The sequence below is a fragment of the Mustela lutreola genome, chromosome X, assembly GCF_030435805.1.
Source record: "Mustela lutreola isolate mMusLut2 chromosome X, mMusLut2.pri, whole genome shotgun sequence".
NCBI classification, from domain to species: domain Eukaryota; kingdom Metazoa; phylum Chordata; class Mammalia; order Carnivora; family Mustelidae; genus Mustela; species Mustela lutreola.
Genome location: NC_081308.1, coordinates 1,009,300 through 1,081,388, shown reverse-complemented (window position 1 = coordinate 1,081,388; position 72,089 = coordinate 1,009,300).

Sequence of the window (72,089 nt, the reverse complement as noted above, 5' to 3'; positions counted from 1 at the left end):
GACTTTTAAACCCCATCCACGGAGTTTCAAATATCAATGATTTATTATTTTTTCATTTTGGGAGCTCGATTTGGTCTTTTTAGAATTAAGCTAGCTTCGCTTTCCTCAGGTTGGTCACACTCCCATCTGTAGCCGATAATTCAGACCTCTGAAATCTTGGTTGCTCTGTTTCTTCTGTGTCTCATGCCCATTAGAATTGGCTCACAGTGACTTAAGTCTTTATGGGTTTACTAAGCTTTACATTTGAGCTGCTCATTTTCCTTACTTCCCAGAAGCAAGGCACGTTCCTCCAGAGAAGGTATGTGTTTGGTTCTTATGGGTGTCTCTATGGGGTTGAAATTCAGCCCAAAATGCATGATAAAATGATGCTATTCGTTCTGAATAGTTAGGTCCCTTTGCCGTAGAAGCTGTTATATATTTGATATTTCAAATTTCATCACTGTGCCTGAGGACGCTATCAATTCAGGAACATTTTAAACGAAATTTAGAGTTTGGCATTTGGGAGAAGTACCACCTAAGGGGTGAGAATTTCTCCTACTACTCTGCAAGAGGGTACATGGATGTTTGGAAGTTCTCAAGAACTTCCCCTTGTCTTGTTAGCTCAGTGCTGGCGTTCCTCTTCTGTAGGTTCTTGGGGTGGAGCCCAACTTTGCATCTTGTCTACTCTTACGTTGAAAGTACAGTCAGTGTCTCTCCAACCCCTTAGGGTTAGAACCTCTTTACATTCTCAGTTCTTGAGGACCCTGAATTTTGTCTATGGAATTTATATCAATTCATATTTGCTGCCTTTGCAAAGTGAGAAGATTTGGGGGCATGCCTGGTTGGTAGAGCATGTGACTCTTGACCTCAGGGTTGTGAGTTCAAGCCCTCCATTGGGTATATAGATTACTTACAAATAAAATCTTCAAAAAAATTTCAGAAGATTTTTGCACATCTATTGATTGATATATTTAAAGGTAATGGCGGGGCTCCTGGGTGGCATAGTTGGTTAAGTGTCCGACTCTTGGTTTTGGCTCAGGTTGTGATCTAAGGGTCCTGAGATTGAGCCCCACACTGGGCTCCATGCTCGGCTCTCTCTTCTTCTGCTCCTCCCTCCTCTCTCTCTCTCTCATAAATAAATGTAAAAATCTTTAAAAACAATAAAAGTCATGATAATAAAGCCATTGCTTGTTAACACAAGTCATACCTTCTTTATGATAAGTATATTATATTCTCACTGTATGAAAAATATTATATGGTCTTATTATATGATGAATATGTTGTATTCCTACATAGTAGGATATAGATGTTCTGTGTATTACAGTCTCAGTAATGTGATAATATTAGTGATAAAAGGGTATTGTTTTACATTTTGCAAATCCCTTTTCTTTTTTTTTAAGATTTTATTTATTTATTTGACAGACAAGAGATCACAAGTAGGCAGAAAGGCAGGCAGAGAGAGAGGAGGAAGCAGGCTCCTTGCTGAGCAGAGAGCCCGATGCGGGGCTCAATCCCAGGACCCTCAAATCATGACCTGAGGCAGAGGCTTTAACCCACTGAGCCACCCCAGGCACCCCTGAAAATCCCTTTTCACACTCATAGCTGCTTCTGATTTCAATGTGCTGTGTTATCCCCATCATATTTCTCCTCCCCACCCCCAAAAAAGTCCACTGGACACTTGGGGGAGAACGAAAAAGATAAATGTCATCTCCATATTATCATGAAACAGTTTGACTCAAGGAACCACACTCCCCGCCAGGCTTCCCTGTGCCACATTTCAAGAATCGCTGGTGTAGAACTTTAGAATTGTACCTCAGTGCAGGAAACACCCCCCCCCTTCTCCAATTAGACTCCCCATCCTGAAAAGGACATAAAGCCGTTGTCTTCTCTTTCTGGAGAAATAGGAGGAGATATTAAAAATGAGGTTTAATTTTGACCAGGTCACAAAACACCCTCTGGGAAAAGGTGTCTCCAAGGATCCTGTTACTCTTCTGCATCACAGCCTCCCTCGAGACCACGGCCAGATGATTCCACAGCCAGATGATTCCACGGCCAGATGATTCCACGCCTTCCCATCCACGCTGCGATGCTTCTAATAAGATAGGCTCCTCCAACACATTCAATTTGTTTCAGTGGGCGTGTTGGGTCTGATAACCGCATCTTCCCTGTGACCAGAAATAAAACTCATATTAAGACACTTTAGCATGACGGATCGAGGAAGACAAAGGAGAGAATAAGGATATTAAGGATTTAAATTATGTCACAGAAGGAAAATCTAATGGCTGATCTGTATAATCAAATCCATGTCCATAAAATACACATTGTTTAGAAAAATATGTATTAGTTCAGAAGCAAAACATCATTAATCCGTACCCTGTAAATAAGATTAACCATATTTTTGACCATTATGGCATGAAGTGAGAATTTAATCACAAGGTATCAACAAACAAAGCTACTATGGGACTGGCATTTTAAAACTCTCCTTTCAAGGGCGTTGGGTGAGGGGAAAAGATGCAAATCAATACCATTTCAGAAATGTTGGGGATATGGCAAAAATTACTTTTGTTGGGGGCTGAGGAGGATTGACCGTTTTGGAGTGAATTTAGTTTTTATATAATGAATGAGGCACCAGATTGAGGAACTTTTAAAGAGAAACCTAGGTCTGAAGAAAGCAAGAAAATGATTTTTCTTTTAATTACTAAAGGAGAAGTTTAGTACATGAGTACAGAGATGGAGAGCAGAAATGATAGTTTTTTTAAAAGATTTTATTTATTTATTTGACAGGCAGAGATCACAAGTAGGCAGAGAGAGAGAGAGGAGCAGGCAATCTCCCCGCTGAGCAGAGAGCCCAGTGCAGGGCTCGATCCCAGGACCCTGAGATCATGACCTGAGCCAAAGGCAGAGGCTTAACCCACTGAGCCACCCAGGTGTATAAAATCCAAACTTGTTCCCAAAGCCTACAAAGGTCCTAATGGCATGGACACAAGCTACCTGTCTGACCTCCAATTCCACCACCATTTATTTTGTCCCCTCCATTTAACACACCTGGACCTCCTTGCTCTGCAGGAATTTGCAGTCCATCTCAGGGCCTTTGCACAGGCTGCCCCCTTACCCCTGCTAGAACTTACAACACCCAGAGATGAGCATCACGGGCTCCTTCTGCCCTCTCTTGTTTGTGTTCAAATGTTCCCTTGTCGTAGACTTTTTACCAGTTTTCTTCATCCTGTTTGCCAGAATTTGGTAGCGCACATTGAGAAATTATGCATTTCCTACACATGCACAGACACACCATTATTTTTGGTACTTGTCTGCTGAGACAGCTGTATCTCTATCAGTATGCACTAGGTGGACGCTGTGGAATCCATTACTTTATGTCCATCTTCTAGAACACTGTGTGGTCTAAAAGAGATTCCCAATAAATATTTTTTAAGCAGTGTGTTTAGTAGGATCCCCTGGGTGTCTCAGTCCGTGACGCATCTGCCTTGGGCTCAGGTCATGATCCCAGAGTCCTGGGATTGAGTTTTGCATCAACCTCTCTGCTCTGCGGGGAACCTGCTTCTCCCTCGCCCTCTGTGCTCAGCTCTCTTTCTCTGTCCCAAATAAATAAATAAAATCTTTAAAAAAAAAAAAAAAGTGTCTGCAATATAACAGAGTCTTAGTTTTCGGGAAACAAAAAAAATTCACATAAACCCTGGAAAGCAATTTGAAAAGAAGGACAAAGGGCACATAACCCAAGCGGACTTGGAAATGGTGCCCTAATCACAAAAAATCAGTGTGGTTTGCAATGGTCTATGCAAATGTCTCTGGGAAGCAGAAATAAAGGGACAAGTCCAGGAAAAGCATGCACTACCGAAATTTATCCGAGGAAAGCCAATGTCAGTAAATCAGTTTCAACGATGAAATCTGGAAAGATCTACCTCCGCATTAAAAACGCTCCAGGTCAAAGAATTCTTAACTGAGTTCTCTGAAACCTTCAAGGATCCCTCAAGGTACTGATATGATTCAGAGCTTGGAGCAAGGAGAAATCCCTCCAAATGATTGGTGAGAGCTTCAAAAATTATTTAAAATTGTATTTCCAAAGGACAGGGAAAGGATATTTCAAACTTACAGGAATATCCCTGCCAAGAATACGAACCTTGAGGGGTACCTGCGTGGCCCTTCGGGTGACCGTCGGACTCTTGATCTCAGCTCGGGTCTTGATGTCAAGGGTGGTGAGCCCAAGCCTCTGCATGAAGCCTACTTAAAAAAAATTTATTTTTCTTAAAAAAATATATATATGAACATTGATGAAGCCAATAGCGTCAGCCACTACATTACAAGAATAGTATACCTGGAAAAATGAGGTTGATTTAAGGAATTTCCAATCCCCACTGTGGCTCATTTATATAAATAGTGAGAGAGGAAGAGAGGGGCTTGACAGGAAAGTGAGGGGTCTCACTGCTGGTTACCCAGAGCCCCCAAACTCAAGTGGCCACGAAGACATACACACATTGGATTTCTAATCAACACGCAGCACCTGTTGTTTGGGTCCTGAGTTTGTTTTGGGGATTTTTTTTTTTTTTTTTTTGCGTTTTTCCCGTCAAAAAAATATTTTTTGATAGATTTGGTTCTTGCTATGATTGGCACCAGAGCAATCTGAATGCAGTGTATTTTCTGTGCCAGAGCAAGAGAAAATTGTGTATTCTGTGACTCACGCTACCAACCCCATACTTTTCACTGCAAGCGTGGCTAATTATTGGCTGTAATATCTCTTCGGGTTAATTTATGCACGCCTATTTCTTGTTTCCGAGAAGCGAAAATAAGGCACAACACCGGGGCTGTGAAAACCCGTAATTTGAGCTGTCAGCATCACCTCCCCGCGGTTAGAAAGCCTGCAAATTTAATCTCATCGTTCACGCAAATTTAGAGACTTAAGAGAAAGTATCTGGGTCTGAGCTCTTTTGTGCACCTCGGTGACAGACTTGCAGGGAGTGGCTGGGAACAGAGTGCGCCCGAGGGGATCTGCGGTTTCCCATCTTGGTACAAAAGTCACACCTCCATGAATCCTTAACCCTCCCCTCTTATCTGCGGCGATCCCATAAAACGTGGGTTCCTGGGTTCATCTTCTTAAGATCGTCTTTTGCTTTGTTTCAGGGGTGGCTGTCCACTTGGCAGTGATTCGGACAAGGGTTAGATTTGGATCAGATTTTGTGGGTTTCGCCCAACGCCCACTTCCTTTGTCCCAAAGGGTAAGATCCCCAGTTGATTGCTTGCTTGCCGTCCTCGAAAGGAGTGATTCATCCCTTCCTTTCTCCCTCACAACCTTGAGTCGAGCTGGAAATGTCAGTTACAGGTCTTGACACGTCTCCGGTGAACTGAACGGAGGGGGAAGGCATTTTCCACTTGGCTTGTTTTTGATGGAAATGAACATAGCATGAAGAGAGGAGGCGGGGAGGGACAGGTACAACTTCCTCCGGCGATGCCCACGTCAACCCTTTGCTTCTCGGTTCCCTTCAGAGGAGCAAAAAGATGCACAGGTATTTTCCGGGCAGGAAAGACATCAGGAAAACATCTGTAGGGCAGCCACAGCCGAGACGCTGAGCTGTAATGACGAGGTAAAGGCGGACATGTCCGCCGTGCCGCCGTGCATCGACAAATACGGGCATCAACATGGGAATGTAATAATACAAACAGACACAAGAAGGAAAAGGGCACCTCGCCCCTATCTGCCCACAGCAAAGTCCCTCTGGAAAATGAGCATGTTTGCTGATGCGCCTTGACTTCTGCCCGACTGTATGCCCCACACCCAGAAATTCTGGAAAGATGATAATCCACAGTGACAATTCAAGAGCACGGTGGATGGAAGAGATATCCTTCCCAGGAGAAATAAACACAGAGCCCCAGTTTTGAGCTTGTGCTGTCATCTCTTCAAGTATCAGGATATCCCCAGTCCTGAGTCTTGCCCCTAATATATAAAGAAGTTCTCAACGTGGGATTTTTCTCATGATACTATGCCATGCTTTGACTATGTTCCAAGTCATTATGTGAGCCATCGCCGGGAAAAAAGTCACCGGTGTCATTCTCCAGTGGTAATTATGACTGCATCCCCCTGTCAAAGGGTCTAGTCACGTGAGGGTATTGATTTCGTATTTGTGGAATGCTGAGAAATGAGACCGTAATGAATTCACAGGTTGACAAAGAACCTTGGTTGTGAACAACGGTAGAACCAAACATTTGACACGATTTCAATTGCGTAGATTTGGAATGGAAGAAGGGACTGTAGGATCCTGTCCTGGCTGTGAACTTCTTTAACCCAGGATAGAACTTCTATCTTTGTGGGTGTCTTGTAATATCCGTCAACTGCCAGGGGATAAATACATATTTGCTAAGCAATTGACTGATAATGAAGTTCATGGACAGATGGTGGTGTTTTCTTCCTGATTGTGTGAGTCAATGAAAGATTTTTTTTTTTTTAAAGTATAGGTTTTTATATAGTTTTCTGGTTTGGCCCCTAAGAAAATTTTAGGATTAGACCTGATAGGAACCTGGGTTTCTGAATATACAGGATAACGGGCGGTGGATTGTTTGGTTTTTGGTCTTTTGTTTTGTTCTCAATGACCTGATAGGAACCAGGTTTATTTGAATATACAGGACAACAGGTGGTGGATTGTTTGGTTTTTGGTCTGTTGTTTTGTTTTGTTCTCAATGAACTTGGGCCCCATGGCCGAGCACATCTTTGGCCGGGGTGAGTGACCTTTATCTGCTCAGACCATGCTTCAGTCTAGACTAGCTCACACAGGGACAACAGGATCACCTGTCCATGCCTCCGCTGACCCGCATTATCCCCACTGCAGAATATAAATGTCACCACAGGCTTCGGAGACCCTGAAGTGAAACACTTCTTTGATCCCTTTATTTTGTTCATACGGCCGTCTATTGACTGAGATTTGGAACTTTGCAGAAAGCAGGAGATGGTGGTAGTATTTTTTGAAATGTATCAAAGCACATGTATTTAAAAAAGAAAAAAAAAAAACACTTAGTTTACAAAAATAGAAGTGTTAGAAAGCAGTGGGAAAGCCAGTCGGTCGGGTAGGAAAAGAACCTCAGAGGGGACCGTCTTGGAAGTCCCACAGAGCAGATAGGAAACTGAGGCAGGGTTCTGGCTTCAAGCAGTGGGGACCAGCACAAATAAGCAGGTAGAACCCTGCTTATGAGGACAGGACTCAGGAGATAGAGGAAAAGACGAAAAGCCAAAATCCAGAAACTACCTCCGGCAATATGGCTGAATCCCATTTCTGAGTGTTTAGTGCCAGCGTCAAAGAAGTGGCAACACATGTTTAATGCTGTGGTGGGGTAAATGGTGGCCCTCTGAAAGACAGTTCCAAATCCTGACTTTTAGGAACCTGAGAATGGGGTCTTACTTATGATATGCTCTTTGCACATAGGATAAGCGAAAGATCTGAGATGAGATCATCCTGGATTAGGGTGGCCCTAAACCCAATGACAGGCATCCTTGAAAGAGACAGAAGAGGAGACATAGAGGAGAAACTATGTGAAGATGGAGGCCGAGAGGGGACGGATGCAGCCACCAGCCCAAGGATGCCTGGAACCCCAGAAGGTGGAAGATGCAGGAAGGGCCCTCCCCTAGAACCTCAGGAGGGAGCCCAACCCTGCCCCGCCTGGATCTGAGCAGCCCTGCCCCGCCTGGATCTCAGATTTCTGGCCTCCAGAGTTGCAAGAAGGGACACACTTCTGCAGTTGAAGCACCAAGTTTGGGATCCTTGATTAGAGCTGCCTCAGGACACACATGCAGGTATCACCCCTGATTTGGGGAATGATGAAACTTTGAGAAAGTTTGAACATCTAGCCGAAACATCCTAGAACAGTTAGACACAAGAAATCCGTGCAGGAAATGCTGTCTTAGGGCACCCATTGGATCCTGTGAAAGCCAATGTTTTGGGGGAGTGGAAGAGCTTTTTGGAGGGGGAAAGAACAGAAGAGAAGAAAAATGAGACCCCCATGGTGCACCCCTTTGAAGGAGCAGCAGAATCGGTCATTCACAACTGAAAGACAAAGATGAATTAGAGGTATTAAGAAAAGATTTAGGAATAACAGGGGGAATAAACCCAAATTATCCTGAGAGGGAGAAAATCCTGTCTGCAGAGCCCCATCGGGTGGCCAGGAGGACTCACTGTGGGGTTTGGGCCATAACACCAACTCACCAAAACATGGAAAATTCATGAAAACCTGAAACATAAGAATGGGGGAGCCTTTGGAGACTATTTCCAGAGCCCTCTGGCTTCCAGATGAGGAATACTGTCCTGATCTCCAGGTCCCATGTCCCTACCTAGCTGTTCCCTTCTCTGCAAGTGAGTGGTGACATCTGCGACACGCATCGTCAATCCCTTTAGAAAAAGATGTTTTGTTTTGTTTTTTTTAAACAAAGAGTTCTACTCAACAGTGTAAACAAATTCCCATTTGCATTCATGATAAACGCCAATCTTAGAGGGATGTGTTCTGGCTTGTGAAAAGATCAGTTCCAACATGACTCTCTCCTGGGTCAATTGGTCAGTGGATAGAGTGTCCAGAGCCCACTGTTGCCTTGTACAATAATGGAAATCCAGCCATCTGACAACTTAGGACGATGACTTCTGGTCTACCTGGTAGCCTTAGGTAACATTTTAAAATTTTTATTTGAATTCCAGATAGTTAACAATGGTATAATATTGGTTTCAGAGAGACAATATAGTGGTTCAAGAATTCTACATACTACTTAGTTGTCATCATGGTAAGTGCCGTCCTTAATCCTCACCACCCATTTGACCCATTCTGCTCACCCATCTCCCCTATGGTAACCATCAGTTCTCTAGAATCAAGAGTCCATTTCTTGCTATGTCTCTTTGTTCTTCTTGCTTGTTTGTTTTGTTTCTTAAATTCCACATATGAGTAAGATCATGTGGTATTTGCCTCTCTCTAATTGACTTATATCACTGAGCATAATCCCCTCTAGTTCCATCCATGTCGTTGCAAAAGGCAAGATTTCATTCCTTTTGATGGCTGCATAGTATTCCATTGTGTATATATGCCACATCTTCTATATCCATTCATCTGGTGATGGACATCTAGATTCTTTCCATAGTTCAGCTATTGTGGACATTGGTGCTATGAGTACTGGGGTACAGATGGCCTTTTTGTTCTCTATGTCTGTATCTTTGGGGTAAATACCCAGTAGTGCAATTGCAGGGTCATAGGGAAGTTCTATTTTTAATTTCTTAAGGAATCTCCACACTGTTCTCCAAAGTGGCTGCACCAGCTTGCATTCCCACCAACAGTGTAAGCGAGTTCTCCTTCTCCACCTCGTCTCCAACATTGATTGTTTTACGTGTTGTTAATGTTAGCCATTCTGACAGCTCAGAGGTGGTATCTCATTGTCGTTTTGGTTTCTATTTCCCTGATGATCAGAATTTTTTCCCCCTTTTAGTCCGCTGGTGTGTCCATAGATTGTGTGACTGGTCTTTGAGGTGTTATCTATTAGTGTTGTGTTTTATTACCAACATTCTTGAAACCCAACCTTCACTTTCATTCTTGGAAACCTTGCATGTTAATAGTATTCCTCCCATGAGTCTCCTGCTACTGAGAACCCGGCATACCAGGGACCAGGAGGGGACAGAAGGAAAAGATCCACATCGTTGCCCAGGAAGGTCTGGCAACACAGAGGTGAGCTGTGCCTCCTTCAGTGCACTGCCTCTGGCTGTCCCTCCACTATTTTCTTTGTCTCCTCTACCCCCCATGGCTCACTTAGCTATTCCCCAGATTTTCTTCTCTGGACTGCGGGGTAGGACACTTACGGACCCCATGCCTACAAATAATCTGGAGCTCAAAAGACAACTCTGCCCTTGATAGTCCTGCCGGTTCTAATAACGACTCCTTGCATGTTGGTTACTACCAGATGGTCAGAGGCCATTAAGCAAGCCAGCTGAAAACCACAATAAATCCATGTAAGCAATGGGGTAGAGAGAGAGCCAGGCTTTTACACCATAGGAGGGACTCTTCATTCATCAGGAAACAAGAAGCCAGGCTGAGGTCAGCAGGCTTCTAATGGCTCACACATTACCCGTCCAGCACTTGCTTCCTCCTGTCCCTCTCCCTCAAGTATCCAATGCTGCTTTGCATCTCGTCCCATGGCACAATGAACGAACTTTGTTCCTGCTGTTCCCTGGTGGAGAAATGCCTTTCCTCTACTTGTGTACTGTCCAGATTCTTCATCTGCCTCCCACCCTGCTGTGGGTTGAGTTGAGTCCCTGTCTCTTTCCAAAATAAGGCTCCCCAGGCCCTGTGAATGTGGCCTTATTTAGAAATAGGGTCTTTGCATATGATCACATCAAGAGGAGATCACAAGGGTAGGCTCAAGTCCAGTAAGACTGGTGTCCTTATAAGATGAAGAGAAGAGACTGAGATAGACACCAACAGAGAGGAGAAGTTCAAGTGAACCCACAGGTGCACAGGGGACATGATGTGGACCTAGAATCACAGGTGGGGTGTTGTGTCCCCAACCAGCAATGGCTGACAAACACTAGATGCCGAAGACACACACAGAACACACTCCTTGAGCCTCTAGGAAGAACCACCCATGCCCGCATCTGGCCTGCCAATCTCCAGCCTCCAGAACCAGGACAGGACACATCTCTTGTCTTACATCCTCCAATGGGAGGCAGGTTGTGACGGCAGGCAATCAGGGGGAAGTCACTAAATGTCCTGACCCAAATGCCACCACTCCAGGTCAGAAGCCTTCTCAGACATGGCTGGTGGAACTGGCCATGTCTTCATGTGTGTTCCTGCAATATTCAGATCATAGTTCCCTGGAGCCAAGTCACTTGTACGAGCAATGGAACCAAACCTAAAAAGTTCCTTGGGGGTCGATCGTGGCAGTGGGGCTTACTCATTGATCTTTGCAGAGGGGCTCTAGCTGTCCATCCCTGGGGCCAATGGCTACAGAGCTGGATGGTGCATCACCCTAATGGACTCTTCCTTAACTGTACACATGGTCTAGTTCCATCCTTTCTGAAATGAGCATGTCGCCCTTTTAAGCCATCCTTCCCACTCTGTCACTGTCCCTGCTCCTCCTGTCCTACACGTGCCTCCTACACTGGCTGCTGCCTCCATGGGACATGGCATGCATCTAGGCAAATCATGTTACCACCACTAAATAGAAAGAGTACTGGCCTGTGTCTTCTTTTTACCCCTGTGGCATGAGTGACCCCCACCTTTAAAAAAAAAAAAGATTTTATTCATTTGTTTGTTTAGAGAAAGAGCTTGGTGAGGGGTGGTGGGATGGAGCAGAGAGAGAGGAAGGGAACTGCAAATAGACTTCATGCTGAGCGCGGAGCCTGAGGTGGAGGTCCATCTCACGATCTTGAGATTATGACCTGAGCCAAAACCCAGAGTCAGATGCTCCACCAACAGCGCTACCCGAGGGCCATGTGGGTGATTCTTACTCTAAAGTTCAGTCTTTTACTTTCCATGGTTGCTGATTCCCCTTCATCCACTCTGGCCATTGAGTTTCTTCTTTTTTTCTGTTTTGGTGTGAAATTTGCATGACATTAAAAAACAAAAAATCAAAGCCTTCAGTTCAGTGGTGTTGAGCATATGCGCCATATTACACAAGGACCACGGTGGTACCAGAGCATGACCCCAAATGGAAAGTCTATCTTTTCATTGCCCACCTGCTCACGTCATTGGTTGTCTTCCCTTCCTGTTGTCCCTGGAATTCACTGCATGCAAACCTGGGTCTTCTCCTGGGCCCAGAAGAGACATTATGCATGCTTGTTTCTGTGTTTGCCTGGAGATGACCATCTGCCTCACCTTCCAAATCTAGTTCCCCTCTTGTGTTCTTGATGTTGGCCAATGGAAATACTGACCCCCTAATTGCCTCATGTGGGGATGTGGAGGTCTCTTTTAGGTGCATTCCTAATTTCTTCTCATGAATTATAGGTTCTTCATCCTAAATGCATCACGAGTCGACATTCCTCTTCCAGCATGTCCTCATGGTGCTGCTGTCTAAGTGAGGATCTTTTCCATCTGTGCCACCAATGCTTTGGACCATTCCAGTACCTTCCAAGAGGGTATCTTAGTCTGGTGTCCTCCATGCCTGCAGCTGAAAAGCCATTTAGAGGCATCTTTCCAAAAACACGTTCAAATCGCATGTTCCCCATGTTGGCCTCCCCAACAAGGTAGCTGATATGATCATCTTTATCCACGCACCTGCCTCAAGAACCTAGAAAAATGTGTAGTGTAGAATAGGCCTTCGATATGCATGTATGAGCAGGTGCACGCAATTTATATAGCTCAAAAGGGCATCCGGCATCAAAGCAGCCCTCGCACCACAGGTAGATGTGCTCATCCTTCCAGGGGGGGAAGTTCAAACACCAACACACAATTCCATCTTACCTTCATCAAGCTCCCTGACCCACTTAGATCGCGCTTTACTCCAGGCTTCAGCGTGAACATTCAAAGTACCGTCTGCCCATTTTCTCTTCTCGATGGTCAGGACGTGGATTTCTGATCTGTATTTCCTTTCTGAATCTATTTCTCCCATTTAGAATGTGTGTGTGTGTGGTTTTTTTTTTTTAAATCAACTTTTTTTCGTTTTCATTCCACTATAGTTACATCCAGTGTGATATTAGTGTGAGGGAAATTAGTTTTAGGGGAATAATCTAGTGATGGAACACGTCCATCCATGGCTCCATGGTGCTCATGGTAAACATACTCTGCATTCTGGATAAGGAAGATGTGGTCCATATACACTATGGAGTATGATGCCTCCATCAGAAAGGATGAATTCCCAACTTTTGTAGCAACATGGACGGGACTGGAAGAGATGATGCTGAGTGAAATAAGTCAAGCAGAGAGAGTCAATTATCATATGGTTTCACTTATTTGTGGAGCATAACAAATAGCATGGAGGACATGGGAAGTTAGAGAGGAGAAGGGAGTTGGGGGAAACTGGAAGGGGAGGTGAACCATGAGAGACTATGGACTCTGAAAAACAACCTGAGGGGTTTGAAGGGGCAGGGGGTGGGAGGTCGGGATACCAGGTGGTGGGTATTGTGGAGGGCACGGATTGCATGGAGCACTGGGGGTGGTGCATAAACAATGAATTCTGGAATACTGAAAAGAAATTAATTTTTTTTAAAAAAACAAAACATACCTCCATTCTGACTTTTCAAGCACACAGTGGTGCCACGTCATTCTGCCTTGCTGATGGCGGATTTCGTGTATCCTTTTCTTACCGGATCTCGGCAAACCACTTCTATTTAAACCCTTGCTCCATGTGTCTGGAATCATTCATTCATTCATTCATTCAGCAAAGTCGAATTTTACAAAGGGATCTTGGGTAAGGATCAAAGTGCTTGCTTTGTGCCATGTAGTTGTTTTTGCTCTGGGATCTTACTGGGTCTCCGTACTATTCTCCAAAGCCTTCAGTTCTTTGAGGGCAGAGACTGCGGATTATTTGCCCCAAACACCCCTGTGGTGCTTGGAACCTAATGGAGATGATTGGTACCAGAAAACATGGCAGCCGAACACAGGAAGAGGATGGATGGGGCTGGCACGGCAGGGCTGTAATCATAACGCCACAGGCGTTCGCTGTGAACTGTGCTGTCTTGGCTGTGCCCCCGGCCCTCCGCATTCTCCCAGCAGGTCTCCTCTCCTCCCCTGATAATGACCCAGCTCTTGCACATTTGCATTGGCTGCTTGACGGGAGGATGGTTCCACGGTCATCCCTGGCTTGTGCACACCCTGATCGGAAACACCCTCCCATTGACTCCTCCCATCTCCACAAGATGTTGTCACTTGCCAGTGGACGAAACATGGCACCATGTCAGATTCCAAATCTAAGTCACGGCAGGTCCTGGGATTCTTGCTGAAGCCGGTGTGTGGTGGGGAGAGACAGCCACGTGGGTCTGTGTGTGGTTCACGTGAACCACGCTTTCCATACTACTGCGTTCTCTCCACCAGGAGGCCGGCAGATGTGATGGCTCTGTCCACGCTTTCTACCTGTTTCTCCAGAAATTCATGTCCTGACGATACGTCTGCGCATTTCACATTTTTTTAAGTGTGTAGTTTGAATTTTGAAAAGGAAGCGGTAGGCAGTGGGGGCAGATAGAACAGGAAGTACAGGATGAAATGAGATTCCACAAAGGATGTGTTGGGGAATGGGATTTTATGCTCATTGGTATGTAAATATTGTATATTTGTATATAAATAGAGTGTATTTGATTAGAGCTCAAACCTTAGTCTGTGGGATCTTCTGAGCTCTCCAATGTCCATCCAAACTCCCAATCTGTATGTACATACAATGGAATATTATTCCGTCTTGAGAAAGTAGGAAATTTTGCCATTTGCAACAACATGGATGGACCTACAGGGTGTTCTGCAAACTGACGTAAGTCCGACAGAGGACAAATAATGCAGTGTCACTTGCACTTGGAATCTGAAATAACCAGACTCATGGAGCCAGAGGCTAGAATGGTTATGGACAGGGGCTAGGGGGAGCAGGGAGGAAATGGGGAGCTGTCGGTATAAGCGTTCAATGATAAGGTCTAGCATCCATGCTGGATCCAAACATCTAGCACCAGCATGGCGAGTCTAGCTAACAATGGGTTGTTTGGTGTTGTGTGTGCCCTGTGGTGAACCTAGTAAAGGTGGTTTAGACATTAGTGTGCAGGTTATGGTGTGGACAGATGTTGTTAGCTCGTTTGGGTAAATACCAAGGAGCAGATCCATCCGTCTTGTTGCAAACACGCCAGCCTTCATGGCCTAACCCCCGTGTCTCATGTGGATGTGTGATCCTTCTGGGCTAGCTGGTGGCATTCTGCAGTAATGGCGGTCGTCAGTCATTGGGTGGGTCTTGAGAGATAAAGACATCGCCCGAAAGCCTTGAGCTGGCTGGAAACCAAGGAAGAGATTGAAGGCAAACCCCATAAGGGTTATAAGAGCATGGTCTCTGGATGTTGCCCTAAGGGCATTGGAGAACCAGCCAAAGGTGGGCATCAGTGTTCCATAATCTCAGTGCCAGTGCAGGCAGCTGACAGAGGACCCTCTCCAAGCAAGCCTGGGACTGGTTTCATCCCAGCATGAAGAATGCCTACCGCCAAGAAGGACGTCAAGCATCTTGTCAGAAAAACAAACAAATACCCAGAAAACAAATCACCACCTAAAAAGCAGACACCACACACAGAGAAACAGAAACTCCAGGCAGGTTGCAGCGTAGACCCGCCAAAGAAGGCCAGGATGAGCCAGAAGAAACAGGATGTTTGCATAGCCTCTGAATATCTCCCTGAAAAACCTATTTGCCCCAGTGTATTAGGCGTATAAAAATTCAACACATGAAATGTACACAGAACGTTTAACATGCTTCATGAGTTCAGTGGACACCAAGAACGCAAAGTTGGGCAGGCGCCTTCAACAATCAGGAAAGAGTTCTTGAGACGGAGGAGAAAACCACATGCTCTTCCAATGTGTGCCAAATATTTGGGTACAGGATTTGGGCAGGTCTAAGAAAGTCATGGTGGCAACGAAGGGAGAGAACCCAGCTGTGAGATCCGGGCATATGCCCCGGCTTCCAGGGTCTTGGCGAGGGGACGGTATTCATTGCCTCCTCACGGTGGGTTTGCAAAGATGAAAGATGAGGAACTCCAGAGCTCGGGGGGGCAGAGCATGTGCCTTCAGTGACCATCATGGCTGTGAATTCCCCACCTTTGGTCTCTCCATGCCCTAGCATTTTGGGGCCAGCACCAGAATCCAGATTCTGGCAAATGGGAATGATCACGTGCAATGGGGTGCCAACGTGTGGCCACCCAGATGTAATTCCATCCTGTACGACCAGGGATCCTTTCTCTGCGTTACGCCTCCAGCTGCCCAATCACAGAGCTCCCCTCTGCAGCTCTCCTTAAAATCCAAATCCTCATCATCACTAGCCCTCAGGGAGATTCAAATTAAAACCACATTGAGATACCACCTTACACCAGTTAGAATGGCCAAAATTAGCAAGACAGGAAAGAACATGTGTTGGAGGGGATGTGGAGAAAGGGGAACCCTCTTCCACTGTTGGTGGGAATGCAAGTTGGTGCAGCCTCTTTGGAGAACAGTGTGGAGATTCCTCAAGAAATTAAAAATAGAGCTTCCCTATGACCCTGCCATTGCACTCCTGGGTATTTACCCCAAAGATAGAGATGTCGTGAAAAGAAGTACCATCTGTATCCCAATGTTCATAGCAGCAATGTCCATAGTCACCAAACTGTGGAAAGAACCAAGATGCCCTTCAGCGGATGAATGGATAAGGAAGATGTGGTCCATATACACTATGGAGTATGATGCCTCCATCAGAAAGGATGAATTCCCAACTTTTGCATCAACATAGATGGGACTGGAAGAGATGATGCTGAGTGACATAAGTCAAGCTGAGAGAGTCAAGTATCATATGGTTTCACTTATTTGTGGAGCATAACAAATAGCATGGAGGACATGGGGAGTTAGAGAGGAGAAGGGAGTTGAGGGAAATTGGAAGGGGAGGTGAACCATGAGAGACTATGGACTCTGAAAAACAATCTGAGGGTTTTGAAGGGGCGGGGGGTGGGAGGTTGGGGGAACCAGGTGGTGGGTATTGGAGAGGGCACGGATTGCATGGAGCACTGGGTGTGGTGCAAAAAGAAGGAATACTGTTGTGCTGAAAGTAAAAAAAAGAAAAAGAAAAAGAAAAAAAGAAGATAAAAAAATCCAAATCCTCTTTGTGCACATTTTGCATTGGGGGCACGGCCATGTCTTCTCTGTGCGCCATCCTCGCTGTGTCTCATGGGCACAGTCACACACGTGTCATTTCCTATCTGTGGAACTCTCAGAGTGGCCTGGGTGGGCGATCCGTCCTCTTTATTCTGAGTTTTATTAAATTCTGCAGCTGCCAAGGCATGTGGAGTATTGCTCTGGGACCTCCAGCCTTGGAAACACCTGTTGTCCTTCACACATCCTGTCCTTCTTCCCAGAACTCCAGAAGGTCCTGCTCCTACCCTTCAAGGCACTCCCAGAAGTCACTACTTCGTCTTTCTCCACAATGAGCAGACCTCAGCCTCTGCTGACGCGTCTTGTGGCTTCCGGCCACCAGAACCAGGCTCTCCTCGTTAGAACCGTCAGGCCGGTGTGTGATCAGAGCACGGGCTGAGTTCAGTCCTGTAGCCCCGGGGGTTGAAAGGAACAACCCCACCCCTTCTGCCCTTTCCATGTGCAAAGCTCTCATCCTACAGCCACATGCACACAGCCCGTCATGCTAAGGTTCCATGCTTGGCCAAGAGTAATGAGCTCCTGTGCAGAACCCACTGACCGTGGTGAGCCCAGATCCAGGCTCTGGATTGCCCCACAGAGCGGCTGGGTTCCGTCTCCATTTCGGGTCCCTGCTGCTGGAGCAGCCGGTCCCCAGGGGTTTATCTTTGCCAGTGAGCATGGCCATCCAAAATAGAAAGACCTTTGGAACCTTGTGGGAAGGGACCCGGAGGCTGGCATTTCCAAGGGGATAATCGTCCCCTGACATACAGATCCGTGCCTGGCTTTGAAGGAGGAGGAGGAGCCCGCCCAGAGAGGCTGGGGTGTATTTCAGGCCACGTCAACGTTGAAGAGGGAAAGGAGGCTGTGGATTTCGGGGGATGACGGAAAACGACTCGCTCCGTTCTGAGCCTCCGAGTCTGCCCACGGATGTCCGGGAGATGCGAGCCCCGCTGGGCTCAGTCCCGCTCTGGGCTCGGGCACCTCGGCCATCTGGCCGTCCAGCGTTTGCAGCTCTGCATTCCTGAGTCCTTTGTCTTTAATTAGCAGGGACGTGCGGGCACTCAGGGTCCGGACGTTGGGGTCCGACCTCCTGAGATGAGCACTCAGTGTGTCCCGAATCTCTGTGTCGAGACGTCCCGTCGCGTTTCACGAAGACTTGAACCGAAACCGTCCCTCTGGACACACACTTTAAAAGCAGATTCTTTTGCCCGTCCGCATGGAGTGAAGGAAACTATCGTGCAAGCAATTTTATTCTATTTTATTCAGATTTCTTTCCTTCTTTTAATCTAATTTTTTTTTCACTGTTCCCAGAGTCATTGTTTACATGCTACACCCAGTGCTCCGTGCAAACAACTTTAGAAGCCGAACTCAGGAGAAAGGATTTCTTTTGGGGAGGACGCCTTAAAAAAAAAAAAAAAAAAAAAACTGTTATTTTTTCATTAATCTTCACACCCAACATGGGGCTGGAACCCACAACCCTGAGATCAAGAGTCATATGGTCCATGTAATGAACCAGCTGGGTGTCCCAAACTCAGGAGATTGGACCCATTTTTTTTTTGTTTTGTTTCATTGCTTTAAAAAAAATATTGGATTGTTTTCTTGCCTTGAAATATTGTTTTATTGCTCAAAAAATATGTTTTTGTTTTGTGTGAGGTTTTTTTTGTTTTTGTTTTTTTGTTTTTTTTCCAAGGACAGGGGTCTCTCTTGGGTTGGGGTGGTGTGTGCTGTGGACAGAACCCTCCGGCCGTCCTGAAGAAAGGGGGTCAGGTGGGAGATCCCCTGTCCAGTCTCAGAAGCCTACACTGGGGAGCGTACAGGTCGCTGGAGAGAAGGGCTGGTGTTAAGGGGATAGAACCAGGACTCTGGGAAGGAGTCAGTGTGGGTTTCGGAAGGGCAGAGCACGAACTCCAAGTCAGCCATCAGCCTGGAATTCCCCAGAGCCAGACCCGGGTAGGTGGGGAAGAGGGTGTGGAGACAGACCTTAGTGACTCCCCGTTCTGGATGTATGTTCAAGGACCGAGCGGAAACATCAGGCGTTCCCTGGCCTGGATGGGTTTGGGACGCCCGAGAAGGATCTGGAAATCGCTCCGTCTTGGATCGCACATGTATGCGGTCCTCTGGTCTTCAACAAGGGAGCCACAGATGCACAATGGTGAGTACGTGGTCCCTTCAACACGTCCCGTTGGGGAAAACTGGAGGTTCACGTGCAAAATAATGAAACTGGGCCCTTGTCTTACCCACACATACACAAAGGTTAACTCTAAATGCATTAAAGACGCAACGGTAAGATCCACAACCTTCAAACTCGCAGAGGAACACGCAGGGGAAGGGCTTTTTGGTGCTCGTCTCGGGAACGGTGTCTCCGGTGGGCGGCCAAAACCACGGGCAGCAGAAGCGAAAACAAACCAGGACGGTGGCCTCCAGGGAAAACGTTGCACAGCCAAGGATGATCACCAGCGGGAAGGCTGGTGTAGAACAGGAGGAACTATTTGGGAATCACGTTGCTGATCCCCAGACTTTGTATTTGGGGGAATGGTAGACCACCGTAAAAAAAAAAAAAAAATACAGCCCCTACCCAAAAATAGATGGTGAATCTTTACTTTATGGTAAGAGTTCTTCATTGTGGTTGATCTTTCAAACTCCGGCAATTTGTCCAATGGATGGCACACGGACTCACTTGGGGTTACTGTTGTTGTATTTTTATGTGGCTTCTAGTCTCCTTGAGGGATTTTTAAAAAAGACTCTCTGGTTGCTTGATTTTGCAGGTGGCTGGTGGCATGTCATTGACTCTCTGGAGGACCCTTCAATTTGTGCACAGTGATGGGTAAGTGCACACACCTTTTGTTGGCCACATAATGCTCCGCACTCTTGAGGGGCCTCTCCAAGGGGCTCCCCGAGCCTCGCCGATCAGATTCTGTGTTTCTGAGAACCATCTGTGGGCTGTCGATGGTTCTTTGTTTTCATCGGACATCCTTGAAGATTCTCCAAGCACCTGTCTGTTCCTGCACCAGATTCACGCTCAGACGTCATCCAGCAGGGGATCCCGTGCATCGTATCCTCCATAAATGAGAGCGAAGACTCCAAGATCACTTTTCCAACAGACCTCGCTTGGCACACAACCAGGACAAAACTGGAGAGCAATCCACACCAACGTCCATCCCGCTCGTTCCATGGGAGGATGAAGGCTCCTTCTTCCGACATGCCAAACCAGGCACCACGGACAGACAATGGGGATTGAGCTTGTGTCCAGATGATTGAATGTGTGTGCAGAACTCCCATACAGAGTGGGAAGGCTCCATTTTGGTGACTAACATTAATCATACTCCCCTGGCATTTCTTTCAAAGTCTGTGAATGTGCAATTCGGAGTATATTGGTGGAGAACGAGAAGGCTACTCTTCTAAGAAAAAAAAATTGAGCTTGAAGATTTGTAACTGGATATTGAACTCACAAGAGGCATGTCCAGAATGATGACTCTGTGTTCAGGCTTTCACAAAGGCTTTGACTTTTTATGGTCTTGACCAATGGAGCCAAGCTCCTCTGTTCCAGTTTGCTGAGAAACAGGATAATTTTTGATTTTCAAGTGGAAAAATCAGGGTAGCGATGCTTCCTCCTTTTGATGAGAAAGACGGATGTCAGGCCAGACATGTTCCTGTGGTCATCCCCTTCTCAAACCAATCTTTTTTTTTTTTTTTTGCCTCCTTTTGGACCTCAAAACAGGACCAATGATAAGTAGGGAAATGTATACAAAAATAAGTCCATTTTCACATTTTTAAGATACAAGCAAAGCACACGAAAGAACCAGTTCCCACCATGAAAAGCAGGTGCATCATATTAAAGATTTCATTTTGACGTGAACTGAATTAATTTTGTGAGATGTTTCATACTTCTCCAGCGGGTTTTGTCACTCCATATAAAAGCTTGAGATGTGCCGTGAACTGTGTGTTCCTGTGAGAATCCTTGAATGCAAGTTCGTTCAAAATATCTTTGTCATTCCGAGTTCTTATGCCACCCTGGGTTGTGGAAGGACCCAGTGCAAGGAGTGGGTGGGTTTTCTCATTTCTCGTGATCTCGTCCTGGGTCTGTAACTATTCTCCAGTGAGCCAGCCCCAACCTAATTTCAATGCCAATGGTATATTCTCTTTTGGGGAGAATTAGGGGGAAAAATAGGGGGAGCACAAATAATGAGCAAAACAGAAGCATAAAATGGACGTCCTGCACATCCACAGAAATGGACAATTCCAGGAAGCATCTATTCTCAAAATTCACTAATTTATTCTGCTTTATGAAGAACACAAACATAATGACTCTCATCTGAAAAGCCAGGCAGTGGGTCTTTCGACACTTGATCAGCAGACAGAGATCACGTGGGCTGTGTTCAGTTTGGGAGACTTTCAGTGTGAACCCGCAAGCATTGTTCTCCCATCGCTGAGTTGGGATTAGGTTAACACACCATTTGCCGGTCCTTGGAGGAGTCAAAACATAACCCTAACCCCTGGATCTTAGTACAACAAGGTGTACGTGTCCCCAGGACATACCTGTTCTACATGGTGAGGTAGAGATCCAAACTCACATGGCGACTTCCCTACCTAAAACACCACCCTTGTTCGTTAACATGAGTGGAGAAAGACACCGGGGAGTCACGTGTGGGCCACAAACCTTATGTGTTCTCACACACAACAGGCAGGACCAAGGCTCACGTGGCATTTCCCTGCAAAGCATGCTGGGAAATGTGGGGAGCTGACGGAGTCATCAATGGGCACCAGTCTCTGCCCAAAACACTCAGAACTCAGATCCCCTAACTGCAGCCAAACACCAAAACAAATGTTCATAAATACGGATTCTGCCCTCATCCCAGGAGACATCCAGATGTTCTATGGGAATTTTAGACCAACAGCTGTACAAAATGCAATGGTGGAAGTCAAGTAGATGTGAAGATACCAAGGAAGGTATCAATGGAGATTCTTGATGGGTGTGGATTCCAGGTGGCCCGAACGATGGCCAGAATTAGGCATCCCCATAAGGAAGGCTGCTGCCACAGCAATCAACAGAGAACAGGAAATAGCAAGTGTTGTCAGAGATGTAGAGAGATTGGAACCTTTGTGCATTGTTGGTGGTAATATCAAACGGCACGGCTGCTGTGAAAACACTATGCTGGTGCCTCAAAGAATTAAAAATTGAACTACCCCATGATGGAGCAATTCCAGTTCTGTAAAAAACTGAAGGCGGGGTCCTGGAGAGGCATTTGCACACCCATGTTTGTAGCAGCATTATGTGGAAGTGACCCAAGTGTCCATCAACAGATGAGTGAATGAGCAAAGCCAGGTCCATGCACATGGTAGACTATGATGCAGCCTTGACAGGGAAGGATGTTCTGCCCCTGCTATAACCTGGATGGACCTCAAGAACCTGGTGCTCAGTGAGATAAGCCAGACATAGAAGGACAAATCCTGTGTGATTCAGATATGCAAGGTCCCTAGAGATGTCCCATCCGTAGAGACAGAGAGTGGATGGGGGACAGGGATGGGGAGTTAGTGTTTGATAGGGACAGACCTTCAGTTTGGGAAGATGGAAGGTTCTGGATGTGATGGTGGGGATGGTTGCCCAACACTGAGTGTTCTTCATGCCCCTAACAGCATATCACCTCGTGACTAAAATGGCCAATTTTATGCTAAAAATGTCTTAATTCATTTACAAGGAATCAGAGAGGCCCAATACAATTGTATAAGGCCATTTTTCACTTACCACATAGTCCTTGGAAGGTAGCAGCCCAATCCCTCCATAGAGAATGCTGCCCTGAGTCAACCCCGTGTTCTGTCCCAGCCCCTGTGAGTCTGGCCAAGGGGCTGGTCACAAGGTCACAGGGCCACCAGACACTCAGACACATACAGTGTATGAAGCCATGGTGGCTAACTTGGGGCTCATGATGTGTGAATTGATTGTCACCCTTTTAGCTTAGGAGAATTGAGGATAAGTGGCCTCATTTGGAAGAGAATGTTCTGGGCAAAAGGGCCAGATGGGCAGATGGTCATGGACAGAGAGTGCAAGAAATGTCTGAGAAGTCTCAGACTGGGTAGAGGAAGGCATGTCCTTCCTTAAGCCTCATGTGTATTTGTGTAACTTTTTTTTACCCTCCCCAATGTCCATAACCCCAACCCCCTGTCCCGACCCCCCTCCCCCCAGCAACCTTCAGTTTGTTTTGTGAGATTAAGAGTCACTTATGGTTTGTCTCCCTCCCAATCCCATCTTGTTTCATTGATTCTTCTCCTACCCCCCTAACTCCCCACATTGCATCTCCACTTCCACATATCAGGGAGATCATATGATTGTTGTCTTTCTCTGATTGACTTATTTCGCTAAGCACGATACCCTCTAGTTCCATCCATGTCGTCGCAAATGGCAAGATTTCATTTCTTTTGATGGCTGCATAGTATTCCATTGTGTATATGTACCACATCTTCTTAATCCATTCATCTGTTGATGGACATCTAGGTTCTTTCCATAGTTTGGCTATTGTGGACATTGCTGCTATAAACATTCGGGTGCACGTGCCCCTTTGGATCACTACGTTTGTATCTTTAGGGTAAATACCCAATAGTGCAATTGCTGGGTCATAGGGCAGTTCTATTTTCAACATTTTGAGGAACCTCCATACTGTTTTCCAGAGTGGCTGCACCAGCTTGCATTCCCACCACCAGTGTAGGAGGGTTCCCCTCTCTCCGCATCCTTGCCAGCATCTGTCCTTTCCTGATTGGTTAATTTTAGCCATTCTGACTGGTGTGAGGTGGGATCTCACTGTGGTTTTGATTTATAGTTCCCTGATGCCAAGTGATGTGGAGCACTTTCTCATGTGTCTGTTGGCCATCTGGATGTCTTCTTTGCAGAAATGTCTGTTCATGTCTTCTGCCCATTTCTTGATTGGATTATTTGTTCTTTGGGTGTTGAGTTTGCTAAGTTCTTTATAGATTTTGGACACTAGCCCTTTATCTGATATGTCATTTGCAATATTTATGTAATGTTTTGATGGCTATTTTGAGAACACTTCCTCTTGTAAACAAGGCTTACATGCACCTTATAAAAATTAGAGAGACCCAGTTTCATGAAAATGCAATTAATTTCTGCAATCTTGCTTAAACCTTGGGTCCATCAAATCCCTATATAGAGCAGGGAGGGCTCCCCTATTGGTAGATCTGGATACCTGAGGAATTCGGCAAGGCACCTGCCAGATAAATCAGGTGAGCTCATTGGGAAACACACTGGACCTCAGAGGCAGATTGGGTGAGAAGGAGCTATGGTAAGCAGGATTCCGAGGTGGCCTCAAGATATCTGTGCCCTAGTGCACACACTCTACAATCCCCTCCCCTAGAGGATGAGCAGGACCCATGAGCATGATGGATGTCACTCCCTGATGATGTTACTAGTCCAGTAACTGTGACTTCATTGGAGGGAGATTATCCTTGGTGGGCCTGATGGAATCAGAGGATCCCTTCAAGAGAAGCTGAATTCTGCCAACAGCAAGAATAAACCAGAAGAGAAAGCCAACCTTCAGATGAGAACACAGCCCCACCCAAATCCTTGTTGCACTTTTTTTTTTTTCCCTTTGGAAACCCTAACAGTGGACCCAGGTGACTCATGTCTGGAATCCTGACCTACTGCCACGAAAATATAATGTATCTGTGCTGTTTCAATCTGCTAAATTTCAAGCTGCTAACATTTGTTACACAGCAACAGCTAATATGGTAGCTGAGGACTGGAAGTGCTGAGCTGGAGGGGAACCTAGGGGGTGACCAGAGAACATTTCATGGGGTTGCTATGAAGAATGGGATGGCTAGGAATTTCACACCTGGGGTCTGTACTCTTAAAATGCTCATTTCCCAGGGACTATAGGGTAGAAACTAATCAGAACCAACCAGAGCAGAACCTTCCATGTCCATAGCCCCATGAGAGACATCACTTCTGACTCACAGGGGCTCCTTGGATTGAGAACACATCACCTTGGCAGGAGCTCAGAGCACAGAAGAGAATATGGTGAACCCTCTGCTCAGGCAGATATGATCAGTTAGCATGATAGGATGAAATCGTGCGGTTGGATCCAATATGACTAGTGTCCTTCTAAGAATACCACAGAAAACCAGAGACCATGAGCAGATTGGAGGGATTCATCCACAAACCAAGCAGTGCCAAAGATTCCTGGAAAAACCACTGAGTCCTGAAACAGACTCTCCATCAGAGAATTCACACAGAACCAACCCCACTGACAGCTTGCCCTCAGATTTCTAGTTCCCAGAACTGAGAGAATACATTTCTGTTGTTCAAAGACACCCCATTTGGCATTTTGTCATGGCGGCCCCGGGAACCAGTGCACATCTGAACAAAGGATTTGGAGATCAAACATGATCTCTGCTCGAGGGAATTTCAGCCAAATAGCCAGTAGGTGAAACATCCAAAATACTTGTGTACAGATCGGTCCAAACCGTGCTGCACGTACCAGTGTATCTAGTCAATATGAAAAGAGGACAGGTTAGTGCCCCCAGATAATTATATCAACCACCCCTCCCCAAGCATAAATCTCACGGGATTGGAAAAAATGATTCCGGGTCCAGCCCTACTGAGATTCTCTGTCTCTGTCTCAGGGCAAGAATATTTCACAGTAGAGGAATATTGAGAAAATGTCCCAAGACCTCCTGTCCACAGAGCACGTGCAGCTTTTAGTGAGCTAATGCATGATGACCAGCCAAGGGGATCCTAGATGTTGACTCTTTGACATTCAAATATGACAAGTCATCTGTAGGTAATTCAGAAGGTGAATCCTGATGGCAATGAGACATCTTCAACAAATCTCCCGCATCCCCTCCAGTTGGGGTCTGCTGGTGACAAATCATTGTCCTTCTGATTCACGTCTACCTCCCATGTCTTGCCCTCACCTGTGTCTGGTTACAAGAGGAGAAGCATCAGGCACCAAATATTTTCTAGTGGCTAGCACATCAGTGCAACTATTTCAATAGATTTGGACAGACTTAATGGGGACAAAACGTGGTCAGAATGCTTGAGTAACCACCTGAAAGTCCTACACAACCAACGTTATTAAGGATGCAGGAAGCTTCTACAGAGAGAAAGAGTAACTCCTTACAAGAAAGCCAAAAACAACCAAAATCCACCTCACTTGGTGTCTTAGCTCAGGCTGCCATGACTACATACCATAGACTGGGGGGCTTAACAGCACAAATTTATTTCTGTGCAGTTCTGGAGGCTGGAGGTGTGAGATCAGATGCCAGCAAGGTTGGATTTCAGGGATGGTGCTCTTCCTGGCTTGTACATGACCACCATATTGTGTATCTTCATGTGACAGACTGAGCTTTTCTCTTCTCATAAGGAGAGTAAACCGATTGTGGACCCACACCCTCATCTGACCCTAATGCCTTCCTAAAGGTGCCACCTCCTAAAGCCATCCCACTGGGGGAGTAGGGCTTATACATGTGAACTCTGGGGTGGAGTGGGAGACACGATTCTCTCCATGCACCCAGCCTCTCCCATTGTGATAAGGAGCATTGTCCTTCTCCTCATCCCCCACTTTTGGTACATTTTCAGGCCGTGTCAGTTCTCTCCAAGGCATATGCCTCTAGGCTGCCCCATAGTCTCCATCATGGTGGCTACCAGCCCAGACGCAGCCGCCACCACCAACCTGGACCACCATCACGTCTACTTGATGGGCTCACTCGTCCTTTCTCATCATTCTCCAAGCACTGATGCAGACAGAGATGCCATGACTCCCATCGGCAAGGACCCCCTTGAATGCCGCTGGACATCACCCCATCGCACCCTCCAAGACCCGATGATCTCATGCCTCAGCCTCCCCATGTCTCCCAACCTGCCACCTGCCCTCCCCATGTCAGGCATATCAGACTTCCCTCAGGTCTTGGGCCCACTCAGTCCTTCCTGCCTCCAACAGATACATCAGAAGCAATAATTATAGAAATGACAGGAGACGAATGCTGTCGACCAAGGACATCATCATAAAAGCGATGACATCGGAGATCTCACTGAAAACAAAAAATGGAACCAACTCTAGACATATTCTGGCGAATTTCTCAGACCAGATGAAATAAAGAAAGCTCTCCAAGAGTCTACAGGGGACTAAACAGAACACAAGAGTCAAACTGGTCTGGCTTCATTTCATCTCAGACATTAGAAATGACACAGTGGGGTTGGATTATTTGACATTGATAGGGGGCAAAAAAATATATATCATTATTAAGGATTCCACAGGGAGACTTTTGGGGAACGAGCCATTTCTCTTCCAAATACCATTAAAATAATTTCAAATACAGTTTGTGCAATCCGTGGCATGTCACGCAATGATTGTGCAGGGTGTCACAAAGCCCTGTTGGGTACAGGATCCGCCTTAAGGAATCCTACAGTGAAATATTCATCCCCTAAATCAAACAGTTTTTGTCACAGTTGATTATTGCTTCTGAAGCCCTTGGAACACGGAAAGAGGGTTTCAATCTTAATCCACACTTCAAAAAAAAAAAAAAAAAAAAAAAAACCCGTAGGCAAAACATATGATGATTTGCAAACGTCTTGCAAAACCAGGGTGCAGAGAACGCATCAATGCCTTCACATCTATGAAGCCCTGGGACAGGGAAAAAAAATCATAACCCTTAATAGGATTTTCTAACTATGAGCAAATATATTTGCATTTTTCTTCTCTGAGGGACCAAACTAGAATTGGCTGATTTTCATGGGATCAATACTTTCCTCTGTAGCCCAATGTCAATCAAAGAGAAGTCTTCCCACATTAAAATTTAAGATTGAAAACCTTTTCAAGAATTTACATATTTTCTGAAATCCCTTCAAATGTCATATGCTACCAAAAAAAAAAAAAAATCTACTTGGGGAGGACAAAGCGGGGTATTTTAAGAACCGGGCGTCCGTGACTATGCTGATATGGTTATCCTTTATCATTTCGGAAACTCGGGATGCTCGTCTTACTTTACTAAGGACCCTGGCGAACACGTAGGACATGGCGTTGGCGTGAACCAGTCCCGCAGAGACCAGCACCTGTGCCATCCAGGTCAAGGAGAGCCAGAGATCTGGTGAGTGTGCATGCTTCTTTGGGAGTGAGTGGTGTGTGTTTTGTGTAAGCTGCTTGGTTCAAAATTGGATCCCAGATGTTGACCCTGAGGCATCCCTACCATGCTAACCCTATTAACCACAGCCCAGGGTGGACTTTGCATGAAGGAATCCTACAGTGGCATCTTTATCCCCTACAACAAACGATTTTTGTCAGAGATTGAAGATGGAGATTGAAGTCAGCCCTTTCTCCCGGCGTGCTCTCCTTGGGGTGCCGGCAGTCGGACCCAGGAGAGAGGGTGCCATGATCCTGGGCCACCTGGAGCCCAATTGGTTCAGAGCCACAGCTGGGCTGAAGACAGCTCAGGCAGCCCCCTGAGCTGCCCCCCTCAAAAGTATTGAGACAGCTCCGGCGGGTCTACTGGATGTGCACCATCAACGAATGGTAGATAAGATGTCTAGAACAACGCTCATTTTTGACAAGAGGATCCCAGGAGGAAGACACTCTTCTGGCCACTTGAGAAAAAATAAGAATATGGAGACACGGCATTCAGGTCAACCTTCTCCCTCCTTGCCACACTCCAACAGCCCAAGAGGAAGAGCCCTGGTACCCATTCACAGAGCATCATGGGCAGGGAGAAGAAATGAGCTGTGTGCTGGGGCTTTGCCCAGAAACATTCTGGCTTCTGCTCAGAAACGCCCAGAGATGAGGTCACAGGAGCCTGTGTGGTGGCCGCAGCTGTCACTGGTGTGTGACTCTTGGATTTTCCTCCAAGAAGTCGGGGCCCAGGGTTTGGTAGCCTCAGCTGCAGAAACCAAGCTTCAGCAAAGGCTGGCTGTGCTGGCAACATACAGGTCTCCGCGCCCACATCCTGCAAGGCTCCCCTGAGCCGAGGCTCACACAGTGGCCGGGGACGTGGCAGGCTCACGTTGGAGTCTCCAAATCTTCCATGCATTTCCAGACGTAGGAGCTTCAAGGAATTAAAGGGCAATTCTGCCCCATAGAGGAGACACGCTCCTTGTTCTCAAAGGTCTCTCCAAGCTTGATGTTTGAACGTGAGGTCCGTCCATGTCTGGGGAGAATTAGTGCAAGAAAGAACCTCAAAGAAAAGTGCACCTTCATGATTATGCGTAATGTGTGCTGTAGGACAAGTGTGCAGAGTTTTCGTTCGCCGTCGAAGAGAACTTTGAATCTAGGCTTGTAAAGAGCCTTCAAGGAAATGGTTAAAAAGATGGGGTTTTCCCGCCCCACGTGGTGCCTCTGGCTCTCTCCAGAGGCAAAGGGACCAAGAGAAGGCTCATTTGGCGCACTCTTGTCCAGATGGGATCTCAGTGCACCTCTGAGTTTCTTTTCCTCAAACCTGGTCGGGTCCCGTGAGCACACCCACAGCAGCCGTGGTGAGGGAGCCCGGGAGAGGTCTGCCTCTGGGACGCGTGTCAGCGGCGGCCAGGACGGGGCTGTTCCCCACGTCTGAGCTCCTCTCAGGAGCTGATTACAGACCACTTCGCATCAGGAAGACGAGGGATGTGAGCGGGCCGCCCAGTCCATTACCTTCCAACAGCCACATCCTGCGCCCGGCGTTTGGCAGTAACTCGGCCTGGCGTGCCTTGTCACCTCTCGTCAGGCTCCGCGATGCCTTGCTCTGTGTTTGCCGGGAGGCCCGGTCCTCGGGGAGTTTGCTCCTTCCTGTGGCAGATTGCCGGTGACTTAAATCTCATCTCCGGTTTCCCGCCAGGATGACAGGTGGTCGGACCTGGGAGGTACGTGGGGGACCTGCGTGTTCGGACTGAGACACCTCCGTGGGTCTAAGACACATGCCCGTGCATATGTATATCAGTGTCCTCAGCCCACAGGCACACACACTCACCACCCACTTACTCGCTCATCCCTACACAGACACACACACCCCCACGTATTTTACAAACTAAATCCAAACCATTCGCCACAATGTATTTTGCAATATCGACGAGATCCGGAAGTTTGTTTGTCATCCTTTGTTTAGACAGAGCGACAACGGGAACTTCCTTTTTATTAGTATTATTATTACGATTATGAGGATTGCAAGTGATTTGTTACTTATTTGTAACTGAAAGAATCCTACATGGTTGCAAGTCCCCCCAAACAGCTAGGTTCTTGTCTCCTGAAGCATTTACAATGTATCTTCCACCGTTTCTCTTCCTTTACCCTGGACGCCTGCCCACAGCCATCTGGGATGCTTTCCTATGTTTCTATGTTTTTTTTTTTTCCCTTTCCTACAAGGGCTCGTGAATCGTGGGTGCATTTACTCTGTGCTTGTGTAGGAGCTGGGATACCTATCACCCTCCCCGTGGTGCTGAGGTCAGCCCTAAGCAGGGTCAGATCATGCATTCATCAGAATTCTCCAGAGAAACAGAACCGATATAGGGAGAACATATATGGAGTTTTGGTTTGGTTTGGTTTGGTTTGGTTTGGTTTGAAGGAATTGGTGCAGGAAAGAGCTGGTGTTTGAGCTGAGTGGCACAGGCCCTGTGCTGGCAGAATTCCTTCTTGCTCAGGGAAGCTCACAGCGGAGGCGCTTAACGCCTTCAACTGATTAGACGAGGCCCATCTGCATCGAACCTGGTAATCCGGTTCTTTCAGAGTCTGCTGCTCGACATGTTGATCTCATGCTTTAAAAATGCATACAAATGAAACACCTTTAAAGGGAAACATCCAGAATAATATTTGACCACCTCTCGGCGACTTGGCCACATTGACACATAACATGGACCATCACAGATCAGTTCGCCATTCAGGAAGATAGCTGTGACCAAATGACCAGAGACCTGGCCAGGACCAGGAGGCAGTGATAGGCTCCATAACGTCTCAAAGAACAGTTTTCCATAACAGCAGGGGCTGAGCCCCATTCATCAAATATTGACGTGTCATGCAAAATATGTGAGTCGGTCAAACTCCTACATGTCCCTACCTCATGGATGTGGCATATTATAGCAGCACGAAGGTATGAACATCACTATGTGTTCCCTGTCCCCCTGTATGCATCGACAGCCTTGCACAGAAAGTCTGAAAAGTACAATGATGCCTTTCTGCATTTTGTGATGAAGAATTTTTTTTCCCGCTCCGTGCACGTCATGGCTTCTCAGATGTTTGTGGACACACATTTCCCGGGAATCTTGCAAAAGTGCCGATTCTGAGCTAGCAGGGGAAGGGCTAGCTGAGATCTCGGCGTAGGTAACAAGCCCCCAGGTGAGGTCGATGCGGCTCTGGGCATTGGTGCATAGACCTTTACCCTCCGAAATCCAGGATGACACAGAATCAGGCATGAGTCAGTTTCTTGACTTTTAGTGTCTCTGGACTCTCCTGAGCTGAGTTTCTGTGAGCCCTTGAGTATCAGGGCGTTGCCCACAACCTGGAGGTCAGGTGTGTTGGAGGAGGTGGCCACCCAGGGAGTCTTCTGGGTGTCAGTTCTGTGCAGTCAGGCAGGAAGCATGGCTCATCAACCACATGAGATAACATTTTGGCCGCATGTACGCATTCTCAAGGCTTCAACCCAAACATCCACCCCTATTAAGATGATCTCACGCCGCAGCATGATGGGGCAATGAGCAAGCCCGCCAGCACACAGACACTCCTTGAGTCAATAGCATCCTGCCCACTTTTAAAGTCCAGGTACACAAATCCATTCATGATACCCAGCCACCTCCTCACCCATTCTCACAAGGCATTGTGCTCCAGAGGAGACCAGGCAGAAGAGGCATCCTTGCGCCATTGTGGCCACGGTTGGGGGTGACGTTTGCCCAGACAGCCGGGAACAGACAGTGTGGATGGTGGCATGGCTATGGGCCAGCCTGACTGGACGCAGCTCACGTGGCTGTGTGGGGAGGGGAAGAGGGCTGGGGTATGAGTTTGGAGACCACAGGGATGGGGCAGATCTTGCTGTCTTACGTGGACTTTGGGTTTCATTCACACTGAAATGAGAGGCCGGTGGAGGTTTTTCCTCTGATGGACCTTATCCTCATGGGGGTGTTCCTCTCAAACCCCTGGGAATTCCTTGCCATTTCTGGGAACAGTGACCTGCCTTCCAATGCAAGCCCTGCCCTTCTGTTGGAGGACTACGTTCATTGCTGGATCCCATGATGCCCATTCGAGTAGCATGCTGGAAGTCTGAGAAAGTCACATTACTGCCCCCCGCCCCCAGTGCTGTTGGGTATAGTGTATAAATATGGTGTCCCTCACTTTTCAGACAGGACAGTCCCCAGGTGGGTGTCTATGCTATCTGCCAGAGCATCACCATGGGATAAGCTCCAATCACCTCTGTGTGGTTGGCTTGAGAAGTCCCCTTTTATGAGCTACTTTCCTTTCTTGTATCACCTCCTCACCCCCTACCTGAGCCCCCGCCCCTCCTCCCACCGCATTCAATCCTCAACCCCAGGTTGCTTCTTGGAGAAGCCCCATCGGGAACCCTGACGTAGAGACCAAAGTCATCCATCTGATTTCAGGGCTGAGGTTATGATGCAGGAATGATTGTTGAGAGACGTAGGGGCAGGTAGAGGCTAGTGTCCAGGGAGAGAGGGCAGGTTGGACCACGCTGGTCACAGGTGGCGTGATGAGAAGCACGCACATCAGGGACTTACTGAGAAACTATGTGAATCCGCCAAGAGAACTGATAGGCTTGTCCAGGCTGTTCTTTTCCTTGATAAGCCTGGTCCTCTGACCTTTGTGTCTTCATTATCCCTTCTTAATTGCTCAAAATCCCATGGCTCCCTCCTTCACCTTGCTGTGTCTAGATCTTTCTCACACCTCTCCCTTCGATCTGGTTCATTAACATTCTTGCGGAAAGTAATTCATGTCAAGGCTTTGGTGGAGCGTGTTGGAGGTGCTGAACACTGAGCCAGGTACCAGGGAGACAGCAATTACTGCGTCTCATCCAAGGCACGATCGACGGAGGAACACATAATCAGGACACAGTACAGAGTCACACCACGTCTGTCTGATGTGAGGACATATTAGGAAGAGAACTTTTGTTTGTGTTTCCTGAGTGGTGTTTGTAAATGCATCTTTCTTTAAAAATTCACCCAGTGTGCATTCCCTTATTTCTCTTCTGATGCATAAATAGAGAAACAAACACAAATGTGGTACATAATTGCCTTTTTATTCGTTGGAGCTGGTGGTTTTGTCGTATGAGCCTTCAAGAAAACTGTGGTTTTCTTCCGAAGTGGGTCGGGAATAAAAGAAGCGTGACTTGTATGATGCATTCTAGTGTTCAAGAAATGGCAGACTACAGTTCCTTTGTCTCTTATGACAGTCCTGGGAGGCAGGTCACATCACCATCACCACCATCGTCGTCTTCACCATCATCCGTCGTCACTGTTGCCTTCATCATCATTGTCTTCATCCCCATCCCCATCACAATCACCATCCTGGTTCCCACTATCACCACTGTCACCTTCATGACCACCATCGTCACCACAATCACCATCCCCACCATCATCCCCACCATCACCATCACCATCATCCCCACCATCGCCACCATCACCATCATCAACAACATCACCATCATCAGCACCATCACCACCAACACCATCATCATCACTACCACCATGATCACCACCATCCCCAACATCATCACAACCATCACCATCATCCCCACCATTGCCACCATCACCATCATCAATAACATCACCATCATCACCACCATCACCACGATCACCATCACCACCATCATGATCACCACCACTACGATCACCACCATCCCCAACATCATCACAACCATCACCATCACCATCATCCCCACCATCGCCACCATCACCATCATCAACATCACCATCATCAGCACCATCATCACCACCATCACCATCACCATCACCACCATCATCAACATCACCATCACCACCACCATCACCACAATCACCATCATCACCAACATCAACAACATCATCATCACCACCACCATCATCACCACCACCATGATCACCACCAACCCCAACATCATCACAACCACCGTCATCCCCACTGTCCCCACCATCATCAGCACCACTGGTAACATCACCACTGAGATGACCATCACCGTCATTGTCATCACCATCATCACCGTCATCACCGCCATGTTACAAGAGACAAAATGAAGCTTCACAGAAATCCAGCCTTGCCTAGTGTCACAGAATTAATAATGAAAAGCACCATCGTTCATGCCCAGGACCTCCCAATACAAAAGCTTTTTCCCTCTCTGCCTACTGGTGCTACAACGTGCTGGAAACCTTCCTTCAAAGACATACACAGCTGGCCCTTTCTTTCCTATCCTACTTCCCTTCCTCCCACTTGGTCCCTGGACTGTCGGGACCATCATCCCAGACCATGAGAACGGGGGCCATGACTACAGCTGGAGAAGCAAGAAAGTGCAAAAAGCCTAGTTTCAGAGGAGTCTGACACACAGCCAGCACACCAACTCTGGACCAGGTACTACAGGGTCACCTTTACTTGAGAAAGACTCAAACTTCTGTCTTTCTTAGGCACTGTTGTTTTAGGGTTTCTGTGTCTGCCCATCGTAATCGTGATGTAGCATTCAAGCTCCACATACTCTGCAAACTACCCCCTCAAGCCCCCGTCCCTGCACACACATTAACCCCTCCATCCTGCAGCTCAGCTATTTCCATAATCTGATTTGCTTTGACTCCTCGTTGGAGGAGATAAAAGCAGTGACCTTCAAGGACAGACCTGAATGAAAACAGTGGGGATAAGCATTTGTTTGGAAAGAGCTGCAACATCAGGAGGGGTATCCGAGAAAGCTATTAAATGCATTTAAAAATCCACCATTGCTCTAAAATGCACATTTTCCATCTCTGGTTCAGGTCAGTCCGGTGACTGTCACCGCTACTTGAGTTATAAACACTTTCAGATCATAATCCTGCAAAGATCCCTGGAGAAGAGGATGTCTGCCCACCATCAGACCCTACCTGGCAATGGAGTGGTCCACTCAGAGCCCAACGAGGCATTATCGCATCTCAGCCTTGCCCTTCTGCCACTGCGTGGTCCTTGCACGTTGCACGGCTGATGCTCGGAAGGGAGTCAATGGCTTAGGGTGTTTCCCTGACACGACGAAATTCCAGTGGTCACAGGCAGCGAAGTTTGGGGCTTGATGACAGCTCGTGTCTGAGGGAGGGGGATCTTGATTGCCGGTAAACTGTTCAGCAAGCTGTGTGGGGACCAAAATAAATCATGGGAGCTCTGAGAAAAAGGCAGGGTGACCCCGGATACCTGAGACCCTCCTCCATGGGATGTTTCTTATGCAGAGATACCTGGGAAATACATGGGGTGACTCTGCCATGGATGTGCCAACGGGCCAGGACATGCATCTTGGAAAAGTACAAAGAGCCGGCCGTGAGCTGGTTTCCAACCGTGCTGTGAGCAGAATGGGTCAGCATTTACTAAAGACAGACATCTGGATTTTTCATGCCAGACATTTAAATTAGTCTTGCACAGAGCAAGCGTTGACTTCAGTACCGACAAAACGGGACTGGGGAAAAGGATTTCAGAAGATGCTGCTGAAAATTCCAGAAGGCGTAGTGCAATTGCTTTTGCAAACAGACTTATGAGAGTGTGACAGATGTCCGTGCATGTATGTGCCTGTGTATAGGTGTATTGTGTGTTTCTGAATGTGCATGTGTATGTGCATGCATGTGTGTGTGCACATGTATATATTTGTGTGTGTACATGTGTACATGTGTATGTGTGTCTCTATACGTGTGCGTGTGTATGTGTGTGCACGTGTGCATGTTTTATGTGCATATGAATGCATGTGTGCACACATGTGTATATGTGTACATGTGTGTGATATTTGTGGTGTGTGTATGTCTGTGCATGTGTGCACATCTGTTCATGTATGTGTGTCTTGTGTGTATGTGTATGTGTACATGTCTGTGTATACATGTGTGTTTGTACATCTGTATGCCCATGTATGTGTTTGTGCATGTATGTGCATATATGTGTATCTACACATGTGCTTGTGTATGCATGTTAATGCATTGTGTGCTTGTACATGCACATGTATATTTGTGCATGTGTGTGCATGCATGTGTGTATATGTGTGTGCGCACAAGGTAGAGAAAAAGAATAATCACGGGGCTTGGTGGTGGGCACTCTGTCGAACCGAATGCACCCTCCGCTTGTAAGAAAATTTATACAACTCGCGAGACGCCACTCTCAGTGTAATCTCACTATTAAGTCAGCTGTCCGCTCGGTCATCAATCAGCGGTTCCCGTTCCTCTCTGAGCACCTCCGGCTCGGCGACAGCCCACGGGACACGGAGACATGCATATCAGTTGGCGTGGGCCGCGGTAACATGACACCAGGCTGGGAGCTTCAACAGTGGGAATTTATCTCTCGCTGTCCCGGAGGCTAGAAATGCACGATTAGGCAGTCGGCGACTTTGGTTTCACGCCGGGCTCGCGGACGGATGCTTCCAGGCTGGGTGGTAAATTTGGGTCCTTCAAAGCCAGTAGGTATCTGGTGCATTGTGAGAGCTGCTGTTGGAAATTCATAGAGAGCCCAAGGGTGTTGAGGACGGCGGGTGCTGGGGTAGCGGCTGGTACTTGAGCGGAAATGAGCATGCATGGAGGTTTGATGAACAGGAGAGATTAGAGGCAGTAGAAGCTGTGGGGGAGACATCTTGCTTTTCACATTCTGATGTGGTTGACTGTTGTGTGTGAACCCGTGTAAGGACACTCAGGTCCATGAAGGCCGGACTGAAGTCGACCAGCTCACCTGTTCCTGGGCTCCCCCTGCCCCACCTGGCCTGGTCAGGTGCTCCATGAAAGCCTTCTGGAGGAAGGCTGACACGTCACAGCACACGGCAATCCGTGCCTCTCTCGTGTTCACGTCCCATCACCAGCAGCACACGGACTGGGGTGCGTTATGGCCGTATTTCCTGGGACATCACAAGCTGCCTGTTTTATCAGTTATGATTAATTTGATTGGATCCGAGCCTCCTTTCTTCCCATAAAGCAGATGTTTAAGTCTAACTGAGGTGTGCATGTCCATGGAGATGTGGTTTCCTCTCCCTTCTGCAGATGACACACTCTGGGGAGAAGTGTGGAGAAGTTCTCTCCCCTCACCCTGAGTGCACGCTTCCTGAACTGCCTCTTCTCGTCACCTCTGGCTCTCCTTCATCTACCCGGGCAGGCTCTCGATAAATAATTACTGAAGAGAGAGCGAAGGCTTGCCAGCGTAGTGCTCTGTGGATCTTGAGGCAGCCAAGACTGAATTCATGATGAGCCCGGGCAATGGGATTGGGTTGGGTTTGGTTTTAATCCCTGCCCAACATCTATATCCTTCTGGAGATGCGGCAACAGGAAAGCAATGTCCACATCCGTCCTTCAGATCTCTGTGGTCACGGAAGAGGCAGCTCAGCTGGGAGCCTTTCCAGCTCAAGAGGAAAAACCATTGACCGTGGAGCGCGTCAGCTGCTCTGACCTTGGAGGTGGTCAGCCGTGCTTCTGAGTCCAACGGCCACCCACCACCACATGCCCTTGCACAAGTCATGCGTCTCCTAGGAAACACAGATATTATTTTTGTCTTGAAGATGGGAGTGCCGTCAGCTGCGTTGTGTCTCTGCAAAATTCATGTGTTGAAGCACTATTCCCCAGGACCACACAATGTGGTATTCCGTGTGGCTGTATTTGGAGGTGAGGTCTTTAACGAGGGGATTTTTGGGAAAATGGAATCACAAGGGTAGTCCCTGATCCCATAGGACTGGGATCCTTATTAGAAGAGGAGATGAGGACACAGACATGCCCAGAGCGATGACCACACGAGGACACGGGGAGAACACGACAACTACATGCCCAGGAGAGACCCGTGAGGAGGCACCAACCTCAACCCCGCCTGGATCTCAGACTCCCAACCTCCAGGACCGAGATAATAATGTATGTCCGTTGTTGGAGCCAACCTGTCTGTGGTGTTTTATGACCACAGTAAGTCATGATTTTGCTATGTGTATGTGTGTCTGTATCTCTATTTCTTATATATATGCCCAAATATATATATATATTTTATATTCAATTAGTCTCATGGTGGATTTTCTTTGAAGGAGCACTTTCTTTGGAGACAGTACGTGGGGTCTGGCGTCCCTTGTGAGTACTGATTGCCTTTCTTGGGACAGTTTCAGCGTACATGAGAGGTGGGTTTTAAGGGCACCCCTGTGTCTTTCTTCATGTGTCCCTTCCCTTGCATATTCTACCAAGTGTCCTTTGACGGAACAAAAGACAGAAAGAGTTCAGGTGTGCCCTTGGAAACACAGATGTGCTCTTGGAAACATCCCCTCTGGGTGGATGCCCAGCTGGGACATCCTTCAGTGATGTCCAGCGCCAGCCCACCCAGTCTTCCCCACCCTCATAACAGCCCGGACGGGACAACCGAGTGACGTGACCAATGGATGGGGCTTGAGACAAGGGAACAAATAGACCCAGCCAGATGACCCCATTTGGATTCTGTAAGGTAAGTAACACAGCTGTCTAATGGCACTGAAGATGTGACCCTTGCATGCTGTGTCAAGTCATGAGAACTCCAGAGAGCTGACGTCCCTTAGAGACAAGGAAAACCCCACTCTTTTCATCTGGCATCACAGGCTGCCGAATGTCATCCCAAACCACTGCAAAATGCAGCCAGGATGGCGTTCAACACACCCGCTCCTCTGCGGAAGGTCAGGACTATCTGTCCCTGCCTGGTGCCGTGAGAAACAACCACGTGGTTGATGAGGTTTTACGCGGGGACACAGAGCTGTCCCCGTGGGACTGATGACTTTATCCATCCCCGGGAACAGATGGGACACACAGCGTGCCAAGATGCTGGGCTCATGCCACGCTGTGCTCTGACCGACTGGTCTCCCTCAAGCCTTGGGAGGAGGCATCCGGTTCTATCTTCGAAAACTCTTGATTTTGAGCACAAAAGAAATGATACACTACCAGATTATCACCTAAAGACTCACGTGGATAACCGTGATTCTGTATCGATATAGGCTGTTAGTTGAATGAATAACACACAGGGGAGATGAATTCACAATAGTTCATCTAAATAGTAGAGACTCGGGGTGATGGAGCAAATCTCCCCGTGCCTTCCTTGTGGGCTAGGTGAAGTGACTTCCTTCCAAAGAATAACATTATGGCAGAGAAACTTGATCAACACCCCCTCAACCAGATGATCAACGCCAATGGCAATGGGTCAGGTTGATGGTATGTCCCCAGACACGAGCTGATGTGAAGGACACTTCATCTCAGTGATTTCCTACCCAAGAATGTATAATCCCAGTGAAGGCAAGAGGAAAATATCACACACACCCCAGTGGAGGGACCCCCTACAAACCCCCTGACCAGCACTCAGAACTGTCAAGGTCATCAAATACAACAGTGGCCAGAGAGATCGTCCCAGCCCAAAAGATCCCAAGAACCCAGGACAACCCGATGTCATATGGGATTCTGGATCGAGTCCTAAGACACAACACACATACTTGGGGGAGGAACCAAGAAAATGTGAAGAACGTGTGGGCTTGAGTTACTACTGATGTATCCGTGTCCGTCCATTAATAGTAACAAAGGCATCAAAGTCGTGTCAGATGTTAACAGGAAGGGGAAATGAGTGTGGGATCATCCTAATGCTAATATCCTGCTAAGCCGGACTACTCTAAAAAAAGTTTTTTAAGCTTATTCTTTACGAAAAAAAAAAATCTACATGGGCTTCATGCAGTCGGGATGCCTGCAGGATCCGTACATTTCCCTTCTGCTCACAGGAGCGTGTCCCTCATCTGTAGGTCTTGGGTTCCTCATGATGATTGGGCCATGACACCATCTCTGGAGGCAGTGGCAGTAGCTTCCCTGGAGGTTGGTCTCTGATGGCGGGTGTTGGTGTTGGGGAATTGGGGGATGGCAGCCGTGTAGGGACGTGTGTGGAGCAGGCTGGCTCCAGGTTGGGCGTCTATGGGTTTTGATGTTCTGGGTTGGCTCCATCAGAAGCTCCAGTCATGCCTTCTTGTTGGGAACACGTTGGGGGCTTGGGGTTGACCCATGAGCATCTCCAAACTTGTGTGAAAGGCTTCGTAGGGACTTACTTGGTCCTGCTCTTTGTCCACAGCTCCCTCCCTTGATTACCACTTGCATGGATTTTCCCAGCTCCAAGTCAAGGAGGATGAAGGCTTGATGAAGACCCAGCCCACAAAGCCATGTCCAGGGTGGGGCTCATTGCAGTGGGTCTGCGAGATGCATGCTGGTCGCTCTGGGTCCATGGGGGCCCATCTGGGAATCCCAGTGCCCCCTCATCTGTTCACCAAGGATTCACCAGAAACCTCACAGAGCCCAGGCGTTAGCTTTAAAGCAAATGGGCGAATGCCAGCATTCATCTCCCTTCGGGGAATTCTGGAAATGGAGAAATCCGTGCCAACTCTCAGGCGGGAAGATGGTGGGAGTCCAACATCTAGAAACAGTGCAGGGGATGCTTCTCAGATGACAGGATGTTTCAGCAGCACCAGGAAAGCTCTGTGGGAGGGGAATGGCCCTTGGAGATCATTCTGGGGCACGGCAGGCTCAGGGACTCTGGAGACACAGCAGCCAACGGACAACTGTCGCCTTGCATGGAGAAAGGTCCTTTATCACATGGACATCCCCATGTATGTGTGTGTTCACACACTTTGCACAATTACCCATGATAATATTCCACGGTTGCTGGCATCTGAACCATGTGTCAGGGGCCCTGAACTCCACTGTGGTCACCAAATCCCAAGTGTTCAAAGCCCACTGGAAAGAGGTGTCCATGGCCAAGCTGCCTCTCCAGTTCCCTCTCCTGCAGCTTCTCTGATCAAAACACCAGGGCCCCCCACCTTCCCGAGTCTGGGGACGGTACCCATAGCCAACGTAGGGGACATGAGAGAAATCATGATTCACGGGGACCCAAGTTAGCCATGAAATTGAGGCATGGCGGCAACAAAGTCATCCCAATGGACCTTCCATCGGGACACATGGAGAGTGTAAGATCACATGCACACACATGACCCACGCACATATGTGGTTTCTTAGATGTGGAACCTTCATGATAACCACATAGCTACAATTCTTCTATTTGACTTTTTTAAAAGATTTTATTTATATATTTGAGATAGCAAGAGCACCATCAAGAGGGAGCAGCAGAGGGAGAGGGAGAAGCAGGCTTTCTTCCCAGTAGGGAGCCCGACGTGGGACTCGATCCCAGGACCCTGTGGTCAGGACCCAAGCCGAAGGCAGACGCTTCACCAGGGAGTCACGCAGGGGCCTCTAACTTTGTCCCATTGTCATCATGACACAAAGAAGGTCATTGAGGCTCAGGGAATCAAAGGGACTTGCCCAAATTAGTCAAAGCATCCAGGAGAACTGAAACCTCAATAGCAGGGAACCTGAACCCCAGCCCAGCTTCCCTACACTGTGTTCCCCTTGCTTTAATGATGCTAAGAAGTTGAGGAGCCTGGGTGATCAGTCCGTTAAGTTTCTGAGCCTTGATTTCAGCTCAGGTCACAGTCTCAGGGTTGTGAGATGAACCCCGTTGATGGGCTCCGCGCTCAGCAGGGAAGTCTGCTTGGGATTCTGTCTTCTACTCCTCCTCCAACACGTGCTCTCTTTCTCCCTCTATCTCTAAAATGCATAAATAAAACCTAAAATAATAAAATAAAGATGCCAAGGAGGGGCGTGCCCAAAACGTAGATGTTGGACCAGCCTCCTTCGACCAGTGGACCCTGTCACAAAACACCTTCGTTAGAATACAGGCCTTCTGATACGGCTTTAATGGCTTTCTGTCTAGGTTCTCTTTCCACGTGAGATGCAAACGCCATCACAAAACCTGGCGTCTAAGTGTCTTCCCCGTTTTTTCACGACCACGCCTTGAAACGGATCATCGCAACCTTTGCTTAGAGGCGATGTGCGATGGCCACTTGAAAACAAAATGGTGTTTCCCCGTCCGGTTTTGCTTGGCAGCTCCCATCACGCGTGGTAAGGTCCAGGGACCGTGAAGATGCCCCCTGCTGCTGCCCGTAATGTGTCTGCACATTGCAAGCGTTGGCGACGTCCCCGCGGCAGATGGAAGCAAGTGCAAGAACCAACCTTCTGGGCAAAATCGGAAACAGAGGAGCATCTGAGCCCCTTCGACAGCTGACAATGAGGGTTGAGTTGGTGGAAGGGGCTACGTTATCCAGGTAATACAACCCTTGCACCGCCCAGTGTCTTCGAAAGTCTGCAGGGCCAGCAGGGGACCAAAGCAACATCGGAATCTGCTGCCTGAGCCTCTCCTGACCAAAATGGCCCCAGACCCTGCAGTTCCACGGTGCCTGTGTGCAGTGGGGCCAACACATTGCACAGGCTTGAAACACGCTGTTAGACGGGTCTTTGCGCACGGGACAGCAAAACCATGCATTGCAATTAGCATGTGTGCCGAATAGGGTCCAGCCTCCCACAGGAGTTTCGGAGATCCCCACTGGAGTTTAACTCCCATTTCCTTGCACTCAAGGCCATCTCGGCAGCCCCTGCAGCACCGCTGGGGGCCCGAGAATTGGGGTCTTCGTGGAGATTCCTCTGAAGGCATCTGCCACATCCGGCCATGAAAAACTTTCCTGGTAAATGGGATGGAATTAAACCACCATCACCGAGGGGTCCCTGAAAACGATAGCTCCCAGAACAGTTCAAATCCAACACAGCCAGACCCACGGAAGCGTAAAAACAGTCCAGGTCTTGTGGCGAAAACCCAAAGCAGCATAGGCCAGGATGTGTCCCCGAGTCTGCGTGATTTCCTCGTCCCTCGCTAACCCTCCTTACTCTGCATGGACAGGGCAGAGAGAGCTGCCTGGAGAAGGAGACTGGATGGCTGGTTTATGGCACATTTATGGGACTGAGGTGATTCCTCCAGAGGCAGAACTGGAAGCAACAGACTTCCAAATGTGGTTGAGGGTTCCACAGAATTTGAGAAAACTTACACTTCCTTATTTCTTGTCTAGAGCCTGCAAAAAAAAAAAAAAAATTATTTCTTAGGAACAACAACAAAATAAACAATCTTATTTTTTTCAATCCAAGATGAATAGAAATTTCTCCAAAGAACATACACGAAGGGTCAAATAAGCACATGAAAAGATGCTCACCATCACTAACCATTTAGGAAATGCACATCAAAACTGTAATGAGATAGCACTTCACCCTCATGATGATGTCTAGACAACAAAACCAAACATGAAACCAGACAGTACAAGTATTGGGGAGGACTTAAAGAAATGACAAACCTGTGCCTGGGTTGTGGGAGTGTAAATGGGTACAGCCACGGTAGACAGTGGTATAAAGTTTCCTGCAAGAAGGAGCTGCCCCTGGATCTCACATTGCAAGTCTGGGTATTTACCCAAAGGGATTGAAAGCAACATCTTGAAGAGATAGTTGCACAGCTGTGTTTGCAGAGTATTATCCACAATATTCATGGTGGTCAAGAGGTGGAAGCAACACAGGTGTCTACAGATGGATGGAGATTGGATGGATGGATGGATGGATGTGTGGATGGATGGATGGATGGATGGTTGGATGGATGGATGGATGATGGATGGATGGATGGATGGATGGATGTTGAATGGATGGATGGATGGTGGGGGGATGGATGGATGATGGATGGATAGATGGATGGATGGATAGATGGATGGATGGATGGATGGTTGGATGGATGGTTGGATGGATGGATGGAAGGATGGATGGATGAATGAGTAGGTGAGTAGATGGGAAGATGGATGCACAGATTAATGGATGCCTATATGGATGGATGGATGGATGGATGGATAGTTGGATGGATAGATGGATGGATAAATAGTTGGATGGATGGATGGACAGATAGAAGGATATGCAGCATGTGGGGTTTCCATACAATGAAATGTTATTCATCCATAAAAAGGGGAGGGAATTCTGACACCTGCTTCAACATGAATCAACCTTGAGGACATGATGCTGAGTCAAAGAAGGCAGGCACAAAAGACCCTATATTATATAACCCCATTTATATGGAATATCCAGATTGGGCGAATGCATAGGGTCAGAAAGGAATATGGTGAGTGCCAGAGGCTGGGGAAAGAGGAATGGGAACTTAGTGTTTCATGGCAATAGGGTGTCAGTGGTGCAGGTTTTATTTTTTTTTAATTTTATTTATTTATTTGACAGAGAGAGATCACAAGTAGGCAGAGGCAGGCAGAGAGAGAGGAAGAAGCAGGCTCCCCATTGAGCAGAGAGCCCTATGTGGGGCTCAATCCCAGGACCCTGAGATCATGACCTGAGCCAAAGGCAGAGCCACTGAGCCACCCAGACGTCGTCCCGTGGTGCAGGTTTTAAAGAGCTCTGCACGTGGATGGTCGAGATGGATGGACAGCAAAGTGAAGGTACTTCATGCCATTCAACACTTCAAAATGAGTCCAGGTGTACATTTTTTATGTTTTGGATAAAATCTCATTTCAAATTAAATGTTTCATTTTATGTTTCAAAAAAAATGGCACGTTTATGGTTTGTAGGTTTTCCTATATTTCCAACCTGCATCCTAGGCATTCCCTTGCTCTGCTAACACTGGGAGCTGGCGTGATTTTTTCCACGTCCGTCAGGAACAGAAGCGACACAGCCATGAAGGACGGATGCGAATGACCAGTAACCGAAAAGAAGACACAAAGACATCCAAGTCTGTGCTGGCAGGCAGTTCCCAGACCCTGGCTTTGTTTCCCCTTGTGAGTACCTACGGACTCGGCATTCTGTGTGTGGTGACAATCCACCACCTATTGTCACCAACCATCAGATCTTTAGAAAAGAACATGCATGTGTGTGTGTGTGCATTCCTCCACAGGGTCAGCTGTGGTTAAAAGCATAATATGCCTTTTATGTGGCTCTTTCTCTGCATGGGGTGGCCACCCCAGGGGGTTTCAGAACAACAGAGCTCCTCTGAGTTAAGATTTAAGGAACCAGGTATAAGGAAGGTTTGCTTTCCACGGCTATGGCTGCAAATTAGCACACGCTTAAAGCTTCAAGCATGTGTATTTAGTATCTTCCACTCCTGGGGGGTAGGAATCTGCTGGGGCTAAGATCCAGGTGTGGGCAAGGCTTGTTCTTCCTGGAAGCTCCAGGGGACAATCCATCCCCTGCCTTTCTTAGCCTCCAGAGACCACCCACCTTCCTCGGCTGGTGGCCCCTTTCTCCACCTACAAGGCCAGCAATGGGTGGTCCAGTTTTTCACAGATGATATCACCCTGCCCTTCCTCCTCCCTCCGTCCTCCACTTACAAGGACCCTTGGGATCACATCCAGCCTTGCTGTATCATCAGGGATCAACTCCATCTTAAGATCAACTCATTGCCAACCCTCATTCCCTTGCAAACTTAATTCCCTTTGGCCGCATAAGGTAACATATTCACGGGTCCTGAGGATCAGGGATTAGGACATGGGTGCCTTTTAAGACCTTGATTCTGCCCAGTAAGGGGCAGAGATGGGACCTACACCCAACCCTTTTGACGTTATCCATATCCTAACTCATTAATTTCCCACTGAGGCTTTGTGTAAACTCTCATGATTCCCATCAGGCCCGTGAAAGAATGGAACATGACTTTCACAGAAAGCTGATTTTCTTAAGAAAACCCAGAGTCGTGACCACAGTGTCAAAGATGAGAAAATACAATTTATCCTCTGTAACACAGATTCAGACAGAACGCCACTCCACTGAACATAAATCACGTGTACAGAGAAAATAAAACCCAGATGACTGCCTACCTCCAGGATGTTTGCTCATGTGGTGCCCAGCCAAGACGTGGCCTTCAGGCTGTGATCGTCACTCCTCAGAGCCTCGTGATTTGGTTTTTCTAGAGTGATGGGATGGCCCAGTGTCTCCTAAAATGTAGGAAAAGGAGATCACCTCTTCTGCTCCCGACCAGAGCTTCACAGCAGACGTGATCTTCCATTTCATTTTGTGTTTGTTTGTTGGAAATATGAAAATTTAATTTTTTCCCAGCTTTATTGACATATAATTGGCACACAGCATCTGGTAAGCTTAAGTAATTATACAGTGTTGTATGTCAATTATGCAAAGACATACACATAAGGGGTGAATCATCAGACAGTGATGTCATGACCCATAACATTGTCCGCCATGTTCTCTGTCATGTTACAACATGACTTGATACACATACATGCTTGGAATAACCAGTGTGATCAGGTTATTAACACCTCCGCCCCTCACCCAATTACCATTTCTGTTTTGGGTTGGGGACATCTAAGTCTACTCTCTTAGCAAGTCTGAAACATATAACACCGTCTGATTCAAGATGGTGCAGGGCAGTCAACAGAGTGGCAGACCCTGCTCCCCGCTTGGCACCTGCCTGTCCACCAACTCATGTGGTACGGCACTTTCTGGACATGGGACCCAAGGCACTGGAAGTTTTTAATCCAATCCCGTTACATAAGGAAAGGCTACAGAGGCTCTCCCTGGGGACAGGCTAAGTATCACTCCAACAAGTGAACGAACCCTTGAATGTTCTTGGATGACTTCCGTGTTAGGAAGAAAAGTATTTATGTCAAGCAGTTGTACAGACTTCAAGCCAAGATAGGAGAAAAGCAGAACAAAGACCTCAAAGGATCTAAAAGAATTAAAAGATTCAAATACATGGAAATAATACAAAAAAAGAAAAAAAAATTACCAGTGCCAGGATATCAGACCTAATAGAAATTCAGTTAAAACAATTAATTAAGCAAAAATTTCATATTAAATATGATTCTGACTACATGGATGTATGTTTTAATCTGACTCTAGTCTCTGTACATAATAAACCAAATTACAGGGCAGCTGGGTGGCTCAGTCATTAAGCATCTGCCTTCCACTCAGGTCATGATCTCAGGGTCCTGGGATCAAGCCCTACATTGGGAAGCCTGCCTCTCCCTCTCCCACCCCCCGGCTTGCGTTCCCTCTTTTACTGTGTCTCTCTGTCAAATAAATAAATAAAATCTTTAAAAATAAAATAAAATGTGAAGTACTTATTTAAAAAATAAACCAAATTACACAAAATGGTTAAAAAAATGAAAGGCTAAACGTATGAAAATAACCAGCAAGGAGTAATCTAAATCCTGCTGATGAAGCACCATTAATTCAAGACACAATTAAGACAGAAAGCAATTCAACACCAAAAATAAAAGTCAACTTCACCAAAGTGATGGAACACGTTCACACTCGGATGCATGCCGCTTCCTAAATCAGAAACGTGTAAAACACGGCAGAAGAGTAAAACGCAACACAGCGACGTGTATCAACACGCTCATTTTATTTTATATTATTGCCCAATATTTTATAGGGTGAAAAAGCCACAGACAGTCATTCAGTAAGACAGTTGATGTATAAACCACATGAAAGCACTATCTATCATCACGAGTCTGTATCAATGATTTCACCTACAAATATATATCGTGTAAATAAATTTTTGAGTACATGTGATACATATATACGTATCCCACATACACAAAGAGAAATAAATTTATAATCTTCGGCTATAGATATATTTAAATATAGATATAGATATTTTAAATTATTGGGATGCCTGGATGGCTCCGTCCGTTAAGGTCTGCCTTCGGCTCAGGTCTTGATCCCAGGGTCCTGCATCAGGTTCCCAGCTCAGTGTGGAGCCTGCTTCTCCCTCTGCTTGTGTACACTCTCTCTCTGACAAGTAAATAAAATCTTTAAAAAATAAAATAAATTATTTCTATATACATGCACAGGATCTAACTAAATCATATGTACACAAATATTATACACACACACACACATATGGTTTGGATAGATATATAAATTATTTATATATACAAACCACCTATCTATATCACCTGTATACAAATATCCACAGAGGTAAAAAGCCCAGAGTAATATTTCTTTTTTTTTTTATTATTTAATTTTTTTCAGAATTCCCAGATTCATTGTTTGTGCCCCATACCCAGTGCTCCATGCAATCTGTGCCCTCCACAATACCCACCACCAGGCTCACCTAATACCCCACCACCACCCTCCAAAACCCTCAGATTGTTTCTCAGAGTCCACAGTCTCTCACGGTTCGTCTCCCCCTCTGGTTTCCCCCAACTCCCTTCTCCTCTCCATCTCCCCATGTCCTCCATGCTATTCCTTATGCTCCACAATGAAATGAAACCATATCATAATTGACTTTCTCTGCTTGACTTATTTCACTCAGCATGATCTCCTCCAGTCCTGTCCATGTTGCTACAAAAGTTGGGTATTCATCCTTTCTGATGAAGTGTAATACTCCATTGTATATATGGACTACCAGAGTACTATTTCTGATCACACCTCTGTCATTATCCCTGATGCCAAGTCTATGGGACCTCAGACTGTCACTATCTTTGGACATGGAGTCTTTAAGGAAGTAATTAAAGTCACTAGGTTGGACCCTGATCCTGTAGGACTGGTGTCCGTATAAGAGATGAAGACACAGTTACACACAGAGGAGTGACCAGGTGAGAACACAAGGAAAACATGGGTTCTACATGCCATGGAGAGAGGAGTCAGGAGGAACCAGCCGTAGCCCCGCCTGGATCTCAGACTCCCAGCCTCCAGGACCAGAAAACACTAAATGTCTATTGATTCGACCATTTAGCTTATGATGGTTTATTGTGACGGCCCAAGCCAACTAGTACATCATGGTTTTACAAGGAAACCATTTCATAAGTTACAGCAATCGGTTTGCCTGCAGGGCCCCTATAGCAATTTGTGGAATATACCAGTAAATTTCCATTTGTGGTCAATATATATAAAAATGATACTTAAGTTTGAGAAATGGAATTCTGTGATATAAAGTTGAATGCATCACGAGTTACAGTATAATACCTTTGCACAAATATACCCCAACCCCTGCAAGCAATCCTAAGGGAACATCACATTTCTGTGATATGTATCTGAGTTGAAATGCATTTATATCCTTTGGCCCCAAAATGTCAATACAAATATTCACCGCTTTCAGTATTGCTAACCAAAAATCACACAGCAAAGTGAGTGGGTAATGGTGAAGATAAGCCAGCTTTGAGCTATAAGCTAAAGGTGAGAGGAACCACAATCGCATTTATAACCGACTGTATACAATACCCATGATACACTGGTTACAAAGCCATCTTCCCCAGATTGTGGAGATTGCAGTGACTGACAAGTCTGAGGGCATGGCTGAAGGTCAGGAACATCACCTACTACCGCTTTGCCACCCAAGTTGTAAGGAAACAGATGAATCAGAATCTTGAGTAAAACTCCTGGAATATGTTCACTTGGGTTTGGTGTACTGTATTTTCATAACATATTAGTGGTAAACGGCCTTTATTCCTGAATGGAAACCAATGTCTCAGGCGCCAGCATTATTTACTTGTAGGAAATGGAGGTAGGGCTGCTCTACCAGCCTACGATTCAAGGATCAGCCTCTGAAAACCACTCACTGTTTTCCAATGTCCCAAACATCCCTATGCCTCCCACCCCAACCCTTCTGAAAATTTAATATGATGCATATGCACTCACAGGGACAAAGTCTACACGCAGTTTTGGAATGATTCATGAGACTTCTCAGTCCCTTTCATGGGCTCAAAATTGCAGAATGAAATCATGTGGGTTGTTTAATACATCTTGCTTGGGAGTGAGAGCTCTCCAGTTGGACCACTGAGATCCAACATGGTGGCAAGAGAAGCACAAGAAACACACCATCATCCACAGATACTTTGTAACCCAGCAAGAAAAAAGGCAACCTTGTCCATGGAGGTGAAAAGCCCGGGGTAATACTTCCGCTCAGACCTCTGTCAGCATCACTGTTGCCAAGGGACAGGGCAACCCCAGAAATGAGGTGGTTATGCCTCCCTGCAGAGCTAGCCTGACGCAGAACAGGGGTTTAATATGCAAGCAATGAGCTCTGCATTATAGTTTTTGACGATTTCTTTCTTCCTATTTTCTTCTTGCCAGTTCCATGTGTTATAAAACAAAATGTAAAATGTGGTCAATCATCATAAAGTCTCATGGGCCATATTTCAGCTCGCTTAACCCATATCCCATTAACTGTGCATCATGTGCCCTTCCTAACATGAAAAGTCCACTATGACATTTGTTGACACACCAGGCAGGAATAGATGCTGTTTTGATTCCTAATTGGACAAAGTGGGGGTGATTCAGCATACCACACTGGGGAGAATCATGAATGGTAGGCATCATGATTTTGTGTACAAGGGAAATGTTGATATCACGTTGTATCTCAACACAACACACTCTTCTCTCTTTGCAAGGCCATGTGCCTGCCAACAAAAAGGACATTGAGGATGGATGTGGCCTGAACAGAAAGGAGGGGCAGCCAATCTAGACCTTGAGACTCTCACCCAATGCAACACAAATCCAAACAGAAAACCAGGGAAACGTGAGACCAGGGTGATGGGGGAAGAATGGCGCTGACCTAAGAAACAAAGGGCTGATTCAGGGGATGAAATGGCAAGAGGAGAAGCCAGGAATCAAATGGAGGCTCTCCAGGTCAGAACTGATGCAAGAAACTAAAACAAACAAAGAAACAAACAAAAAACAACATGGCGGGCGGGCTGGGGGTGCTCGCCAGCAGAGTACCTTCTCTCTGGGAGCCCTGGGTAGACAGGCTGATGCTTCCTGCATGTGAGGACACATATATGCAATGTTGAACATATGGAAACCATCACTCATACCCCTGCTAGTGAATGTACCTCCCTATCAGCCATCACTATGCACTGCCATTGGGGAAGTGATGGGGCATAAACCTGCCTTCAGGGAACTCACAAGAGATGAGTCACATAGACACAGTAAAGAGAGACTTCTTCACATGGAATGCACCAATCACAGACCCATGAACAATCACGGGCAATCACCTGCTATCTATTCACTGGGCCACCCAGCCAATGGGTGGGGTGTGGGGGGGTTCTGCTCAAGAATTTAAGTCATGGAGGGGGAAGGCAATACCTTTCTTCCACCTTTGTTGACTAGACAGCGAGCCAGAATGGTTTTCCAATGAGGAAGGCAGGAAGGGCAGATGAGACCCATTAGTTGGAAAGTGTGTAACACACAGACATAAACTATGGGGTGTGCACAAAGAGAGGATGAATTCCAGCTACTCTACTAGGAATATACATTTTTTTCAAGTTTTCATTTAAATGCTAGTTAGTTAAAATATGGTAACGTTGGTTTCAGGTGTAGAGCCTAGCAATTCATCACTTCCATGTGTAACACCATGTTCACCACAAGTGCCTTTCTCAATACCCACCAACTACCTATTCGTTTTCTTAAAATTAGTCTCGTTCCAAAACCGCAGGAGTGACCAAGCGACCGAGCTAAAAACAGATCGTGGATTCCCCTCAAATCGAGATGTTGGAACACCTATGATTCCAGCAATAACACAGCGAATCTTCATATCCAGATGGTACCTGAGCATGAAGTCCCCATATTTCTTGGCCGACTGTGCAATCAACTGGGAATCCACCCCATTTCTTCCCAAGCTTTGTAGCCAAGTGCATGGCTAACAGCTGCCCAGAAGTGGAGGAAAGGATGGGATGGGGTGGGTCCAGGGTCTTCGCGTTCCGTGTCCTGTCCGGCTCCACACAATATGCAACGTAAGCAAGAATTAGCTGTCGCTGCCATTGGGGTCTTCATGCCTCTTTGTTTTTCCCAAGGTGACCCTATTTGAACTACAGAGGGCGGATGCCTCCTTTTCCTCCAAGAGGCTGAGTGGTATGCAATGTGGCATGGAAATCCCAGCTGTGCCTCTGAACCCTACCACGTTCTTGGCACCGCATCCCACTGATGACGATGAAGCTTGCCTAACCATGTGGTTTAAAGTGATGTCAGTGTGTTGTCATCCTCTGATTTCTCTCTTCGGTCAGGCTGGGGGCGGTGCTCAGGATGTGCGTACTGACAGTCATGCATGGTCTTCTGGAGACTCAGCACGCCAGAGGCAACCCCCAAGGTTGGGAATGACCATCGTGGCTGGTGTGTCACGTGATGCCCATATCAACAGTCAGCTCTAGTCATTTGCAAGATTGGGTCTGTGTCTTCGGCATGGTGTGCATGCAGGGACAATGGGTCCTTCAAGTCCTTCTGGCACAAATGGAGACCACGGCTCAGAGACTTTTGTCAACCCACACAGGCGATGGGAAAAATGCAAAAACTCTGAGTGCACAATTCTGGCACCATAGTCCATGCACACCTCCTTGGGGCCAGCGTGGGAGCTGGTTACACATCCTGTGCACCAGATGTCTATGTGGATATAAAAGCATTCAGTGATTCCTCTTGCTGGTGTCCAGCTGGAGAGGTCCCAGAATGCAGATAAGGCTCAGTGAAGGCAATAAACCCAACAAAGCTCACTGTCTTGGAGGACACCAGGCAACTGCATGGCATCCGTCCTTGGATGCCCTTCCATGGAAATCTGGCTGCTGTGAACATGGACATGGCCACACTGTGCCATGTGCCAATAGCTGCTGAGGGTCTTGCACATGCTTCTTTCGTGCCCTGGGGCACCCATGACAAATGACCCCCAAGCTCCGTGGTTCATTCAGCACGACGGAAGTCTGTTCTCTCCCAGCTCCAGAACCTGGATGTCCAAAACCATGGTGTGGGCAGAGGTGGTTCTTCCAAAAGACTCCAAGGGCAAATCTGTGGCAGGCAGTAGGGGCTGCCGGCCATCCGCGGTGTCCCCTGCCTGATGGACACATACCCGCATCTCTATCTCTGCCTCCCCGTGGCCTTCTCCCCAACTGATTACACTTGGAGCCCAGGGGCACTTGGGTGGCTCAGTGGGCTAAGCCTCTGCCTTCAGCTCAGGTCATGATCTCAGGGCCTTGGGATTGAGCCCTGCATCCGTCTCTCTGCTCAGCAGGGCAGTCTGCTTTCCCCGTCTCTCTGACTGCCTCTCTGTCTACTTGTGATCTGTCTCTGTGTCAAACAAATAAGTAAAATTTAAAAAAAAAAAAAATTTACACTGGGAGCCCAGAGACTTCAAAGCAGATCCTGCATCCTAGCAAAAATTGTGAGGCTCTAGCTTCTCATGTTTCAAGGTCCCAGCATCATTGTGCAGAAAAGCCTCTGCATGCATTTTGTTACTTTGCTTAATATTTTCTTTAAGTTTAATTTAGATTTATCAACATATCATGTACTGCATTGAAAGAGCAGAATTGAATACAAAGGCGCAAGCCAGCTCTGAGATATCTTAATTGGTTTGGAGACCATTCCTTGGCAGTGGGTGGTTCTGATTTCCCCCTCAAGCAGCCACAGGCTGTCTGGGCTTCTGGGAGCAGAAGGAAAGCTTGTGGGATTTCCAATCAGGCAGAAGACCCTTGAGGGTTTGGATGCATGCAGACGTGCCCAAGCCCATCAGCCTCCTGCCGAAAAGGGTTTTAATTGAATTTCCCTCATTGAGCACTACTGTGGAGCATCTTTCCATGTTCTTATTGGCCATTTGGAGCTTGGTTTGGGGGCACTATCTCTTCCTATCTTTTGCCCACTTTAAAAAAAAAAATGGGATGATTTGTTGTTTTATTATGCAGTCTTAAAAGCTGTGTGTATATACTAGGGGCATGTCCTCAATCAAATACATACTTCCAAGAAAAAAATAAAAATGATTTATTTAAAACAAAAAACAAAAAAGCTTGACCAAGTTGTCTAGGGAAATTTTTTTTTTTAATCTCTCTTGTTTTGCTTTGTTTTTACCTTGCAGGGAGATTAAGATGATAGAAAGCAAGAATGTACATGAAACCACTTTGAAGGGAAGCTAGAAGATCCCCGGGTCCGAGGGGAACACAATGAAGGGTTAAGGTAATTTGTCCTGAGATCCTAAATCTTCTTTGGCTGTTCCCACCACTCACAAATTTCCACGGGTGTGTATTTGGGAGTGAACACTCCACGTAATCTGATTTTTATTGCTGTAAACAGAGAGTGATGTATATCGCCATGCTGACCATCCTCAGTAAAATATTACAGATACGGATATTTAAAAAAAAAAAAAAAAAGCCATTACTCTTTCTTTTTTATGGCTCCTTGAGGCATTTGGTCTGCTTTTGCAAGCCTTTTGAATGTCCCCAAGAATCCACCAAATGCACTCATGACTTTATGTTACGTTCATAAAATCTATTAATTGCATCCCTGGGCTCATCGTAAAAGAGAAGGTTCTTGCCCCTGATCAATAGTTTTCAGTTACAATAGACGAGGGTGTTCCATGGCGTACAACGAGCACAAAGCTCCGCGTCTGACAGAAACCATTCAGACCAAACTGGATACAGAGTGTGCTAAACGAAGAGTCATCATTTTCAAATTACTCGCTCAGGGCAGGGACTGATGAATCGATTACTCCCTTATGAACTGAGGGCCACCCATTTCCCTGGTGCAGACTGCGGGACAGATTTCTGGAGACTCTTCAATAATAATGTTTACAGTGAAACAAGGACTCTTCTGTGCACATGTTCTGGGAGAGGAGTCTGAGGAAAACCATCGGGTAAACCCATTGGGAAAACCCATTGGAAAGCCCATTGGGAAAACCCATTAAGAAAACCCGTTTGGAAAACCATTGGGAAACTCATTGGGAAAACCATTGGGAAACCCATTGGGAAACCCATTGGGAAAACCATTTGGGAAAACCCATTGGGAAAATCCATCATGCAGCCCACATTTTGTCTTGACTGGGTTGTGCACAGCCAACCAATGAACTGGCCATTCTTGTGACCAACTTGAACCAATCAAGATGTGTAGGGATAGTATAAGGGGTTCAGATGGCCCGTGACCTGGCGGTAGATACCAGACAGTGGGCAATATACAGAACTTTTTGAAATCCCTGGTTTCACCCTTGTGGATATTTCTCGGTATGGTGCTTAGCAATGCCCGCTCCTCTGTTCCCGGGATCTGCCCACGGCAATGCCATAGTGAAGGCTGGCTTTGCTTTGGGCGAAACACAGACAAGCCATGCTGGTCTGGGTGCCTCACCAGTAATGTATTCCCTCTTAGGAGGACAACCAACCTCTTCGTGTTGCTGAGAATGAGATGGATCCTTTGGACTTTGGCTCTTCCCAACTATGCCACCTTCCTTCCCTCCAAAGGGTCCCCTCCACCTCTAAAACTGCCACCCTCTCCAAATGCAAAAAAAAAAAAAAAAAAGAGAACCTGCCATCCTAAAAGGAATTTCACTATTTCTTTAAATTAATATGAGCACAGTTGAATTGGGAATGTCTCACGTTGCTATAGATTTCGAAGACACTGTATTCTTTCTAATCTCTCCACCTATGGCTGCTCCTCGAGGTGGTAATAGGACATCAAACTGAAATTTGGGACTAATATCTGAAGCTTTCTTACTCTTTTTTAAAAAATGACTGGAATTTAAGAAGACATATAGAAAACCAGCTCCTCACTGTCAAAATTCAGTTTGTGTTTAGAAGCACTCCTAGTAGTTCCCGCGCCAAAAATCTTAACAGAGTCGTTTGATCCCAGATGGGCTCCCATTTAGGAGAAAAATAAATGAAGTCAGGCCAGGAAGAAAGCTTGGCACGGATGTCCCACCGCCGCTGATTATCGACCTGATTTTAACGTCAAACATGACATCTGCTCTTCTCACAGTTGCCTTCTGCTGTATAGCTACTGGTCCTTGATTCAAAGACCTATTATTTCAAGTCATACAATCACGGGTGGGACAAGTATCTGTGGGTCCTTTAATGTGGGGTTCCCTGTGTTGATGCCAAGAGCGTGAAGGTCAGTGGAAGGCATTGAGCTGATCCAGAGGAGAGATAGGCAGGTGCCTGACCCCCGCCTCCAATGCATATACACACACACAAATTTTAATTGGCTGGTGCCACCTTGCATTTCTGATGGTGCCACCTGCTTCCAGGACTCTGTACAATGTTTATTTCTTTTTTTTTTTAAAGGATTTCTTTTCTTATTTGAGAGAGAGAAAGCAGGGGAAGGGGCAGAGGGAGAAAGAGAGACTCCTCAAGCAGACTCCATGTTGAACATGAAGTTGGATGGGGGGCTCAATCTCACAAACTTGAGATCATGACCCGAACTGAAACCAAGAGTTGGACGTGTATCCAACTGAGCCACCCAGGTGACCCCGTACCCTGTTTATTCCTCCTCTTTCAACCTGAGTGCCTCGTGTATCTCTCTCACCATCACACGGTCCAGGTTAGGACTCCCTCTATGATGCACAGTTGCAGTGGTGAGATCAGACGTCTTTCCGTCGTCCACACACGTGGCTGGGAAAGCATTTGCTCCCTCCAGGATAGAGGAAACCCCTTTCAATTCCCAGCTTGCTGAAGGTCCTCAATGCCAGATGGGTTTGTCAAAGACTTCCTCTGCCAAATCCAGATGACCCTTTGGGGTTTTCTTTCTCCCACCTGCTAAAAGGGTGAAGTACTTGGATTCCTTGTTATGAAGGAACCCGGAATATTGCCCATCTTAAGCCATGCTTGGTCAGGAAATGTCATGCTTCTTCTACACGTGATGGGGCTCCTGGCTGGCTCAATCAGTTAGACATCTGCCTTCGGCTCAGGTCATGATCCTGGGGTCCTAGAATCGAGTCCTGCCTCAGGTCCCTGCTCAGTGGAGACGCCGCTTCTCTCTCTCCTCCCCACTTGTGCTGTCTTTCTTTCTGATGAATAAATAAATAAATCTTTAAAAATACATTTCTAAATGTGATTTGCTAGCGTTTTGTTGAGGGCTTTTGCATCTTTGCCCCCAAAAGGAGATCTATCTGTGGTTTTCCTTTCTTGTCCTGTCTTTGTGTTTGCATCAAGATAAGTCTGGTCTCATAAAATGACTTGTAAGTCCATTCTTGATATTTGTGTACAATCGGTGATGTATTATCATTAAACGTGTGAGAAAATTTGTCAGTAAAACTGTCTGGACCTGGAATCCTCTTTTTTGCTTTATTTATTTTTATTTATTGTGTTCAGTTAGCCAGCATATAGCACATTATTAGTTTTTGATGGAGTGTTCAAAGATTCATTCATTGTGTATAACACCCTGTGCTTAGTTTCCTTTTAAAAAAAATATATATTTCTAACTAACAGACTTATTTAATCAATAGAAGACAATTCAAGTGATCTATTTCCTCTTCCTTGGATTTTGCTGGATGTGAGGAATTGCTCTATTTTATGTAAACTGTTTAACTGATAGACATATGGTTTTAGTTATTATTTTCTTCCTATCGTATCACTTTCTGCAAGATCTGTAATGCAGTTGGCCTTGGGGCTGAGCCAGAGCTGGTGAAAGACGGGAAAACATCAGAATCTGCCCAGTTCCCAAGTCCCACCTGTTTGGGTGGATTCCAGGAAAGAACAGAGAAAAGAAATGTGTGTCTGGGTCCCAGTTCCCCTCTTCCTGTAAGAACACCAAGTCACTGGATCGGGGGCAAGCCCTACTCTAGCACAACCTGATCTTAACAAATTACATCTGCCAAGACTATTTCCAAATAAGGTGCCATGTTTGTATGTTGAGCTACAGTGGTGACATGTCCCCAAGCCCGTGTATACCATCTGTTATCCCGGCAGGCTGCTGAGTGATTCTGGCACAACACGCTGATACAGAACCTTGTGGATTCTCAGGAGATGCACACTGCAGCCTTGCCTCCAGCCTGGGTGGGGGACCGAGGCAGGTGGAGCACACAGGGCAGTCTGGATGGGACTTAAGCCACCTTCAGGTCACAGCCTGCATGACCCCAGGCAGCACAGACATAGTCACCCGTCACCAGCCCATGGACAGACATCTCAGGATGGCCAACAGTGAACAGCAAGTGCATATCTGAGCTGGGTAGTGTGCACTCAAGTGTAGACAGGCACAGTGCAGCTGGGGGGTGGATATAGGAGCTCTCTTACCTTGTACCAAGGTCCTGGGTTTGGGAAGATGTCATACACACTCATGGCTCCACTGCTGTCTGTCCACTGCCTTCTCCATAGTCAAGGCCTATGTCCATGTCCTGAGAGCAGAACTCCATCTCCGCTCAGACTCACCTGAGTCACCTGTTGATGCCAGCTTTCGGGAGCAGGAGTTGGGTGTCCAGCATGAGCACATTTGCCCTTCCCATGCTCGAGAAGGACAAGAAGATCAATCCATGCCACAGAAAAAACACTTGGGACCTGCACTAGTCACTCCTCCATGGATCATGGCGGTGAGGAAGTCACATCACCCAGATGTGTGAGTGCTTAGAACTTGAGCTGAAGGATGGATGACTCCTCCTCATCGTGGTGGACAGGATGGACATGGAAGAGACACTGGATGTAGGACCTGAAGCTACATCACTCACCAACTCCCCTACCCCAATCCCACACACACGTGTCACATGTGCACACATGCATGACACATACCATTCCCTCACATGTGTGCAGCCACACCCACACTTACATGACACACACGTACACAGGCTCACACGCATGGCCACCCCCAACCTTAAAATTACCAGCTTCCCTTCTTGTCACCCCCATCTCTGAATGGTTCCATTTTCTGCTCTGGAGAGATGTCTCATTCATATAATGTTATTAGTAATAATCATTACTTATTAATTAATTTATTATATATTATTATTAATAAGTAGCACTTATATACAATTATTTATTACTATATTCTTAATAATTACATTAGCAATAGCATTAATACACGCAGTTGATAAAATTGTATTTTATTTGCTTGTTGTAAACGAATCGTATTTATTCAACGTAAATAGATCATTTCTATTTACCATTATGTGAGAAATAATATGTAACATATACTAATCTAAAATTAAATAATTAAATAAAATTACGTAATGATTAATACTTAAAATTAAATGGTACCTGTTATCATTGTGGTACTAGTGTATTATCATTATGATTCTCTTCATCATGGCAGTAAAACTATTATTATGATTGCTACTACGGTCATCATGGTAGCGATACCATCATCATCATGGAGGCTGTATCATTATTATTACTAGCAGGGTAACAGTATTACTTTACTTTCATGGCGGCAGTTTTACTACTACTACTACTACTACTACTACTACTACTACTACTACTGGCATGGGGCAGTACCATCACGATCGTGGAGGCAGCCTTACTAGTATCATGGTCTCACAATTACTTACCTCACATGGGAGCAGTATTATTACTCTTCCCCTCCTCCTCCTATGGTAGCCGTATCATTATTCTTACTAGCATGGGGCAGTACCAACCTATCACCATCACAATTGTGGAGGCAGCATGATGAGTATCATGGTAGTAGTCTTACTCACATGGTAGCAGCATTGTTCTCCCACAGCTCCCTCTCCAGACACAGTACCCCTATTATTACAATATCATGGTCACCATACTATGATGACACACAGCAACACAGCAACAGTGGCTGACAGTGCGTGGACGCTTGCATACGCTATACCAGATACCACTGGATGTGCTTTGGGAGTAGTAACTCACTTTAGGCTCTCAAAGCCAGAGAGGCATTCCTTATGTTCACTCTCATTTGTACTGAGACCCTGCAGCACAGAGAGGGTGATATCTCCCCCCAGACTCCCCAGCTGGGAGGCGGTAGAGCCTGACTACCCCACAGGTAGGTTCTGCCCACAGCTGGTTCTCACAGACCGGCCATCCTATGCTTCCTCTCCCGATAGGATGTGCACATCTGCTTCTGGGCCTTGTTGGCTGCTCTCGGCTTAGATTCCTGTTGTGCATTCATAGTTGGTTAAGCCAGAAGGGACACCCACACCAACACCCACACAAAACCTCCACCCATCCATCCATCCAACCATCCATCCATCCAACCATCCATACATCCATCCATCCACACATCCATCCGTTCATCCATCCAACCATCCATCCATCCATCTCCCCATCTTTCCTTCTCCACTGTCCTCAAGGCTCTGCTGCCCACTTTCTCCATCATGTGTTCATCTCCTTATGTGGTCTACAGAACCTGGGCTCTCTGGAACATCACTCCAGCTCCCCAGACTCACACCTCTGAACATGTTACATTACACGGCACAGGTATTCTGCAGGTGTAATTAAGACTCCTGCTTACTGACTTCCACTAGGGAGATCACCTCCAGTGTATCCAGGCTATGCCCATGCAAGCACATGACCTCTGCATATCACAGATTTCCACTTATGGAGGATGGAAGAGGAAGTCAAAGATTGGAAGCATGAGACCTTCTAGCAGCCCCATCTGTTAAGACCGGGGTAGGTTCCAAAGACGACCAACAATGCCCCCTCTATGGAGACACAGGGATTCATCATACTTCTTCCCACATGAAAAAAAAAAAGGGGGGGGGGGTAATGCCATAATGTTCTGTGGTGAAGCTTCTTCCCCCTTCCCGAGCCTTCCTGAAACAGAGACGTCATCGGCGTTCACTAAACTGTTTCCAAATGCCCATCTAATTGGATTCTTTCAAGGCATTTAGGTATCAATCTGATTTACAAAAGCATTTCTTCAGAGCTTAATTACAAGTGTATGCAACAGGATTTACACTTGAAGCTCCTCATTTCTTTCCGCCATCTAGATATCCAGCCGGTCGAAAATAAACAAGCAAAGCTGTAGGCACGGTTTTGACTGTGTCAACACAGCGTCTAAATCAAGCCGCTTGTTTGGTTTTAATTAGTGGAAGTTTGGCTTCAGTAGGAAAAACATCATTTTGGAAAAGAACTTAGTTCTAGGGTTGGAAAATTGTCATCAGTTGAGGAGAAATAGATGCCTCAAATGCGCCACGTGAAAATGGATGTTATGGTAAATTTAGCCTACTTTTCTTTCAGCAGATAAAAATGTAATTTATCAACTAGTCATTCAGAAAGTGTGGGAATCGTGACGACAGTTTCAGGGAAGGCAAAGAAATTTCGAGTTAGTATTTGTGACGTCAAGTCAACCGATCCAAGAGTGGGTTGCCATTTTGGTTAGATTCTCTGTGAAATATATTTTAGATTATATGTTTATTGGTATGTACATATATAAAGAGTCAACACATGGATGTGAAGGGTACACCCCAGCTTCCCAGTCGTAGCAATGTGTGGTGACAAGAGGAGTCAAGGGTAATTTGGGGCTCTAACTACACACACACACACACCCATTCCTATCCCATTCATCAAAATATCTGTTGTAACAGAATCTTAAAATTGATTGTCCAGTAGACACCATGATACAGGAGATCTGAGACTTCAGGGTGAAGGAACACATCATCACTTGCAAATTTACAAAGGAAATTAAACGATTGGAACCAGTTCTGTGATTTTTTCACACATTCACACACATCCTTTGGAAAATATGAAAGATCTACACAAGGTTTTGGACATTTTCTTAAAAAATACAGGTTGTGCCCTGAACCTTCCCCTCACATGAGAAGATGATTGTTTTCTGCATTAGTCAGCTCTATGTTGATGATGCTGCATAACAAAACCTCCATCTCAATTCTCAGCCACGATGCCTACTTATTTGCCCCACCCGTGTGTGTCTGGATGTTTTGGGCTTGATCTAGGTTGGGTTCCTCCAGGCTAAGTTGAACCCAATGTGTCAGTATAGATTCATGGTCTGCTGCATTTGGTTTCATTATTTTGGAATGCGGGAATCTTCCTGTAATGATGGGGAGTGGGTATTCAGAGGACAAGCCAAACCACACAAGCACAAGTCTACTTCAAGCTTTTCTTCTGGCATTTGAAACACAAAACGAGCCAGATGCAACGTCCAAAGTCAATGGACCAGGGATGCATGGTCTTTGCACGAAGGATTAGGCAGCACCAAGTCATGGAAAGAAAGACATTGTGAGCAATTAATGCGGCCGACCACACCTCTTAACCTCAAGGTCTGTGGGAGTGGACTTGTCTCCCAAATCCCCCTTCAGACTCAACACTCATCATTTCCTTCCCTACCCTGTGCCCCAAGAGGCTGATGGACATGGTCTGCCTCATTCAGTCCTGGGCTTCCTGGTGAGTTCAAACGTCAGAAGACACTGGAAGGAGGTAGGAGATGGGGGGAAAGGGTATTTCTTTCTTGAAACAACCTTCTCTATTTGGTGGCTGCTGGTTTTGGGGAGGGCAGGAAGGGGACAGAAAACAGGAAGCTTGATGCCTCCTTCCATTTTCCCTTTGCTAACGCGTACAAGGTCGACTGCCCCATTTTCTTACCAAGTCATCAGATCCTGGTTAAATTACCATTTTTCTGATGTGCTTCCTCCCTTGTGCTTTTTAATCCCGTTGACTATCCTTGTTCCAATAACCCATATCTACGCTGACATGTTTTCACACTTACTCATATAATCGTGATCAGTGCAGCGTGGCGGAATTAAAAATGCACATCTGTGCGGTGGTCTTATCATCAAATAAATAAAATAGATCCTGCTAGGAGCATGCAAAGTGTGTGTAGATGCCTTCCCTTATGATTTCCATACACTAAGGTTTATTGTCACGAGGACATTTCTGAGGTTTTATCTGTCTGTGTAGCGTCCCATAGAAACTGTTGTAACTGAAAAAAAAAAAAAAAATCCGTATGTAAAGACACTTCATAGCTGAGTTTGAAACCTTACCAAAAAGCTTGAAAAAGTCCATCATTTGGTGAATTTGTCCTTAGCCTCTACTTGTGCCACATGAGAAAAGCAGCACATTCCCACCTACTTTGCAAGGTGGAAGACGGATTGCATTGCCTCATTAGCACCTAAGTGATGCACACAGATGGCTTCTCTCCCATTCCTTGAAGACTTCAGGGGAAGAGATGCTGACAACCCCCCAGTGACACTGAAATTAAGCTGGGGGACACAAGCTCCAATACCTCCAGGATCCATAGCCTCGGGACAATGATGTACCTGACTGAGCTTTACATCTCCAGATGGCACAGTTCAATAAAGTTCTTGAATGCTGCCTCCCAAAACTCATGCCAGCCTATGACAGCCCGGGGCGGGCAGCAATTACAGTATCGCCAAGACTGCTGAAAAGCGTCCAGAGCTTAAATGCCTTTCCTGGCCTGGAGAGCGCCTTGGGCACTGGCTTACTGTCCATTTGCAGGCAGGCTTTGTGACCACAGCAGGGGACAAGTCTAAGAAAAACATCTCAGGAACAAGGACTGCCACCGTCCATCCTTACGTTGTGATGTCTGCAGATGTGAGCCACCCAATTGCATATCAACGTCTCTGTCCCAAAACTCCTCTGTGCCCCTTCGCAGCCCGTAGGCAAACACGTGGGGTCACATAGAGTCTCTCCTGCCAATGCCAACCTCAAGGGGTCATTATGTGACCCAACACATGGTTCCTTGCTCCATCTCCACCTGGGTCCCAGGTATCACTCTTCCTCTCCTTTATGGATTCCTGCCAAGCTGACTTTGAACATGGTACCTGTCCCAACACGGTCTTCTTATCAGCCTTTGGGCATTCACCATGGCAAAAAAGTTTGTCGTGAGCTGGGGACTGCTAATGGACCAACAATAGGTTCCTTCCCTTGAGGTCTCCATTTCACACCATGCTGTCCACTCCGGGACCCAGCCGGCTCCCACTCAGGCATCTCAGTAGGATGCACATCAGAGGGCTAGTTAGTTAAGAGAGTATTCTTTCTACGGCATCAGCAGCTACATCTGCAAAACCATCGTTTTGGCACATAAGGTCTTATTCCTTCCAAATAAGGTCCACATATGCATTTGCACATGAAGAAAGATGCAGAGGCATTTCCAATGACCAAGTCTTGCTGTTGTTTGTGTAGGGTGCGTGAGCAAACAGAGCTCGTCTCCAGCACCCATGCAACGCTTGAGCTGCACTCCAGGGTGACCCACCGCTGGGTGTTCTGTGGTGTGGAAGCACGTGGTTTCATGACGTATGTAGGATTTCAAGGTGATGACCTACAGCTTCTTACAGAAGAAAGTACTCCCGCTGTGCACCACCCAAAAGATCGCTCTCAGGAAAAGCGTTTTCTGGTTAATCAAGCTGCTATTACGGACCGTTGAAATGAACACCCTTCCCCCGGGCCTTCTGCCAAGGATCATCTGTGGTTGGATCACGGTCTGGCACGCGCTTTATTTCTTCACTGTGACTTCACATTTCAATACACAGAGAACGTGCGGGAGATGGCACCGAGTTTCTCGACAGTTCGCGTCTCAACGTAAAAGCTTGACATGGCCATGGACAGATCCCTGCACACGGCTCTGCAAAGCCAGGTAGATGTAAGTGACCGGGATATTTTTTCCTCCCTACCTCCCAACGCAAATGCAAATGCATCTGTACACAGATGCAAATGCACAGTGCAAATGCCTACGGAGGATGAAAAGTCATCTCCGCAGTAGAGCACATCATTTCCAGCTCCAAATGCACTGATCATTCTCTCGCTGACCTCCCTTCTGTCCTGGAGACACGCAGGCTATCGAAATGGCAGTGTTTTCCATAGGGTCCTCACTGAACCCACCAGACATTCCCAGCAGACAGGGAAGGAATAGCACTGTGTGCACACCTGATAAATCCAGACCGTTTCAGTGTCCTCCAAGCTCCGACTTCCCTTGTTTCCTTTTCCTCGAGGATCCTCTTATAATTCAGTTTTGGAAAGCACGGCTATGAAATCATGACGAGCTTCCCCAGAGGAATGCACAAGGCAGACAGATGTCACATCCACGGCAGAGAGGGGGATGAGTCTCGGGAGAACAGCTGCACACCACACACAAAGCCACCCACAGCTGATCCCAATTCCTCGGTGCAGAAATAAATCGAACCAAGACTTCTGAGTCTGGTGCATTAGGGTTCTGGGGTGACCATATCAAAGTCCCACAGATCTTGTGTGCTCAAGTCCTAATTCCCGGGAACGTGCAGGGATTTTTCTGCAACGTCAGGTACCATCACTGTCAATGCTCTGCAAATGACCCAGGCAGGTTGGATCCCACCACACAGAGAACGTGTCCGACACCCAGTCTGCAGATGGGACAGTGAGCTGATGACCAGAAAGTCGGGAGGTTCCTGAGGGGTGACTCCATTTTCAGAGGTCACTAGAAGGGAAGGAAGCATCGTCCATGGTGCTGCTCCATTTACAGTTCCTGGAGTGGCTATTCCAGCCCTGTCTGGGGCATGTGCTGTCAACCCATCCCCACTTGCCTCCAATTTACAGTCTGGTCCTGAGATCGAGCGCCGCATCGGGCTCCCTGCTCAGTGGGGAGCCTGCTTCTCCCTCTCCCTCCTCCTGCTGCTCCCTGTGCTTGTGCTCGCTCTCTCTCTCTCTCTCTCTCTCTCTCTGTCAAATAAATAAATAAAATCTCAGAAGAAGAAGTAGAACAAGAAGTAGAAGTAGAAGGAGAAGAAGTAGAAATAGAAGAAGAAGTAGAAGTAGAAGAAGAAGAAATAGAAGTAGAAGAAGGAGAAGAAGTAGAAGTAGAAGAAGAAGAAGTAGAAGTAGAAGAAGAAGAAGTAGAAGTAGAATAAGGAGAAGAAGTAGAAGTAGAAGAAGAAGAAGTAGAAGTAGAAGAAGAAGAAGGAGAAGCAATGGAGATTTCTGGGAAGGACCCAGATCCCACACAGTGATAATGTGGCCCATTTCTTCTGAGATTTGCCAGCAATCCCAGAGGATCCAGAGATGACCCTGTGCATGGACTCATGTCTGGGACAGGCATTTCCATATAGGAGGTTGCTCCCACCTGCCAACTGTGCGTGGCCAACTGAAGCATGATGGTCATGTGAACTCACTGGTAAGGTCCAGCCTATTTGTCCAGGTGAATGAATATGTAGAATGCATTCAATGCACCATAACATCTAAATATCATTGGATTTCCCCCAGCACTGGAGCTGCTACTGCACAGTCTTTGGCTACTTTAATTTGACTTTTATCCAGGTTCGAAATATGTTCAGGGCTGGAAACGGGAGCCCCACGACTCCCTCAGACCTGCCGGGTTCATGCGTGAGGATTTTATAGGGAGCCCGTAGTAAGCAGGCAGGGTGTGGGATGCTCGAAGAGAAAACAGACCCTAAATAGGAGGGGAGAGAAAAGTCCCAAAGTCGACGACTAAACCAGAGCTCCCTGTATTGAGGCAGTCACAGAAAATACCCCAGAGTGGGTATTTATTGCCTCCTGGTCCTTGAGGCTGGGAGTCCAAGATCCAGGTGGGGCTGAGGCTGGGAGTCCAAGATCCAGGTGGGGCTGAGGCTGGGAGTCCAAGATCCAGGTGGGGCTGAGGCTGGGAGTCCAAGATCCAGGTGGGGCTGAGGCTGGGTGTCTGAGATCCAAGTGGGGCCAAGGCTGGTTCCTCCTGAGTCCTCTCTGCTTGGCGTGTAGACACTGTCTTCTCCCTGTGTCCCCACATGGCCGCCCTTCTGTGCATATCTGGGTCCTTGTCCTCTCCTCTTAGAGATAAACCAATAAGGTCAGACGAGGCCTTCTGTCTCTTATATACAAAAGCACCTGATTAAGTCAACGTGTGAATTAAAACATGTCGGCCCACACACCACACGGCACAAGCTATCCCAGAACAGCAAAGATACGAAGCAGCCACCCACTGGGGTGAAGGTATTTTGAAAGTTCTTTTTTTTTCTTTTTTTTTTTTTTCCAACCAGTCCATTTAATAACCACAGATGATTGCTCCAACCCAACAAGGAGCTGACCCCAGGACGCACTGATGTTATAACCGTTCTGGGTAATGAGGGTTTTAAAGCTATTTTAAGGGCTCTCGGCATGAGACAGTAAGCAACTCTATATCCAAGGTTATTTTAAGCAGCTGAGTTAAATCATGAAAAGAGCATCACTAACGTATCCGTGAAGGAATGAGAAGAGCAGATGCCTATGAGGAAATGTGTGTGTGTGTGTGTGTGTGTGTGTGTGCATGTGTGAGAGAGAAGAAACTACATGGGTTTCTGTGCATGGGTTCCTCTAAGGTAGTACATGGGACGATGTATGGGGGCAAAACACGAGAATTTGACACATATGTACACTGCAACAAATCCCTTAAGTCACACTCATACAGAAGCTAATGACAAGCTAGTTATGAGCACGAGGAAGGACTGTCCGTCACCAACAGGTCTGGTTGGGTGCAGTCATGGTGCATGTGAATGGACTGTCCATCGCCACCAGGTCTGGTTGGGTGGAGTCATGGCACACATGGACTGAGGCAGCACCCTCCTGACCTCCTGGTCTTCAGCTCACCATCCCATCTGAAGTCCGGGTGTCGGGCATGTTCTCTGTGCAGTGGGGTCCAACCTGCCTAGGTCGTTTGCAGAGCATTGAGAGTGATGGTACCCAACTTGCAGAAAAATCCCCCCATGTTCCCGGGATTAGGACTTGAACACATGAGGTCTGTGGGACTTTGATATGGTCACCCCAGAACCCTAATGCACCAGACTCAGAAGTCTTGGTGCAATTTATTTCTGCACCGAGGAATTGGGATCAGCTATGGGTGGCTTTGTGCGTGGCATGCATCTGTTCTTCCAAGAGTCATACCGGTCTCTGTTGTGATATGACATATAATTTCAGTATAATTTCAATTATATTGATTGATGCTTAGGGTATTATAGGGTTGTTTACCGACCCACAACTTCAGAGTAAAATGTACTAGCACTTCAATCTTGTGAGATAACTCTTTCAGAGATCACGAAAACCTAATTATGTATTTATAACCCCAGGGCTTTTGGGCAGAAATCTCTCTCAAATATCTAACACTTATGGCTTACTATAATTTTTAATGATTTAGGGTAATCATCATCGATGACCAGCTCAAAAAAAAAATAAAAAAAGAAGAATCACAGCAGCATTGATTGTAGCTACTATAAATAGTTTCTGTATGGCTAGCACAGATAAAGTTGTCACCTCATGTTAGTGGTGTAATGGCGCTTGGAGAAAACACAACTATTGTCCCTTCATCTGGGCACACGGAAGGACTGTCCATCACCACCCAGGTCTCGTTGGGTGGAGTCATACACACATTTTCAATAGCAGGTTGTGAGTGGAAATGCTGTGCATTTCTTTTGAGCTACAGCATTTAAATGCCACATGGAGACACTTAGGACACCCTTTTTCCTTTCCTGTGGTTCCAGCTGACTGCTGTTCACCCCGCGTGTGTCTGGGATCATGGCAATGGCACGGAATGGAGCCCCCAGCTGGAAACAAAACACTACAAACCGCTATGGCCTGAGGCACCAAGATGTTGGTGCTGCTTGTCACTGTGGCATGGCTTTTCCTGCCCTGAGTGATACCAGCCACATGTGTGGAAGCCAGTGGTCACTGCCAGAAACTCCAGGCAGGGTTGCTGCGAGACGTGGGGAGACATGCTCAGATTCTGCATAAAATAGGCAAATGATTGGCTGGTACTTTAGGGTACAGAGAAAAAAAGGGATTCCTGATGATCTGGGGACTTTGGGCCAGAGCAGGTAGCAAAGTGGATGTGCTAGTGTATTCCCTGTGCCCCTGAGAAAGGTACTAGTAGTGGGCCAACATCTTTCTGCACACATCCCCCAATTTTACCAGCTTTGAGGGCTTCGTCCTGTTTTCTCCTGCCACAAAGCCAGCCACACAACTCGGACACAGAACTACCAGGACTGCCCCAAACTGACAGACTGGGGGTGGGGGTCAACACTGAACCTCCTTCTGCTCGGGGGGGATGACGTGAGGATGCACAGAGGATCCAGAAATGACCCTGCACATAGACAATACCAAAAATATTAAACTTTGTCTTCCTCCCCCTTGGCCCAATCACTGTTTATTTTGTTTTCCATTTTAAGGATTTATTTTTCCCATTAAAAGGTTTCTCACTTTGTACATGGCTTGGGGGACGTCCCATTGCCCACCTCGCACACTACCCTCAGTTTACCAACTACTGTTCAATCCAGTGTCCCGGTGGGCTGCCCTATGGATTTCCAGGTCCCATGTCCCATAAATATCTGAGAGTCTTCCAACCCAAAAATGAAAGCTCCTGGACAGATTCCCCCCCACCCCATCACCTTCCCGCCCTTTCTCTCTCCCATTTTCCAAACTATTAGCTTTCTAGGTGAGCACAGACAGTTTGCACAAATCTGGAAGAACGTGGATTATTCTGTTCCATGTGACAAGGAGCCACCAGGGCAGACTGAAACCTTGTCTCATGAATCAGGGACAATGGGTCTCGGCAAATGTGCCAGCTGCCAGCCGCCAGCCGACCAGCTGGGTCCAGCCCTCACATCTGAAGGCCATTCAATTGAGAATGAATCCAGTTTGATGCACCTGCCTGTAGTGCCAACCCAACACCAGCAGAGTCACCAAATAATCTGCTTCTGTAGATCATGTCAACCTCCTTATGCCTTGGAGAATCCTCCCTTCCACCGTGCTGTGCCCTGCTCTATTATGCACGGGGACGTTGTTCCTGGCATGTATCTCTCACCACTAGCAGATGATGCACTCAGGTCTTTCTCTGCCCCAGGCCACGAGTGATAGGCCTCTCATCGCTCATAGGGTTTCTACTTCCTGCACCATCCACGGCACCCATGGCTCATCAAATCACATGTGTCTGGTGCTCAAGAGGTCTCCCACAAGGACGCCCTCCTACAGTTCACATGACCCACTGCCTCCCTGAAACTCATCCTCCCCATCTATGATGTTGGAAGGGGACACAAAATTAAGACCCAATATCACATACTTCCTGACACCTGGAAATATCAGGAGGTCTCCATTACCTCGAACCTCAAGTTGTCCCTATTCTTCTCTTGTAGCTAAGGTCCCATAGCTGAATAACCTCTTAATCATAGGGAAGGGTCATGGTGCCTGCTTATGCCTGCTGGCCCATAGAAGTTATATTCAAATAACTAGTTATATCTTCCCAGGGGAACATCTGCGCTACTTTACAGGCATCTCCACCACCATCTCTAGAACTTCCATCATCCCAAACTGAAGCTCTGTCCCCATGAAACACTAGCTCCCCATCTCCATCCCTAGATTTGACCCCACAATCTACTCTCTGTCTCTATCAATGGGAGTCTTCTAGGGACCCATATACATGGACTCACATGGGATTTGTCCTTCTGTGTCTGGCTTATGTCCTCAAGGCTCATCCATGTCATAGCATGTGCAGAACATCCTTCCTTCTCAAGGCTGAGTGACATTCTACCGTGCATATGGATCATGTCTATCCACCAATCTATCCATGCATCTGTCCATCCTTGAACCCGTCTATCCAACCACCCATCTACCCATCTACCTGTCCACCCACTTACCTGTCCAACCATTGTTAATCCACCCATCCATCCACTCACCTATCTATCCAACTAGTTAGCCAGCCAACCAGCTACCCAACCATCTGATCATCCATCCATCCATCCATCCATCCACTCGTCCATCCGTCCATCCATCCACAGACACTTGGGTTGCTTCCACCTCTTGGCTGCTGTGAACACGGCTGCGCAATTATCTGTTCAAGTCCCTACTTTCAATTATTTCCAACTTACCTTTTTTTAAAATACCTGTTTTCATCAGTGTGCGGCCATCCACAAGTGCTGTTTAATAATCCAAAGTCAGGGCAAACTTCCCTCAATTTAATTTCCCTACAATACCATCTGATATGCAAATAACCCATTTCAGCCAAGCCCATGACAGACAAGTGACATTGTGTTTCCCTGGCACACCGCAGCCTGATGAGAAATGTATTAATTGCACAGTTCATCCAAGCATTATGATTCCTGCCAGGCCTGGCTCTGCCTGTATCTTGGTTTGTTAATTATTTAAATCCCTTCGGGTTCCCCTGATGGGTTTCCCCATAATTGAAAAAATGCAGATGAGCCTGACATCAAATACGAGGCTCAGGAACTTCAGGAATTCACCCGTGTTGTAAGAAGGCTCTCTCTATCCCTTGTCTGTGTGGCTCTAAGCTGCATGAGGGGCTCCAAGTGCTGCCCCATAGTGACGCTATCCATCTGTCCCCCTGCTTGTTGCAAACAGGCAGTCATGGGGAGGTGGCGGCAGCCTGAGTTTCCATGTGAAATGGTCAATCTCCAAAGCCAGCGAGTAAGAGGACGAGATCCTGGACAGTCCCATTACTGCTGGTGAGGTTGTCCCATCCAGGAAGCTCTCCCCAGAGGTCCTGAGTATGGACCTTCATAATCTGACATATCAGGATCTAGGAGAGAGTGAACAGGATCAGTGTTTTGCCCAAGACAAATTCCACCCGCATTAGTAAGTGGAAAGATTCAGAAGTGTCCTCTGCGCTCCAGAGGAAGACAGCTCTGTGGTTGATTAGTAATGTCTGGACCAGGTGGGGAATAGGTAGACAGTCTGTATGCAAAATGCTGTCTTGCGTAGACTCTGGAATCTACTCCTTTGTTATTTTTACTGCACTATTTTATTTTCCTAGTGGCAAACAACACACGTCAGTGCATGTAGGAAAGCTTGGGGTCCCTCTTGTCCTGGAAACCTCCCCAGCTGCACACCCAAATGGCCTTCTTGGCCAAAAGAACTGTTCCACAATCTTGGGGCAGAATTCTGAGTTCTCAGATGGAAACAATTCTGCCTTCATGTAAAGATGCCTCATCAGCCATGTCGACAGAAATGTGAAGTGTTTCCCTTGGGCTCTAGGAGCTGTGAAAACATAATCCATCAGAAAGGGTACCTTGAGGCAAGGACTTTGGGGAATTTTAGTCCTTATAAGACCTCCTGAATGAAGACTTAACAAAGTGCCTTTGGACAGTTGATGGCTTTTGCATCAGACCAACTCCATAGCAGGGGTCGGAAGTTGGTTCTGAAAGATGCTGGTGGCCTCCAGAAATTATTTTGGACGTCAAAGGATGCCCCATGTCTGAAAGTCATCCAGCCCAGAATGCCCACAGTGCAGAGGCTGAGACACCCCAATACATAAAATGTTTCCGTTTAAAACAGCTCAACCAACTCCCAAAATTAGCTCCAAGATTTTCATCCTCAGACTCTGGGCGGGCTATGGAAATGTATGGCCTAGAATTGCAATCTCTAGGTTGGTAAGAAATGGTCCACCAGGGTCATGATATGGAGCATGACCCTGAAAACTCAAAATTAAATTGTGACCCCTGAGAGGACAAGCAGATAATTGCAAATTACAGAGCAATACACCAATTCAAACAGCAACGTAGAGTGTGGCCTGAGGGATAAGAAGTTCCTCCTCAAGCTTCAGGAAATGGCAAATACAACATAAAAGTTTATTCTCACCTGTGGTCATTAGGACGAGGAAGATTGTTGGTGACCTCAGAAGATGGGGCCTAGGACTGCCTCCCACCCGTTCCAGCAGGGGCCTGACTCTGGAACCCATTGTCACTGCGGATTCTACTCAGGGGAGGACTTGAAACTTTTATGAGTTTCCTGGACCT